Source organism: Euphorbia lathyris, chromosome 10, assembly GCF_963576675.1.
Source record: "Euphorbia lathyris chromosome 10, ddEupLath1.1, whole genome shotgun sequence".
Taxonomy (NCBI): domain Eukaryota; kingdom Viridiplantae; phylum Streptophyta; class Magnoliopsida; order Malpighiales; family Euphorbiaceae; genus Euphorbia; species Euphorbia lathyris.
Genome location: NC_088919.1, coordinates 21,009,511 through 21,081,599, shown reverse-complemented (window position 1 = coordinate 21,081,599; position 72,089 = coordinate 21,009,511). Strand labels below are relative to the sequence as shown.

At 37.7% G+C, this 72,089-nt stretch overlaps 3 protein-coding genes and 1 long non-coding RNA gene across 4 annotated transcripts; 1 reads left to right on the top strand and 3 right to left on the bottom strand.

Annotated features, from left to right (window-relative positions):
• Window positions 1-14,230: 14,230 nt before the first annotated feature.
• Window positions 14,231-15,103, bottom strand: LOC136207931 (MLP-like protein 328). The gene is made up of 2 exons (XM_065998783.1): window positions 14,881-15,103; window positions 14,231-14,816 (listed from the first exon to the last, which is right to left on the bottom strand). The coding sequence occupies exons 1-2, from the start codon at window positions 15,068-15,070 to the stop codon at window positions 14,551-14,553; spliced, it is 456 nt and encodes a 151-aa protein (XP_065854855.1). The 5' UTR covers window positions 15,071-15,103; the 3' UTR covers window positions 14,231-14,550.
• A 5,736-nt stretch (window positions 15,104-20,839) lies between these two features.
• LOC136208049 (MLP-like protein 328) lies at window positions 20,840-27,088 on the bottom strand. Its single transcript, XM_065998888.1, has 4 exons — window positions 26,971-27,088; window positions 24,405-24,444; window positions 21,178-21,287; window positions 20,840-21,105 (listed from the first exon to the last, which is right to left on the bottom strand). Exons 1-4 carry the CDS (start codon window positions 27,086-27,088, stop codon window positions 20,840-20,842), a joined length of 534 nt encoding a protein of 177 aa, XP_065854960.1.
• Window positions 27,089-48,089: 21,001 nt separating this feature from the next.
• Window positions 48,090-51,314, top strand: LOC136209823 (uncharacterized). Its single transcript, XR_010677687.1, has 4 exons — window positions 48,090-48,305; window positions 48,697-48,802; window positions 48,885-49,028; window positions 50,620-51,314. It is a non-coding gene; the product is annotated as an uncharacterized lncRNA (long non-coding RNA).
• Window positions 51,315-52,239: 925 nt separating this feature from the next.
• Window positions 52,240-53,733, bottom strand: LOC136209276 (MLP-like protein 328). Its single transcript, XM_066000701.1, has 2 exons — window positions 53,509-53,733; window positions 52,240-52,716 (listed from the first exon to the last, which is right to left on the bottom strand). The coding sequence occupies exons 1-2, from the start codon at window positions 53,696-53,698 to the stop codon at window positions 52,433-52,435; spliced, it is 474 nt and encodes a 157-aa protein (XP_065856773.1). The 5' UTR covers window positions 53,699-53,733; the 3' UTR covers window positions 52,240-52,432.
• Window positions 53,734-72,089: the final 18,356 nt, after the last annotated feature.

Sequence of the window (72,089 nt, the reverse complement as noted above, 5' to 3'; positions counted from 1 at the left end):
TGGAAAGCGGTCTTCCCACAAACGCTCAGATGCTTAAGTCAGATACCGTCAAAATATAGTATTATTTCCTCTCTCTAAAAGCCAACCCTTTCTCCTTCGAACTTAAACCTATTTATAGGAAAGAGGGAGGAAGTTACTTGTGAGCTATCGGTAAGACAACGTGAGTACGGTTATTTAAGTAGATAATGGGTTACGTGTGTCATGGTTATATCAGAAATAATTTTATATTCGAATTCTTATACCAATTTTATATTCTATTTATATCGACTCTAATTGATAAATATCAATATTAGTCCTTCTAATTTATAACTTATTTTAACTCGACAAATTAAAGTCATTTAAATATTATATAAATAACTTAAAACTAAATTTGAAACCAAACACTTTTATCAGACTATTTTTGTTTGTCACTGAAATTGTAATGTAACACTAAACTGGTATCATTAATTCTGAACGAATGTTCAATTAGACTCATGACACTGCTAAGAGTCTATCCGTACAAATTTTTCTTTTATTTTTCAATATATAAAAATTCTTTATATTATTATTTTTCAATATATCAAAATTCAAACTAATAATTTAGTAATCAACTAACGTCAATTTTGTCCGTAACTTAAGCCTCTAATTAATGGTCTATTTTAATATTTAAGTATCCAACTAGAATCCACAAGAACCTTATTTAAAAAAAAATATTACCTCTTATAGACATAAACATTAACAATTCTAATACAGTAAAACTTCTATAAATTAATAATGTCGGGACCATGAAATTTTATTAATTTATATAGGTTAATAATTTATCGAGTATAAAATTAGTGATCTGATCTAAGTCGGGATCAAAAGAAATTATTATTTTAAAAAGATTATTGATTTATCCAGTATTAATTTATCAATGTTTGACTGTATATCGATATGAGAACTTTTACTCCAATACAAAGTTGGCCTAATACACAAATAACCCCCTGAACTTGTCCAAATGTTGCAACTGCCCCCTCCAACTTTCAATTGTAACAACTTACCCCTCAAACTTGTCCAATTGTAACAACTTACCCCTTAAATTTGTCCAATTGTAAAACACAATCCCAAATTGCTGACATGGACTGCAATTGAAGAAACACGTGAAATACAAAATCTGCAACGCTCGTGGAGTATGATAATCAAATCTTTTGGCGTGATACGAATCCGGGAAAACTTTTTTACGGTTGCATCAAATACAGGGTATTTGGGGTTATGTTTTACAATTAGACAAGTTTAAGGGGTAAGTTGTTGAAAGTTGAGGGGGGCAGTTGCAACATTTGGACAAGTTCAATGGGTTATTTGTTTATTAGGCCTTTTAAATATAATAGATAAACTTCAAGTAGCAGAGTGATATTACTTTGTTCTTTAACTAAAGAGGGTACGGGTTCGATTCCCACATTTGTAATTTTTTTGAATAATTTATATATATTTAACCATTACTTTATTTTTTTTATAGTGTCTACCATATTTTTAATATATAAATGATATGGATAGTTAAGCTAAGAAGACAAGTTTCCTATATGGATAATTATGGATGAAATCTTCTCTCCAAAAATCTCTGATGACATTTTATGTTCTGTAGCATGTTTGTAGGAAAAAATTCAGTTGTTTCCTATATTTCCTACAGAGGCCCTAAATTAGAAATTTTATATTAAAGGTGTTGAGAAAAAATGGACTAAAATTATAATTTTGTAAATGGTCAAATTGAAATTTATACTAACACAAGCACAAAAACAATTCACCAAATTATATCGCTCGAAAAAACCATACACAAATAGATTACAAGACTCATTTTTATAGAGTCACAAGTTGACTACCCATACACATACATTTTTTTTAATACCCATACATTGTTGACTACCCATACACATACCCATGCACTTGACTACCCATACTTACCATTATTTATGCATAATAAAAGCTTACAATTATTTATGCATTGTCCTTTTTCTTTCTTTCTTTTTTTTTTGTTAAATTAAAATTAAGTTTAATTTATTTTTAACATGCCCCCTTAAATTTAATTTTTTGTGACTCCCAGTTGATCTCTCAATTGACTGAACACATCATACTTCAGCGGCTTCATGAAAATATCTGCAATCTAATCTTGTGTCTTCACGTACTTCAGTGTCACATCCTTTTGCTCAATACACTCACGAATAAAATGATACCTCGTATCAATGTGCTTACTTCGATCATGAAACACTGGATTTTTCGCTAATGCCAGTGCAGATTTATTATCAATAAAAATCTCCGTTGGATCATTTTGACTCATCTGAAATTCTTTTAGCAATTTCCGGAGCCAAATTGCATGGCAGACGCATGAGGTTGCAGCAACATATTCAGCTTCGCAGGTTGACAGTGTCACAATTGCCTGCTTCTTTGAAATCCAAGTAAATGCAGTATCACCCAGAAAAAATACAAAGCCAGTTGTACTTTTTCGGTCATCCTTGTCACCAGCCCAATCACTATCATTGTACCCAACTAATTTGAAATCATCAGTTTTTGAATAAAGTAATCCCAAATTAGTTGTACCTTTCACGTAACGGAGAATTCTTTTTGCTGCGTTCCAATGTGACACCGATGGGGCTTCCATGTATCGACTTACTAAGCCGACTGCATAAAGAATATTCGGTCTCGTACACGTTAAATATCTGAGACTTCCGACCAAGCTTCGGAATAATGTCGGATTGACTCTGTATCCACCTTCATCTTTCGTCAACTTGATTCCACATTCGGCCGGCGTGCTGACGGAATTGCAATTTTCTATCTTGAACTTCTTTAAGATCTCCTTCGCAAAACCACTTTGAGAAATAAAAATTCCACTGTCATTCTGCTTCACTTCAATGCCAAGATAATATGACATTAGACCAATGTCAGTCATCTCGAACTCACGAGCCATTGTCTTCTTGAACTCTTCAAACATCTTAGGATTGTTCCCTGTAAAAATGAGATCATCCACATACAAACAAACAAGTAACATATCTCCATTTTTCACCTTTGCATACAGGGCATATTCATGTGGGCATTTGACAAAACCATTTTCTTGAAAATATTTGTCAATGCGACTGTTCCAGGCTCGTGGTGCTTGCTTGAGACCGTAAAGTGCCTTTTTCAATTTTAGCACTTTATTTTCTTGACCTTTTACAACATACCCAGGTGGTTGCTGGATATAAATTTCCTCTTCCAGATATCCGTTGAGAAATGCGGATTTCACGTCCATTTGATGGATTCTCCACCCGTGTTGAGCAGCTACAGAAATTACCAGTCTGATACTCTCCATTCTGGCAACAGGAGCAAAAACTTTATTGTAGTCAATTCCGGGTCGTTGACTGAACCCTTTCGCCACCAATCTTGCTTTATGTCGGACAATTTCACCGTTTGCATCTTTCTTTGCTTTGAACACCCATTTAACTCCAATGGGTTTTTGACCGGCCGGAAGTGATGTCAGCTCCCATGTTTTATTTTTCTCGATCGAATGAATCTCCTCTTCCATGGCTTGTCTCCATTTTTCATCCTTCATTGCTTCTTCTGGATCTGTTGGTTCATCATTAACAAAATGACAATAAAGAGTTAATTCATCATCGAGATTTCTTGTTACATCATAGAGATCTTTAATAGGTATGATTTTTTATTTTGCTTTCCGGGCGGATGTTCATCTGAACTGTCTCCATCCCTCGAGGATGAACTCGAACTGGATGAGCTTACTGATGTCGAACTGGTTGCTGGTGTTGTGGCTGTGACTGTGGCTGGTTCTTCATGATCATTGTCTTCATCCATAAAAGGACAAAAACTATAGTTGTTTTCTTTTTCACCGGTCCAGTCCCAAACTGCTTCTTCATCGATGGTGACATCTCTACTGATGATGATTTTTTGAGTCTAAGGATCGAACATTTTGTACCCTTTGGAATGTTCTGAATAGCCCACAAACAAATATTTCTTGCTTTTATCATATAGCTTCTTGCGTTCTTCATCCGATACATGGACATGAGCAACACTGCCAAAAACACGCAAATGAGAAATACTGGGTTTTATTCCGCTCCATGCTTCTTGTGGAGTTTGATCCCAAACACTGACAGTTGGCGATCTGTTCAACAGGTAGATAGCACAATCCACTGCTTCAGCCCATAACTCCTTCGGTAAATTTTTGCTTTTTAACATACTCCTCACCATGTTGAGCACTGTTCTGTTCTTTCTTTCTACTACGCCATTTTGCTGAGGTGATCTAGGGACTGAAAGGAAATGGCGGATTCCATGATCTTCACAAAATTGCTTGAAAGAGATGGACATGTATTCACCGCCTCTGTCTGATCTGAGTGCCTTAATAAAATGACCAATTTCTTTCTCTACTTGGACTTTGAATTTTTTAAATGTCTCAAAAACTTCTATTTTTTCCTTCAAAAAATACACCCAAGTTTTTCTACTATAATCATCAATGAAAAGTAGAAAATATTTATTTTTTCCCAAGGATTGTGGAGTGATCGGTCCACACACGTCTGTGTGAACTAGCTCAAGTGGCGCCTTTGCTCTTGACATAGACTCCTTTGGAAAACTGGTTCTGAATTGTTTTCCAACAAGACATCCTTGACACAGTTGATGAGGCTGGTCAATATAAGGCAATCCGTTTACCATCTGCTTCTGTCCCAACAGCTTCAGTCCTCCAAAATTGAGATGTTCGTACCGTAAATGCCAAAGCCAGGGGGGACTTTGCACACAAGCTTTCAAACATTTGGCCACGTCTGTCTGAATGTTAATTGTGAACATTCTGTTTCTCGCCATGGGTACTCGTGCAATCAGCTCCTTTTTCTCATTCAACAAGAGTAGTTTCCGGTCCACCATGTGAACTTCGTAATTTTTCTCCAATAACTGTCCCAAACTCAAAATATTGCTTTTCATCCTAGGAACATAATAAACATTATTAATAAACTGGTGAGCGCCGTTTTTGAGCCGAATAAGAATTGTTCCTTTGCATGTAATAGGAACCTTGGAGGAATCTCCAAATATAACATTACTGCGAACGGATTCATAGAGCTCCACGAACATCTTCTTGTCACCACACATATGGTTGCTTGCCGCATTGTCAAGATACCATATATTATTTTCGCGATTTTCTTCACCTTCGTAGGTAAGTAACACAGTGCCAGTTATTTCCTCATCTTGAACATTATTGGCAGTCTCTTCTACCTCCTTAGGCGGACTCCAACATTCTACCGGGTAGTGACCATACTTGGAGCAATTATAACACTGAATGTTGGACTTGGCACGTCCTTCATTCGGCCTCCAGTTTCCTCTTCCTTGACCGCGTCCTCGGCCTCTTCCTCTGCCTCTAGTGAATTGAGTGCTTTTGTCATTGTTGTTGTTGCTGTTTTCATTTCTGCCTTGATTTCTGCCACGTCCTCGTCCTCTACCATTTCCTCATCGACCTCTTCCGCGTCCTCTGCCGGACTGACTACTTTCGCCATTTTTAAACACAGCCTTTGTTGCTAAGACTTGTTCTGCGGAATCTTCTCTTCGTTTCTCAAACCGCTCCTCTCGTGCTTGTAGTGACCCTACAACTTCATCAACAGACATTTCACTGATGTCTCTGGACTCCTCCATAGCCACCACTACGTAATCAAATTTTGGAAGTAGTGATCGCATAATTTTTTCAATAATTCTGGACTCTTCAATTTTTTGTCCATACTGCCGCATCTGATTTACGACAGATTTTACTCGGGATGAGTAATCACTAATGGTCTCCGTCTCTTTCATCCTCATCGTCTCAAATTCTCCTCTCAGCATCTGCAAACGAACTTTTTTAACTTTCTCCTCCCCTTGAAGTGAAACTCTTAGGATTTCCCACGCTTGTTTGATGGTGGTAGCTTCAGCTACTTTCTCGAACATTAATTCATCCAAACCTTGATGGATGAGAGTAAGCGCCTTTTGATCGCTTTTGCGATTTTTCTACAGAGTATCTTTTTCTGCCTGTGTCAACGCTGCCTCGTTGGTCGGGACTACGTAGCCTTTTTCGACAATATCCCAGACATCTTGACATCCGAGTAACGCCTTCATTCGAATACACCAACTTGAATAATTGGTTTTGGTGAGCTGAGGGTATTGATAAGGAAGTTTGAGACCGTCTGGCATTTTTTATAGGGTCTGTTTGGTGGAAGACTGACTCTCGTAATATGGCTCTGATAACACTTTGTTGAGAAAAAAGTGACTAAAATTATAATTTTGTCAAGGGTCAAATTGAAATTTATACTAACACAAGCACAAAAACAATTCACCAAATTATATCACTCGAAAAAACCATACACAAATACATTACAAGACTCATTTTTATAGAGTCACAAGTTGACTACCCATACACATACATTTTTTTAATACCCATACATTGTTGACTACCCATACACATACCCATGCACTTGACTACCCATACTTACCATTATTTATGCATAATAAAAGCTTACAATTATTTATGCATTGTCCTTTTTCTTTCTTTCTTTCTTTTTTGTTAAATTAAAATTAAGTTTAATTTATTTTTAACAAAAGGGGCCCTTAATGCTTGTTTTGCCTAGGGCACTAAATTGTTAGGACCGGCCCTACATATTGCTGTATTTATTTATTTCCATGGCAATATTATATTAAGATTTAATATTTTAGTCAAGCAAAATATTTCTTAAGCTGTTCAAAAGTTTTATAATGCTATTATTCTACATTTATTGTAAAATTTGTTTTTGTGATTGAAATATTTTAATTTTGGTAAATATTGTATTCAACTCCATTTAAGATATATTATACGCTATTTAGGAGGAAGAAAATATATATTGCAACTTTAGTTAAAAGTTACAAGTATCTTAGGGTCTGTTTGGTAATGACGTAATGCAATATGTAAAGTTGTAATGCAATTAAACTTGTAATATAACGAAATGGAATAGTGATTCCATTATTATGTTTGATAGACAAATTAAACAAAATGATAAAATGTAATTACCATTGTAATATTTATATTTGTTTAGTTAAATGTAATAATAAAATTTTGTTGCACAATTAAAATCAGCAAAAAAAAAAAATGGAAACGTAGAAAATGAGAAAACGCAAAAAAATTAAAAAAGGATAACACGAAAAACGTGAAAAAAATACACGCAAAATGTTAGATTCTTTTTTTAACTTGTTCATAATAGTTTTGCTCATAGTAGATGTAAATATTTGTTTGAATATCAATTTCATTATTATTCTATGAATTTTTCAAATTTCAAATGTTACATCCCGTCATTTCACATAAATTTTAGAACAATATTTACAGCACTACAAAAAAAAGGTTTTAACGAAGGGACATATTCTCACTAAAAGTCCAAATATGCTCACTAAAGTGTTTTTAACGAGAATAATTACTCTCATGGAACCCTTCATTACTGGGTCCCTTACTAAAAGTATTAACGGGGATAAGATGTTATCCTCATTATAAATTTGCAACGATAATAATTTTATCCATATTAAAATATTGTTTTAGTGATAAGCAAATATTCTCATTAAAGTATTTGTAATGATTTAAAATCTTTTTTATTAAAATGTTTATAATGATAAAAAAAATCATCACTTTAAAATGTTTAAAATGATTAAAAATATTATCATTGAAGTATTTCAAGCGTTGATAATGAAATTTCCCATCATTAATAATGTTATTTAAACTAAAATAGTAAATAATAAAATAAGTAAAAATTGGATTGAAGGGAGCTCTGATTGCATAAAATTTCTCCATATGAGGAACCAAGGTTCTGTTATTCCGCTAGCTGTCATGCCCCAAGAAGGTTTAGTTATTCTAAATTGTTCAATAATCATAAGCAAATACTATAACATCATCGCCCAATGCAATTCTAAAACATTAAAACGAAATAACCAGAGACGGAAAGAGAGATAATATAGTCTGAAGTATACCAATTCCCTCAAAAGAAAACTTAATATACCAAATTCTAAAATTTAAATGCAACTAGTCAAAGAGATAGACCATACGTGCATGATCGATCTTTGAACAAAAGTTCAGTATAGACTCAATTTCATGATAAAATTTCTCAAGTTTTGAGCTCGGCTCCCTTACTATAGGTTGCTTTGGAAATACGGTGATACCCGCATGATTGAGCTTTTATGTTGTATGGAGATAAGCTTGAAGAATCTGGGAAATGTTTACCTGAGCTGTTGAGCTTAAGCATAGATCTAAAAGATACGTACATGAGAATATTCAAGGGAAGTTCCAAAGTGATATATGTTAGACAATTATGGTAATATTAGTAATGTAAATCAGCCACAAATTAAGGAATTATATTTGTTAGACAATTATGGTAATATTAGTAATGTAAATCAGCCACAAATTAAGGAATTATATTAGCTGTAAATTAGCTAGATTTTACAGCATTCACATTGTAATCTCATGTATAAATATCTCATTCCAAATCAATACAAGGCAAGGGATTCCAATTAACATGGTATCAGCAGCTTAGGTCTTTTCCTCTTCAAGGTCTTTTCCTCTTCAACCCCAGCCGATTTCTCTTTTCCCTGCCACCTTCTTCATATTCTTTCTTCTCTACCTCTAGTTTTTCAGTTGCCAATCATCATGGCTGCCCAAATTCCTACGCATCCTGCTCTAACTCTCACAAATATTTCTTCAATCATTAAAGAACCATTAGATCAGAAAACAGGCCAATATAACACCTGGGCAGAGCTGTTTAAAAATCATGCCAAGGCCTACCTCGTTCTTGATTATATCATCCCGTCCACCGATGACGGCTCGGAATTTTCCTCCTCCGTTACGAAAACTAAGAATCCTAGTCTCTGGAAACGGATAGATGCAATTGTTTTACAATGGCTATATGCGACTATAACACTGGACTTAGTTAATACCATTATTGGGAAAGAATTGACGGCGGCCAAGGCTTGGGAACGCTTGGAAGAATTGTTCATTGATAACAAGCATTCCCGTGCACTGTATTTGCAGCAGGAATTTTCGAATGTTCTCATGGAAAACTTTCCCGATGCATCATCCTATTGTCAACATCTGAAAAATTTATCGGATCAATTGGATAATGTTGGCGCTCCGGTTGATAACGACAGACTTGTTCTACAACTGATTTCCGGTCTTACTGAGGCTTTTGAATCTGTTGGAAGCCAAATCCGGCACGGAGAAACTCTTCCTCAATTCTACAAGGCGAGATCAATGATTGTACTTGAGGAATCAGCTCGTGCTAAGAAAATGGAGACCACCGTCAATTCAGCGGCTGTTTCCTTGGCCACCGCAAACTCCGACACCTCCCAGCCTCTCTTTCCCCCACCGGCAGCAAATTTCTGGCCCCAACAGTCTCGTGGCGGCGGTGGTTCTTTCAATCGGAGCAGCGGCGGGGGCTTTCATCGTGGCGGCAGAACTGGAGGCCGACGTGGAAGGCATGGACGTGGTGGTGGAGGTCGCTGGTTTCCTCGACCATACCAGCAACAATATGGGTCGTGGGGATTTGGAGCACCATGGGCTTCTCCATTTCCATGGGCTTCAGCCCCATGCCCATATCCCACTTTACCCTCACATGGACAGACCCATCCATTCATGACTCCACCAGCCCACCCAACTCAGCAGGGTATTCTTGGAGCACGGCCCACTCAGCAGGCCCATCTGGCCCAGGACTGCTCTCCCACCAACATTGCTGCAGCGATGCACACGCTGGCGATTACTCCGCCACCGGACCCGTGGCACATGGACACCGGCGCCACCGCTCATATGACGGCGGATGGAGGTATGCTCACTTCTTATTTAAATAAGAGCTCAAATGATAATATGGTAGTTGGAAATGGCAATTGTATTCCTATAGTCGGTCTTGGTAATGCGTCCTTAGCCAGCAACAATAAATCCCTGCACTTAAACAATATTTTGCACGCCCCCAAACTAGTTAAAAACCTTATATCCGTTAGAAAATTTACTGTTGATAATAACGTGTCTGTGGAATTTGATCCTTTTGGTTTCTCTGTGAAGGATTTGCGTACGGGGATGCTTATTATGAGATGTAATAGCACCGGTGATCTTTACCCAGTTACCGCCGATTCTTCATCTGGTTTATCTTTTTCTTTTACTGCTTTGACTCCTACTATTTGGCACAATCGTTTGGGACACCCTGGGTCTCATATTTTGAATAATCTTAGAACAAACAATTTAATTTCTTGTAATAAATCTTTGGATAATTCAGTTTGTTCTTCATGTGTGTTTGGAAAGCAAATTAAATTGCCTTTCTATGATTCCTCTAATTTTTCAACCATGCCTTTTGATATTGTTCATAGTGATGTTTGGACGTCTCCTATAGTGAGTTCCGACGGTTATCGTTATTATGTTTTATTTCTTGATGACTTTACAAATTTCCTTTGGACTTTTCCACTTACTGCTAAATCTCAAGTTTTCTCCACTTTTCTTACTTTTTGATCTCTCATTCGTACACAATTTGAACGCGATATAAAAACTTTTCAATGTGATAATGGTGGTGAATATAATAATGTTCAATTTCATGATTTTTGCAAATTAAATGGTATGCAATTTCGTTTTTCTTGTCCTCACACATCTCCTCAAAATGGAAAATCCGAACGAACCATTCGAACCATTAACGATATTGTTCGGACTTTACTTCACCACGCCTCCGTCCCTTCTAATTTTTGGCCACATGCTCTTGGTCATGCTACCTATCTTCTCAATGTCTTACCTCATTGCAACCTCGGTAACCTTTCTCCCACCAAAATTCTTTATCATCGTGATCCTAGTTATACTCATATCCGCACCTTCGGTTGTTTATGTTTTCCCCTTATTCCTTCCACTTCTCGTAATAAACTCCAAGCACGTTCTTTTCCTTGTGTCTTCTTAGGATTTCCACCCAACCACCGCGGTTACAAGTGCTATGACGTCTCTACACGCAAAATTGTTATTTCCCGACACGTTGTATTCGACGAAAACCATTTCCCATTTGCTAAATCCTCACCTTTCCCTACTGCCATTTCTTCCACTCTCCCTATCCCTAATCCAGGCCCGTTATCTTCTACCCAAGCTGACCCATATCTAATCCCACCTCATCCTACTACAGATCCGGCCCAACACCAATCAGCGTCTCCACAGCCCAACCCGCCATCTCCCCAATGCCACCATCCTATCACGCCCGCCAGTCCACCTCCCAGCCCACCCGGACCAATTGACCAGCCCAGCCCCGCCCACTCACTCAGTCCGCCTGGGCCTCCACAACAGGACCAACAGCCTAGCCCCTATCATTCTCCTTCCACTAATGACACCCTCTCCCCTGAGCCTACTTCCCCCCCAATAATATCCACCCATCCCATGGTCACCCGAAGCCAAACAAGAATTTTTAGGCCCATCCATAAATTAAACCTCAACGCTTCCACTCTTTTTCCATTACCCTTGAACCCTTCCCTCGCATTACGAGACCCAAATTGGAAAAGTGCCATGGCCGATGAATATAGAGCTCTTATTGAAAATAAGACGTGGGTCCTTGTACCCCGTCCTCCTAATGCTAACATTTTACGTAGTTGGTGGATTTTCAGGCACAAATTTAATGCAGATGGTTCCTTTGCGCGCTATAAGGCTCGCCTTGTTGGCAATGGTGCTAATCAACTAGTTGGTGTAGATTGTGGCGAGACTTTCAGTCCAGTTGTTAAACCTGCAACGATCCGTGCCGTTCTCAGCATTGCTCTATCCAAAAATTGGGGTCTCCACCAACTCGATGTTAAGAATGCTTTCCTTCACGACAATCTCTCTGAGACAGTTTATATGCATCAGCCAATGGGGTTCAGAGATCCCAACTATCCGGAACATGTTTGTCTCCTCCAAAAGTCACTGTATGGTTTAAAACAAGCTCCTCGGGCGTGGTACCAACGGTTTGCCTCTTTTCTTGCAACTTTGGGTTTCTCACATAGCAAGTCTGATCACTCACTCTTTGTCTTTCATCGTGGGACCGAGACCGCCTATTTGCTCCTATATGTTGACGACATAGTTCTTACAGCTTCTTCTCCTGCTTTACGAGAGACTATCATCAGACACTTGAGCTCTGAGTTTGCTATGAAGGATTTAGGTCCATTAAATTATTTTTTGGGTATCTCCGTCACTCGCACCCCGGGATCACTTTTCTTATCTCAGAAGAAGTATTCAAATGAGATTCTTACAAAAGCCGGGCTCTCTTCCTCTAACTCTTGCACTACACCTGTTGACACTAAGCAGAAACTCAGTCTCTCCTCTGGTTCACCTTATCATGATCCATCCGAGTATCGTAGTCTCGCCGGTGCATTACAGTATTTAACTCTGACTCGGCCAGATATTTCATACGCAGTACAACAGGTTTGTTTGTTCATGCATGCTCCTCGGACTCAGCACATGGCCGCCATCAAACGTATTCTCCGCTACGTTAAAGGAACTCTTGATTATGGGCTTCATCTCACAGCTTCTTCCCTTGATTCATTAGTCTCTTATACTGATGCTGATTGGGGCGGATGTCCTGACACTCGTCGATCTACTTCTGGGTACTGTGTATTCCTTGGGGACAACCTCATATCCTGGTCTGCCAAGCGTCAGCCAACTCTTTCTCGCTCGAGTGCTGAAGCGGAATACCGCGGGGTCGCTAATGTTGTCTCAGAAACCTGTTGGATTCGGAATCTCCTTCTAGAGCTCCATCTACCGATTCGGAAATCCACCTTGGTTTATTGTGACAATGTCAGTGCTGTTTATTTGTCCGGTAACCCGGTCCAACATCAGAGGACAAAACACATTGAGATGGACATACACTTCGTCCGTGAAAAGGTTTCAAGAGGGGAGGTCAGAGTTCTTCACGTACCTTCTCGGCACCAAATCGCTGACATCTTCACCAAAGGTCTTCCTCAGATTCTTTTTGAAGACTTTCGGTCTAGTCTCAACGTTCATCCTCCTCCCGTTTCGACTACGGGGGTGTGTTAGACAATTATGGTAATATTAGTAATGTAAATCAGCCACAAATTAAGGAATTATATTAGCTGTAAATTAGCTAGATTTTACAGCATTCACATTGTAATGTCATGTATAAATATCTCATTTCAAATCAATACAAGGCAAGGGATTCCAATTAACAATATATTCTGTTGCAAATTTTCTGACTGATAGCTTAGGAACTTGTTTGGGAATTAGCTGTTAGCTGTTAGCTGATTACATTAGCTGTTGGCTGTTAGCTGATTACATTAACAGATTGATAATAGCGGTTTGTGCAAAAAGACGAATAAGTGCATTTCTTTTTTTAATACATAAAAATATATTTAAATAATTAGGGTTAAAGAAGTCCATTAATTTTAATATTGCAAAACGCTAATTGAAAAAGCTCCTAAATTTTAGCGGTTTCAGTGGTCAAACCTATAAAGTTGGTCAAAATCGCTTTTTTTATCCAAAAACGCTCTTTACCAAACAGGGTCATAATCACATGGACTATCTTGTATCAATTCTAACAAATTGAACACTATTTTAAAACAAACACAAATATAATTAAGTTCTTTTATATCAAATTGAAATCCTAGATTCTATTCAGCAAACTGCTAATCTGACGTAAAGAACATAATTAAGCTCTTCAACACACTATCCCTCAATTTCACCCGTTTCTGCACGATTATCAAATAGTGCAGTAATTCACGGCAGCAATCGTAACACAAGATCTAAGAATAATCTGAAATAACATAATCGGAAAAGAGCACGCACATTGAATAGCAACAAACCAAAGCAAGTGATATCAACCATGACTTTTAGTTTTAGCTTATAGTGAGTGCATCATTTGTATTTCTATATAATTTTATCATTATGTTTATTTAGTTAAATGTAAAGAATGTGGTTAATAATTTAATTTTTGTTTACAATTGTGGTTATTAATTTAATTTTTGTTTACTTTGGCGGCTTTTATAAAAATGGTCAATTTCCATATGCGGTAACAATTCAAAGAATATATATGCACACATAATGTTTGTGGATGTAAAAAATGTTAGTTATTAATTTAATTTTTGTCTATGTTTTCATTGGATTGCATTGCATCTTAGTATTGCAATATCCATATTTTTTTATTGTGTTTTCTCATTTTCATTTTTGTTTTCTGGGTTTTTCAGTTTTCAAGCTTTTTTTCCATTTTTTGAGTTTTTTGTTTTACTTTTAATAAGAATTTATGTATAATAAGTATTAATAATAAAAATTTAAGAATTAGTGGTAACGAGGATTCATCTCTGTATTATAATTGACATTCGATTACAATATTCATTACAGCATACCAAACGGAATCTTAGTACAATGATCCCGTACATATTCCAAATGGATGTTAATTACAAAAAGGGTTCAACATTAATTATACATGAAGAACACAAGAAAAAGCAAGTTTTAGAAACATAATTTGGTCTCATAGTACAATGATTCAGTACACAGTACTCCAGTCCTGGAAACAAGATATATATAAGAGCTTGATAGCTCTTCAATTTATTATAGGCCAAATTTATTCTATATTAATTGAGTAGTGCAGTGATGGATCACTCATTGACAAGGCCAGCATCGATTTCCTTAGTAAACCTGACCAGAAAATCCAAGTAATTATGAGGAGCCGGTACTTCAGGATTGAGTTTCTCATATTCAATTGCTATTTTGGCTGTATAACCATCTCCTTTAGGTATAATATGCCATGTGCTCTTATAAACCTTATATATCTTGAGCACATCTCCTTCCAGACCTGTTAGCCTTACCAGCTTCTTATCCTCTTCCACTTCTACCCTCTCTTTAAACACCTCTTGTTTCCCGTCTGCATATTTTAAATATTCATTTATATATATTAGGGTTCATTAATAAAATATAGTAGTACGTACCTATGGTGTAGTCCCAGATTTTGATGGAGCCAGGAGTGTCCCAATCACCCTCATGGATTCGAACAGCTTGAACATGGGAAGAAGTATGTTTAGGGGCTTTATGTGCTTCACTCTTCCAGAACTTGAAAAATCGGTCTGCCCCTGATTTCAGTTCTACCTCTGTTACTAACTCACCTTTCAGATCTCCCATTTCTTACAAATTCTACATTTTCCATTTATGCCTGCCTTCTATATAAATAGAACATCTGTACAGTACAGGTGTGTGGTTTATGAATGCAATATCCAAAGTTAGCCATTATGGTGTTTGCAGATATTCAAAAGGAGGTGGTTGATTATCCAACTACTTCTTCTTTTCCACATCATTACTTTGCTTTTAATTGTTCAATTATTTTTTTGTTATAATAGAGGGGCTAATCCGAAAAAACACAAAAAAAAAAAAAAAACAGACGGATCCTTAAAAACAGATCATTCTGGAAAGTCCAGATCTACAAAAATCAGAAAAAAATATCCTGTATATCTGATCACACTAGTAAAAACCTAAACTCAAACTCCCTGTATAGTTTGACATCCTCAAAAATATTGATAAACCCAAACTGTATAGCCTCTTTTTATTCACAACTCTTTATTTGCTGATAGCTGAAGGTATGTGGACATCCCAAGCCACGACCGGCTCTACCCGTCCTCATATTTTTGTGAATCCTAAGCGAAAAAAGAAGATAAAAACTCTTAATAAAAAGTTTGTACTTAAAGTTTAAAATAGAAATTTGGGTATATTTTAGACCGAAAATATCATATTATTTAAACATTTTCTAGATATAGACGAGTATTATAACTCCATTTTAAAAAAAATTACTCTATATAAAGTAAAAAAACAATTTAGACCCCTTTGGCTCAGGCCACAAACAGTCACACTCATGGGTTATGCTCAGGGCCGGTCTTGATCTTTGCTAACTCCCATACTCCATTTGTTTTTACCAATTGAAATCTAATATATATGAAATATAAACAAAAAGAACCAATTAAAGATCAAACTTTTTGACAATTTGCAAAGAATGAAATAATTAATTGATAATATTATTGTTAGATTATGTACAAATTTATCCCTATGGTTATTAGGTGAAAGTTAGTCTAACACTTATGTACAAAACAATCCAATTTGAAGACTCGTTTATGATTTTTTGTTTCATGTGTAATTTTATATTCTGTTATCCTGCAACCTCTAGCATTCTGACGACCCATGACATTGAAATAGTATTGTCTGGTGAATCTTGGCTTTAAAATTAGGCAAATGATATATACAACTCGTAGAGCTGTATATAAGCATTAATTATTCACATAGTTTCTTATATATTTAATAAAAAAGAAAATTTTAATTCTAAAATCAGTATTTATGTGTATTGGAAATATAACAATATATATATTATGAATCTACGTATTTAAGTATTAATAAATTTTATATATTGGAAAACTAAATTAGCATTAATAATAGAAATTTGTGTGTTTTTATTTACAGCCCTTAGGGCTGCAAATGTCAAAATCTTTAAAATTACACTATTTTGTAAGCAGGCGATGTATTTGCTTTCCCTAATATAACTGTCACATCTGTGTTCCAATTTTTAGACCTTAAACCCTAATATTAATTAGATTATATCTTTTTAGGTGGACTAATAATTGGTTGAATAATATGAATATAGTTTAGATCCAAACTCAAGTATTTGTAGAATGAAAGAAGAAAATTAATTTGACAAGTTTAAGCAATAAAAGTGCAAATAAAAGAGTAAAGAAGTAGATCTAAACAATAAAAACGTAACAAAGAATGAAATGAAAGATTAAACGGGTCTAGTTCCTCGGATTATTACCTCTCAATCGGTAATGGAGATGTCAAATCAAGTCGATTGATTGTGTTTTGAGTCGTTTTTTGGTGTTTTTTTCTTTAGCTCGGGTCTCGCCAAAATTCTCGAGAGGTTCGGGTCTCCCTCCTCTTTTTTTCTTCTCTTGGGACTCCATCCTATTTATAGGCATGGAGCCTTAACAATTAAGATTGCATTGGCTTGGAGCCTAAGGGTAGGCTCCAAGCAAAGCTAAATTAGCTTACTCTTGACTTGGAGCCAAGGGTAAGCTAATTTGGCTTAATGGTATATTATTATTATTATTATTATTATTATTATTATTATTATTATTATTATTATTATTATTGTTGTTATTTTTTATTTAAAAAAATAAAACAAAGCACTTGGCTTTGGCCAAGTGCAGCGAAATTGCACTTGGCCAAAGCCAAGTGCTAGCCTGGTGGCCCAGTCCCGTCACGGGCCGTCCAACGGCCCGTGACGAAAAAAAGCGGTCCTCGACGGAGCCGCGTTTATATATATGATAAAAATAAATATTTAAACAAATAAAATACACCTAGAATTAACCAAAATCCAAAAACGATTTTTATCAAAAATGATTTTCGTCCAAACCGATTTTAAAATTAGCTTTTATAAAATCGATCTTTTTTACAAAACCATTTTTTTATTGTTCGAATTCTAAAAGAAAATCCCTATTGATCCGAGATTTTATTAATAATAAAATACTCCGAATTTGGCGAAATGATTTAAGATTTCATTCGCGGAACCGATTCGCCCGTCATCTCGATTCGATTTCCGAATTCGATCAAACTGGTCTCCACGGTTCCTTTGAACAACGTTTTTTTTATTTATTATTTTTATTGACTCATCATTTATTCCAATCGACTGATTTGGATCCCCTTTTATAATTTTTCTTCATCGGTCCTCCGACCCCGGTGTCTACACAAATCTATTTTCTGTTTAAAGGCGTCATCTCTATCAAAGTTTTCTAGACCTGGGTATACTCTAGCAACCTCCACACGTCGGTTATCAACAGGCCCAATATCCCTCGTATTTCTAACGGTATCATCATTCCCAATACCCTCAAAGTCATCACTATCACTGTCAGCATTATGCACAAGAACAAAGTTGGGTCTTCTTACCTCAGGATCCCTAGGATCCATTTGTGGAAGCTGTTGTTCAGGGACTCCTTCTTGCCTTTGGGTTGATCCGCCTGCTGTGGATCGGATTAAGGCCCGAACCTCTAGTTTGAAGTTTTCCAGGGAGGTGGTTAACTCCAGGAATCGTTGATCGGTCTGCTTCTGCCGCTCATGGCTGGCTTGGATCTGTTCCGCGAGGTGTTCCCTCAGCTCCTCATACCTCCGGTCACTGGTTTCCATGGAATCTTACGGTTGTCGGGGTTGAACCATTGCCAAAAGAAGTTTCGGGTCAGGAAATGATTGGCTCTGATACCAACTGATACAGATTGAAAGCGATAAATGAAGGTTTTAATCGTAAACCAACAAAGATGTTCTTCTCAAGCTTAACTTGAAGGAGTGAATCCCAATAAGCAAGGTATAAACCTTAGGTTCTCAAAGAGAATAAGTTTTGATTGATAAAGGTTGTCGTCACTCTTACAAAAGGAGGGTTTAAATACTTACCCTTGATAATGACAAAAGACAAAGGTTACCCCTACTAGGGTTACAATAAGACGATCCCTAAAAGGGTAAAATAGGTGATACGCCCCGACAAACAGTACATTGGCACAGGTACGGTTTGTCAGGGTTGTCGGTGAATTACTTCGGGAGGAAGTAAACCTAGGGATCCGCCCAGGGTAGATGTTGATACGCCTACAGGCGTACTCGGAGATCCGCCCTCTTGTACCACTTCCGTAGGTCTGATGTTTGGAGATTCGCAAGATCGCCTGTGATCAGTGATCCCAGTTAGGATGTCCGCATCAGTTTCAGCAGCCTATTTCTTGGGGTGCCTCAAAATAGAGGAACACCAAGGTAAGTAAAAGGAAGCGAACCGATTTTGAAACCCGTAATCTCAGCTAATATGCGACTGCGACCGCGAGTAGGAGTAATTCTTTGGCCAAAAAAAAAAACTTCAGATTTAGTTTGAAAATATCAGCAATTAATTTCACATTCTGCACAGAAGCTTTGCAAAACAATATGAAATCATCAACATAAAGCAAATGAGATGGAAAATAAGAGTTTCTGACATAAGAAATAGACTGGAGACGCCCCGTCTCCAAATGATTCAATATTAAACGGCTTAGAAAGTTCTAAGCCATGAAAAAAAGGATTGGAGAAACAGGATCTCCTTACCGAACCCCTTTGGGATAATGAAAATAACCTTTAGGGGTCCATTTATCATAATAGAAATTCTAACCGAGATGAAAATATTAAGAACAAGGTCCCAGAATTTCACCAAGAAACCAAAAGCTTCTAGTACTTCCAAAATGAAATTCCAATCCATAGTGTCAAACGCCTTTTTTATGTTAATTTTGATTGCCATATTCCCACCCAAACATTTTTTTTATCCATTACATTTACCCCTCAAAAGCCGTGGCAGTGCAGTGATGAATATTACGGCCCCTAATAAAACCGAATTGATTCAAAGATGTAATTCTGGCAGCAGGAGAAGCAAGGCGTTCAACAATGATTTTGGTGATTATTTTGAAAACAAAATTCCTTAAGACGATAAGACGATATTTATCAATAGTCAAAGCCCCCTCTACTCTGGGAATCAAAACCATGAGATTTGAATTCAACCCTGGGTGCATATAACCAGTAACAAAGAAACTTTCAAAAGCATTTTGGTAAATATTATATTCAACTCCATTTAAGATATATTATATGCTATTTAGAAGGAAGAAAATATATATTGCAACTTTAGTTAAAAGTTACGAGTATCTTAGGATCGGTTTAGTAATAACGTAATGCAGTGTAATGTAATCAAATTTGTACTATAATGGAATGAAATAGTGATTACATTATTCTGTTTGGTTGACAAATTAAACAAATGATAAAATGTAATTACCATTACAATACTTATATTTGCTTAGTTAAATGTAATCATAAAATTTTATTTGCATAATTAAAATCAGCAAAAAAAATGAAAACGTGGAAAATGAGAAAACGCAAAAAAATGGATAATACGAAAAACGTGAAAAAATACTATAAAAAACAAAAAAAAAACAGAAAAACCGTGAAAAATGTTAGATTGAAAGATGAGAATTACATATTTCTTTCAAATCGTACAAAATACTTTTTTTTAACTTGTTGATAATAGTTCTGCTCATGGCAGATGTAAATATTTATTTGAATATCAATTTCATTATTATCCTATGAATTTTTCGAATTTCAATTGTAAGGTTTCATCATTTCACATAAATTTTAGAACAATGTTTAAAATTCAATGGAGTGTTACAATATTTATATTTATTTAGTTAAATGTAAAGGATGCAGTTATTAATTTCATTTTTGTTTACGTTTGTGGTTATTAATTTGATTTTTATGCAGCTTCTATAAAAATGGTCCATTTCATAGGCGGTAGCAAACCAAAGGACGCATACATAATGTTTGTGGATGTAAAGAATGTTAAGTGTTAATCCAATTTTTACTTACATTTTCATTGGATTGCATTGAATCTTAGTCTATTGAAAGATCGTGTTTTCACGCTTTTCACGTTTTCCCCGTTTCTGAGTTTTCCATTTTTCGTGTTTTTCAGTTTTCAACTTTTCTTTTCATTTTTCATGTTTTTCTAGTTTTTTTTTGTTTTGTTTTAGGGCTTAATAAAAATTTGTGCATAGTAAATATCAATAATAAACATACAACACTTGGTCGTAATGAGGGTTCATGTCTCCATTGTAATGGGTATTCCATTTAAATGCTTATTAAAACGTACCAAACAAGGCCTTAGTACAATGATTGAGTACACATTCCAAATGGATGTGAATTAAAAAAAGGGTTCAACATTAATTATACATAAAGAAAAGCAAGATTTAGAAACATAATTTGGTCTCATAGTACAATGATTTCAGTACACAGTACTCCAGTCTCTTCAATTTATTATAGAAAACACTAGGCCAAATTTTATTCTATATTAATTGAGTAGGCAGTGATGGATCAAGCAGTGACAAGGCCAACATCGATTTCCTTAGTAAACCTAACCAGAAAATCCAAGTAGTTATGAGGAGCTGGTACATCAGGATTCAGTTTCTCATATTCAATTGTTATTTTGGCTATGTAACCATCTCCTTTAGGTATGATATGCCATATTCCATTATAAACCTTATATAGCTTGAACACATCTCCTTCCAGACCTGTTAGCCTTACCAGCTTCTTATCCTCTTCCACTTCTACCTTCTCTTTAAACACCTCTTGTTTCCCATCTGCATATTTAAGATATTCATTAAAACATGTTAGGTTTCATTAACAGAATGTTTAAAGAATGAATTAGGTACCTATGGTGTAGTTCCAAATTTTGATGGAGCCAGGAGTGTCCCAATCACCCTCATGGATTCGAACAGCTTGAATATGGGAAGAAGTATGGTGAGGGGTTTTATGTGCTTCACTGATGCGGACATCCTAACTGGGATCAACAATCACACGCGCCTTGGCGGATCTCCTCTCGGCGTTCCCACCGAGGTTGTATCTAGGAGGGCGGATCCCCTTAACACGCGAGCGGGGCGGATCTAGGCGTACGCCATGAGGCGTACCAACAACTACACTGGGCGGATCTCAAGTTTACTTCCTGCCGAAGGAATTCACCAACAACCTCTGACGCTCCGTACCTGCACCTCTGTACCTGTTGTCTGGGCGCATTACCTATCTTACCCTCTTATTATTAAGAGTATTGTAACCCTAGTAGGGGTAGTCCCTGTCCTTTGCTTATCTTTTAGAGGTTGTATTTAAACCCTCATTTTGTAAGGATATGGCAACTTTTTATCAATCAACTATCATTTCTCTTTGAGATTAAGGTTTATACCTTTGTTATCGGGATTCACTCCTTCTAGTCTAGCTAGAGAAGAAGATCTTTGTTGGTTTACGATTAAAACCTCCATTTATCGCTTTCAATCTGTATCAGTTGGTATCAGAGCCAATCGTTTCCTGACCCGAAACTTCTTTTGGCAATGGTTCAACCCCGACAACCGCAAGATTCCATGGAAATCAGTGACCGGAGATATGAGGAGCTGAGAGAGCACCTCGCGGAACAAATCCAGGCCAGCCTTGAGCGGCAGAAACAAAACGACCAACGATTCCAAGAGCTAACCGCTTCCCTGGAAAACCTCAGATTGGAGATCCGTGCAGTGGTCAGGCCAGCCGCCGGGGAGTCCGACCAAAGGAGGGAAGGAGTCCTTGAACCACGACCCCAAAGGCAACCCACGCCACCTCGACTGCCATTGACAAATGTCCAACTTCCACAAATGGGTCCTAGGGATCCTGAGGTAAGAAGACCCAACTTTGTCCTTGTGCATAACGCTGATAGCGATAGTGATGATTTTGAGGATCTTGGGAATAATGGTGCCTTTAGAAATATGAGGGATGTTGGTCCGATTGATAATAGGCGTGTGGGTATGGCTAGGGCAGAACCAGACCTAGGAAACTTTGATAGAGATGACGCCTTTAAGCTAAAAATAGATTTACCATCTTTTGGTGGCGAGCTGGATATAGAGGGATTCTTAGATTGGTTATCGGAAGTTGAACGTTTCTTTGAGTATGCTGGGATTCCTGATGAGAGGAAAGTAAGGCTGGTGGCGTATCGCCTGAAGGGTGGCGCATCAGTTTGGTGGGATCAGATGAGGGAAGAAAGAAGAAGAGGGGGCAGAGATCCGATTAGATCTTGGCTACGGATGAAGGCGATGCTGAGGGAGCGGTTCTTACCGCCGGACTACGAACAGTATATCTACAGCTCCTACAGAGGATGCTCTCAAGGGACCCGAAGTGTCCATGAGTATACTTCTGAGTTCTTAAGGCTTTCGGCGAGAGCCAACCTGTCTGAAACTGAAAGCCAAAAGACCTCTAGGTATCTAGAAGAGTTGAGATACAATATCCAGGATCGTATTGGCACACAGATGGTGGTTAGAGTACAAGATGCTAGGAATTTAGCCCTCAAGGCTGAGTCCCAACTGACCGGGAGATCCAGGAGATCCGCCACTACTGAGTATATGCCTGGAGGAAGAGATAACGTGAAGTCTTACGACAAAGGTAAGCAGGTGGCGAGTGCCAGTGGGGCCAAGGTTAACAGTGTGGGAAAGGGATCCGTTGGAGATACTAGACCATACAAAGAAGCACCTATACCACCCAAGAGCAACAATCCGTATGCAAGGCCAGCACATTTCAAATGTTTTCGGTGCAATGAGCCAGGACATAGATCCAATGAGTGTCCTAGAAGGAAGAGCGCCAACATGGTGGAGAGGTACGAAGATGACTATGACGAAGAGGATGAAGTATTTTGTGAACCCTTGGGAGAAGATGATGAGGTGGCGGGTGAAGAGAGGTACGCCATCCATGTGGTACGGCGTTTGTTAGTCTCCAGCCGGATAGAGGGCGATCAAAGGCACCGACTATTCAGAACCCGCTGTCTTGTGAAGGGTGGGCGATGTAATGTGATAATAGATAGTGGGAGCCAAGAGAACATTGTGAGTAGCAGCGCCGTTCAGAAGTTCGGGTTGTTGGTAGAGGCGCACCCTGATCCCTACAGGGTGGGATGGATCAAGAACGTTGGCGAGATGAGGGTGACCCAGAGATGCAAGGTACCGATTGAGATTGGTAACTATCATGATGAAGTCTGTTGTGATGTGGTCGATATGGACGCATGCCACCTATTGTTGGGCCGACCCTGGCAGTTTGATAACAACGCCACCCACGCCGGAAGAGAGAACACTTACAGATTTGTGAAGAATGGGGTGAAGTTTGTCCTTACACCAATGGTGAGAGAGCCAAAGGCCGACGAGAAGTCTACCTTGGTAGTCTATCCTACACACAAATCGTTTGTCAGCGAATGTGAAGAAAGCCAAATGGTATACGTGGTAATGGTTAAGGCGAATCACGAATCCGCCCAAAGGGACGAAAGGGAAATGCCGAGTGAAGTGACCCGCCTACTTGGCGAGTATCAAGATCTGTTCCCCGACGAACTGCCGAGTGGGTTACCACCTTTGAGGGACATCCAACATCATATCGATCCTGTGCCCGGGGCTAGTTTACCAAGCCTCCCACATTATCGAATGAGCCCAAAGGAGAATGATGTCATGAGACAAAAAGTGGAGGAACTCATCGAGATGGGATACGTTAGGGAGAGTATGAGTCCTTGCGCTGTTCCAGCTTTACTTACACCGAAGAAGGATGTGTCTTGGCGGATGTGTGTTGACAGTAGGGCTATTAACAAGATCACCATCAAGTATAAGTTCCCGATTCCAAGGTTGGATGACATGTTGGACCAACTTGGCGGATCTCAAGTCTTCTCCAAGATTGATCTCAGGAGTGGGTATCATCAGATACGAATCCGATCTGGGGATGAGTGGAAGACTGCCTTCAAGACAAGAGATGGATTGTATGAATGGTTAGTTATGCCCTTTGGGATGACCAACGCCCCTAGTACTTTTATGAGACTGATGAATCAGGTGCTTCGCCCAGTAATTGGGAAGTTCGTAGTTGTGTATTTCGACGACATTTTGATCCACAGCCAGACCTTGGCGGAACATGAAGAGCACTTGCAGACCGTGTTTGACCTGTTAAGGAAACACCAATTATACGCCAACACCAAGAAGTGTGACTTTTTCATGGAGAGCTTAGTTTTCCTTGGATTCGTGGTCAATGGGAATAGAATCCAAGTTGATGGGGAGAAGGTAAGAGCCATCCGAGAATGGCCTACCCCGAGGAACGTGGGGGATATCAGGAGTTTTCATGGGCTAGCAACGTTCTATCGCCGATTCATTAAGAACTTCAGTTCCATAGTGGCCCCGTTAACAGAATGTTTGAAGAAAGGAATGGGGTTCGAGTGGGCGGACGCCCAAGAAGAGAGCTTCGCCTTGATCAAGGAAAAGCTGAGTACAGCACCAGTGCTGGCGTATCCCGATTTTGACAAATTGTTTGAAGTTGAGTGTGATGCCAGTGGAATTAGGATTGGTGGTGTCTTGATGCAAGAAAAGAGGCCCATTGCCTACTTCAGTGAGAAGCTCTGTGAGGCACGGCAAAGGTGGGCAACGTATGATCAAGAGTTTTATGCTGTAGTGAGGGCATTGAAAGTATGGGAACATTACTTGGTGGGAAAAGAGTTCATCCTCTACACTGACCATCAAGCTCTCAAATACCTGGGAAGTCAGAAGCAACTTCGAAGCGCCATGCACGCCCGGTGTTCTGCCTTCATAGATAAGTTCCCCTATAAGCTTATCCATAAGGCGGGAAAACAGAACATAGTGGCGGACGCTTTGAGTCGGAGGATTGCACTAATAAAAACAGTCAACCTGGAGACCGATTGTTTCGAACACATCAGAGGAGAGTACCTGGCGGATCCTGAATTTGGAAGTATCTGGGAGAAGTGCCAGCGCCAACCTGGGGATGGGGCGTATCACTTAATGGATGAGTATCTAATGAGGGGCAACCAACTTTGTTTACCCTGCATTTCTATCCGCGAGAAGGTGGTCCGAGATCTACATGGCCGATCCCTGGGGGGGGCATTTTGGGCGAGACAAGACATATGCAGCAGTGAGTTCCCGTTATTTCTGGCCCAAAATGAGAAGAGATGTGGCGTACCTGGTAGAACGATGCTATATCTGCCAGACCGCCAAGGGACACGCTACAAATGCTGGCTTACAGCTGCCCTTGCCTGTACCAGAAACCATATGGGATGATCTGTCCATGGATTTTGTCCTAGGGTTACCCAGAACTCAGAGAGGCATGGATTCCATCTTTGTGGTTGTTGACCGGTTTTCGAAAATGGCACACTTCATACCATGCCGTAAGACTAACGACGCCTCAGCGACTGCCAAGCTATTCTTCAAAGAGGTTGTCAGATTACATGGTGTACCAAAGAGCATTGTCTCAGACCGTGACACAAAGTTCCTGAGTCACTTCTGGCGGACCTTGTGGGATCTTTTTGATACTTCTCTAAAGTTTAGTACCACCGCCCACCCTCAGACAGACGGACAGACAGAAGTGGTCAATCGGACTCTGAGAAACTTACTGCGCAGCAAATGTAAGGATAAGCCCAGGATGTGGGACGTGGTTTTAGCACAAACTGAGTTCGCCTACAATGGATCTGTACACTCGGGAACTGGGAAGTCACCCTTTGAGGTGGTATACACTAAGACCCCGAATCACGTCCTTGATATAGCCCATCTTCCTAAAGGAAACGTGACTGCAAACCAGCTAGCCAAAGACTATGTCCAGATGCACCAAGAGGTGAAGGAGACTCTTGAGGAGAGAAACCAGAAACTAAAGGCTAAGGCGGATGAGCACCGCAGGGACCTACAGTTCGAAGTGGGAGATGAGGTTATGGTTCACTTGGGAAAAGAGAGGCTCGCCAACGCCACAAGCAGCAAGCTTCGACCGAGAAAGTACGGGCCATATAAGATCACCAAGAAGGTCAATGCCAATGCCTATCACATAGCTTTGCCAAACTGGCTTGGTAAAGTCTCACCGGCGTTCAATGTTCGTGACCTTAGCCCGTGGAAGTCAGATGGCCCTTTGGAGAACAACACAGACCAGCCAGTACCGAATTCTTTTAAAGAAGGAGAGAATGATGCGGACATCCTAACTGGGATCAACAATCACACGCGCCTTGACGGATCTCCTCTCGGCGTTCCCACCGATGTTGTATCTAGGAGGGCGGATCCCCTTAACACGCGAGCGGGGCGGATCTAGGCGTACGCCATGAGGCGTACCAACAACTATACTGGGCGGATCTCAAATTTACTTCCTGCCGAAGGAATTCACCAACAACCTCTGACGCTCCGTACCTGCACCTCTGTACCTGTTGTCTGGGCGCATTACCTATCTTACCCTCTTATTATTAACTGTATTGTAACCCTAGTAGGAGTAGTCCCTGTCCTTTGCTTATCTTTTAGAGATTGTATTTAAACCCTCATTTTGTAAGGATATGGCAACTTTTTATCAATCAACTATCATTTCTCTTTGAGATTAAGGTTTATACCTTTGTTATCGGGATTCACTCCTTCTAGTCTAGCTAGAGAAGAAGATCTTTGTTGGTTTACGATTAAAACCTCCATTTATCGCTTTCAATCTGTATCATTCACTCTTCCAGAACTTGAAAAACTTATGTGCCCCTGATTTCAGTTCTACCTCTGCCACTAACTCACCTTTCATATCTCCCATTTCTTCTGTCACTCGACTTGCAAATTCTACAATTGCCATTTATGGCTGCCTTGTATTTATAGAAGAAGTTTACTGTACACGTGTATGGTTGATGAATGGAGTCTCCAACGTTAGCCATTATGGTACTGCAGATGTTGAAATGGAGGTGGTTGATCATCCAACTACTTCCTCTTTTCCACATCATCACTTTGCTTTTAATTCTTCGCACTCAAACCCAAACTATATAGTTTTTTTTTTTCCTTCTAAATCAAAGCCATGCTGTTTTGGTATGGGTTAAAGTAACAAATAATAATAAAAGTAATAATAATAATTCATAACTCTTTATTTACTAGGGCTATAATCACTGCTGATAAAGATTTTATATGGATGAGTTTACAAGAACGAAAATGCTCCTGTAAGGGGTTTCTAATAGCTGAAGGTATGTCGACATCCCATGCTCTCTGCCTACAGTTTTAGGTCCAGTTAAGAGTCTCCTTTTATTGATTTTATGATACGGATCGAAATCGAGATGAGTATTTAATTTAAATCTATAAAGATTTTTTTTTTTCAAGCCTATAATTGAAGGAGTTAATTCCAAATAAAATGAACACAGCTCTCAAAGAGGTTAAAGATTTTAATTTCATAAAAGTTGTCATTCATTACAAATAAAGAGGTTTAGGGGGCGTTTGGTTCACAACGGGTAAAGGAAAATGAATCAAGAAAGGGAAACTAAAGGAAAGGAAAGGAATAAGCATTCATTCCCCCATGTGTTTGGATATGTTTATACATCCTCTTAAGTTAAGTAAAGATTACTAAAATGCTCCCACTAGGACTACAAATTAAGTAGAAGAGAATAGGGGTAGAATGAGATAAGTAGTGTAAATGGCAATAAGGGAAATAAGCCTAATGGAAAAACAATAAATAGTGTAGTGGCAAAACATTAAATAAGGAGCAATCAGCTTCTGTTCCCTCTAATTCCAGCTTGGTGAAAAAGGCAACACAAATGACCTACACACCAAGTCACCTATCCCACACGGTGTGTGATTGTGATTGTGATTCTGCTTCTTCGTGGCCTTTTCGTCTCCCCTCACACGACTACCCACCACTAGAAAAAAATCAAACAGACGGAAATTTCCGTCATAAATCACCCATTTTCGTCACTAAATGGTCTTACTGGCGGAATTAGGTGACGAGTTACAACAGCGGTTATATCGTCGATGCAGATTTTGCTTACGGTTTTTATATCGGACATTTGTGACGAATAGATGACGGAATTCCATCAGCGATTGAGACGGAATTCGAGACGACATAAACGTTAGGACGTACTTACGTATTCACTAACGTATTTCCGTCCAAAATTATGACAAATAACAAAGACGGAACTAAACGTCAGAATATAAATTCCGCCAGAAAGCAATATTTTCGACGAAAATATCCGTCTTAAATATCAAATTACGTTAAATGAGAATCTCATCGCAAATTGGAATTATGTCGCAATATAATACTTTTTTATTTTTTTTAATACTGAATAGTGCATTTAATGGATTATGAATAAATGGATATAATTTAAACTAAAATATATTAATATAAATCCAAAAATATAATAAAATCGTAATTACAAAATTAGCCTAATTAATTAGTTGCATAATATTCTAGTAGAAAACTTTTTGGATACTAAACAAAATTAGCCTTAAAAAAGGCACCATGAATACCAAAAGCGCCACTTCAAAATGCTTTGATGCATCTTCATAAAAACAATATATATAGATATTACATACATTATGAAGATGTTACATGCATTCAAATTGTATATACGCACCATGAAATTAAGGTTAGTTTTATCATTTTAAACTTTTATTTAATTATTGACTTTAACATATTTGATCAAAGAGTTAGAGGAAAACAAAAATGAGTAATGTATAATTATTTTTAAAAACCAAGATACTTTATAATTGTAGGAATAAATGGAGTAAATGAGTCTGGCTCAGTTACCGATCCATTTATGATCCGTCCGTAATCTAATGTGTTAGTGTTAAGTCTTTACGTTTACCCTAGCTATAAATAGATAGATATGGAGATTAAAGCTAAAAACATTGAATATATTAGTTTACCCTAGGCAAAAGATCACAGACTTACACAAAGCAGTGGCAGAACCAGGATTCGGGATGATCCCGGGCTCAAATATTCAACAACAAAATTTTCATAATGTAAAATATGAACTTGGGTAAATTACACTCATGGCTACTGAACTTTGATTTTTTTAACGGTACGGTCACTTAACTTCAAAACTTAACATAAAAGTCTCACTTTTTAAGACATGTGGGCACTCAACGCCTCAAAACGATCGTTGACGGCATCAAATTAAAAAATTAAATGATATTCAAAGAAACTTTAATTCTTGAAATTTTTCGTTTTGAGGTTATTTCGGTGTTTGGTTATGAGAGAGTGCGAATTTTTAAAGAGAGAAAACTTTAATTCTTGAAATTTTTCGTTTTGAGGTCATTTAGGTGTTGTTTGGTTATGAGGGAGGACGAATTTTTAAAAAGAGAAAACTCCAAAAATGGTGATTTTGAAAAATAAATAATGTGGTTTCATGGTAAATATCGTTCTGAACAATTTTAATTCTTGAATATTTTCATTTTGAGGTCGTTAATAATCATTTTGATGACTTAGTTAAAGTTGAGTGAATACGGGTAAAAAAAGTGTAAAGTTGAGGGAATTTTATGTTAAATTTTGATATTTAATAGCTGCATCATTAAAAAAACAAAGTTCAGTGGTCATAAGTGTAATTTACCATTTAAAACATTGAAAGGCTATTGTCGGTTATTGGAAGGTTTTTTTTTGTTTTTGTTTTTTATTTTATTTTTAAATGCCGTAATCCTTGGACCCGCCCTGAATCCGGATTAGTTGGCCCAATGTGGTTCGGAGTACCGCATGGTTTAACAAAAAAAAAGAAATAAAAGAGATCAGAGTTGCTTTTTATTATTTGAAACAACCGTGTTTAGTTTCATTAAACCAAATCGGCACTGATTTCGTCTTAGCTTTTAGAAAACAAAATCAGAAAGGGTCATTTTTCAACCTTATCCTAATAATATTGTACAACATAGATTCCTTGCTCCCACGCTGGAATAAATACAGGGGCTCAGAAATTTTTTACCACCATTTTACGGCAGCCATCCTGGGCTCCAGCCCCCAGCATGGTTCCGCCGGTGGCACAAAGGCAATTCCTTTGTTCTCTCCCTGTAGCTGTCGCCTCACTCTATACTCGGTGTGTGCTCTTAATTCGTGGAACAATGGAGATTGCTCTTTCTGGTGTAGTAACCTTTTAGATTGGTGATACAAAGTCAATTTACTTTTGTTGTTATTCAACGGATCTGCACTGCAAGAGGTAAACTTAAATCTGTCGATTTATTTATTAATAGTTCTGGGTTCATTACCTGTTCATTACTTGTTCATTTGAGGTTAGAGAAATCCATTATGGCTATTAAAACCTTCAGTAATGTAATATATTAAACCATAAGGAGTAAGGAGTAATACATTGTTTACCCAAATATATAAATGATAATTAATTTATTAGTCTCTAACATTTTACTTATTACACTACTTAGTGTACTTTGAGATATTCATGGTCACTACTTATTTGTTGCTTGGAATTTATAATTTTGTATTATCTACACTATTATGGGTATATATGTATATATGGTGTTAATCTCATAATTAAAGTTATGCATTCTTTGTTACTAAGTCTTGGGTTGTTTTTATTGTATAAAAAGCTTCAACAAAATATAATGGGCATGATTGAGTTACTTTATTGTGGGCATGTCTGTTAGTTCATATCAAACAATGTTAGAGGATATAGTTCATATTTGGACTGTAAAATTTACAAGTATGGAGATTAATATCTGGTGCAAGTGCTTGCTTTAAGGGCAACATTTTTCTTAAAGTGACATATTGATCTAGCCTCTATAGACAAATGCCATTTTAATTGTTGTTTCCGTTACTAAATGATTGTTTATATACAAGAATTTTTACATGCACCTTAATGAGCAAGTGAATTTGCTCATTCACCGTTAGATATAGGCTTATTAAATCTAAGCCTCAAGATATTTTGAATCTCTACCTTAGGATTCTAATAAGCTTATATCTAACGGTGAATGGGCAAATTCTACATGCTCATTAAGGTGCATGTGATCAGGACTGTGTTTATATAATAGTATCATAGTATATATTCTTGAATGTGGAGAGTATTGCTATGGTAAGTTAATGATTTATAATTTTGATGGTTTTAGGTGAAGATGAAGAAGAAAGGAGGAAGATAAAGAGAAAGGGAAGAAGACGAAGAGAAAGAAGAAGATAAGAGAATGGAAAGGAAGAAGATAAACAATTTAGCTGTTAGCATGGATGTAAATTTAAAAATGTTTCAAATTTTGAAAACTTGTATATTATATGTACTTTTTAAATGATTGAAAGTTTTGTAAATTTAAATAAAACATTGCAAGTTTTGTAGATTTAAATTTGAGTATTGATTAATCATTATCATTAGGTACAAAATTAATTTATAAAATAAAAATAAATATTAAATTAGTAAATTCAGAATTTTTAATAAGAAATGATTTTCGTCAGTAATTTTGTCAGTATGGTATTTTTCAGCGACAAATTTGGATTTTTCGTCATGTAAAATTCAGCATTATAAACTTTTATCGTATAAATTTTCGTCGCTAAAAATCTGACGTGATATTTTTTAATTGAGGTAGAAAATGAGGTGTAGTTCTTAATGTCATATCATCAATCTGTTAGATTAGCGTATTTTTTACTGTTTTTTGAAAAGTATAAGAAGATATTTTTATACGTTTATTTGATAGAGAGGCATGTGTGTCAAAACGGATAAATAAAAGGACAAATATGTGTATTAACCTTTCCTCAAGGTTTATAAATTTTGTTACCACTAATAATTTTGTATTTTCCATTAAAATTTATCAAAGATTGGTTGGTTAAAATTATTTAATAATAAAATCTAAATAAATGAAAAATATAGTTTGGCCCACCTAATCATAAATAATTGGGTGGTACAATTTATTATGATTGGACTAGAGAAAGCTAAACTGCAAATACAACTTTAATTTCCATATTTCGGAAAAAGAAAACAAGCAAGGAGAAGAAGGAATGTCTTTTTCTCTACTATGATAGGATAGGAGGTAATATTAATAAGGGTCTTTTTACCAGAAATAGTTCCTTCCTTTCTTTTGTTTTATTCTTGAGAGAGAGAGAAAGAGAGGGTGTCATTAATTCAAAGAAAGAGACTTGAGTTGGAGTAGTTGAGATTCTGATCCGATTCACACAAAGTAACAAGATCTCATTTGTTTTCACTACAATATTAAGAGTTAATTCCAACAAAAAAAAACCCAATGTGATTATAAAGTGACATTGTTACAGAGGTGCAGAACATATGAACTTTCATGAACATATGATTGAAAAATATAATTTACATTACATATATATCAAATTATGTTGATGTAAATTACAAAAATAGTTCAACATGATTTATAAACAAACAACAGCACATATGATTGACAAATATAATTAGGTCGCATATTACATTAAAGGAGCTTGTAGCTCTGTATATTATATAGGCATAGTTTGTTGATGGTATCAAGCAAAAGCAGCAGCAGTGACATCGATATCCTTAGTGAAACTGACGATCAAATCCAAGTGTTTATGAGGAGCAGGTACTTCAGGATTCAGTTTCTCATATTCAACTGTTATTTTGGCAACGTAACCATCTCCTTTAGGTATGATATGCCATATTCCATTATAAACTTTGTATAGCTTCAACACATCTCCTTCCAGACCTGTTATCCTTACCAGCTTCTTCTCCTCTTCCACTTCTATCATCTCTTTAAACACCTCATTTTTTCCCTCCGCATTTAGTTTTAAAAAATAAGATTAATTAATTACTGACTTATCAAAGTTAGAAGCTATGTTATCGTTACCGTAAAGATAGTTTGACCTTTTCGTGAACACAATGCCACGATTTTGAAACTTCTAAATAGTGATTTGTGGTTTGTGTAGTTTGCAAATTCATAAATTTGCATGGAAAAAAAAAGTTGTCCCGATTTAAAATAGATGTGAGCCATTTGGAACAATTAAAAATGATGACTTCGCAAATTATTACTTTACCTTTATTTTTAAGAAAGAATATTACTTTAGCCTTATTTTTAAGAGAGAATATGTGAAATACATTTCGGAAGCCTATGCGATTGTTGTTGAGAATGGATGATTGAAAAAAAAAAAAAAGCAATATTTACTATTGCTTGTCAATTTTTTATTTCATTTCATTTTAGAAGTTTAAATTTTTATTTTCTATATATAATTTCTATTAAACTAAGTTATATAATACTAATTATTTATAGATATTTTTTTGTAATAATTATGATTTGAATTATTATTGCGTTGCAATTGATATAATTTTTAGATTGGATACCCTCCTATTTTATGAGGTCCTAGGCCGCCGCTATATGCTGGCTTCCCTAGGCCGGCCCTGTGATTATTCACTAAATTTATGAAAATAAAAAGCTTGATACATATATATATCCATTTGTATTTATCCCAAAAAATCAATTGCTCCTTACTTATATGTTGAAGCATCTTATTTATCTTCTTGAACTTACTTAAAGTAACTTATTGACCTTTTAAAATGACATATTTATTTTTGAACTTGTTTCCAATGATATGTTTAAAGTGCACAAATTTCAACTAGTCCAAAATATCTCTTTGCTCGGTCAGGTGGATTATAAAAATCATTAGTAATTTTAAATAAATGGAAGGATGAATACACATATTCAAAGCATAAAGGATCAGTTGATTTTTATCTATAAGTATAGAGGCTTGAGATGCATTACGCCTGTATAAAAGGTAAAAACTATCAAGAGGGTCTTCATCCTTCTGATTTGGTACATGTAGCAGAATTAATGTGAAAAATGAAAGATTAAAGCATGAATATGAGTGAAGCTATGCATAAAAAGAGTACCTAAGGTGTAGTCCCAGATTTTAATGGAACCAGCAGTCTTGCCATCACCATGATGAATTCTAACAGCTTGAACATTGGAAGGACTATGGTTAGGGGTGTTATGTGCTTCTTCCTTCCAAAACTTGAAAAACTCATGTGGACCTGATTTCAGTTCAACCTCTGCTACTAACTCACCTTTCATTTCTCCAATTTCCTTTTATCTCTATATCATACATTTCCCTGTCAAGTCTTGCCTTCTATTTATAATTCAATTTTCCACATGCCATGTTTTCAAATAAACTAACACTATTGACATGTACTAAATGCTTTCATCTTATCAATTAAAGATATGGATTAAAACACTATTTGCTTTCTTGATATATATTAGTATTTGATAACATTTATTCTTTGACTTATTGAAAATACTTATATTTGTCTTCTAACTTATTATTTTATAATAACACTTGTCACTTAATATATCAAAATTGGTAAAATCTCAAAAAATAATTTATTCTTTAGATTTCAGCAATTTTGATACAACAATAACAAAGCCTTAGTCCCGAAATGATTCGGGGTCGGCTAACATGAACCATCATATAAAACCGTGAAATCACGTCATGTCAGCAACACAAATTCTCTCTCTCCACTTCGTTCTATCCACTACCATATTTTCCTCGATCCCTAATAAACTCATATCACTCTCGATCACCCTCCTTCAAGTTTGCTTAGGTCTTCCCCTACCCCTCGCCACTACATCCCTTTGCCACTCTTCGGTCCTCCTAACCGGCGCATCAAACGCTCTACGTCTCACGTGGCCAAACCACCTTAGTTGGTTTTCCCTCATTTTATTCTCAATAGATGTAATCCCTAATTTTGTCCTAATTATTTCATTACTCACCCGATCCTTTCTCGTATGACCACACATCCATCTCAACATACGCATCTCCGTCATCGACATCTTATGGATGTGACAGTGTTTCACTGCCCAACACTCTGTACCATATAACAATGCTGGTCTGATTGTCGTGCGGTAGAATTTTCCCTTCAATCTATTAGGCATGCCGGGGCCACAAAGGAAACCCGTAGCACTCTTCCACTTCGACCAACCAGCTTTAATCCTATGAGCAACATCTCCATCTACTTCTCCATCCGTTTGGATAATAGATTCTAAATACCGAAAGCAATCCCAGGCCTGAACAACTCTCCCATCTAGGGTGATTGTCCCTGCCTCCCTACTTTTATGGCCGTCAAACTTACACTCAAAATATTATGTCTTACTTCGGCTCAACTTAAAGCCTCTAGATTCTAAAGTTTGTCTCCATAGTTCCAACTTCCTCTCCACTCATTCTTTCGTCTCATCCACCAACACAATATCATCTGCAAACAACATGCACCATGGTATACCATCTTGAAGTGAACTTGTTAGTTCATCCATAACGATGGCAAAAAAAATGGGCTTAGTGCGGAACCTTGATGCACTCCAATCGTAATAGGGAACTCTTCAGTCTTCCCAACACTAGTACGTACACTCGTGCATACTCCCTCATACATGTCTTTTATGATGTCAATATATTTCCGCGAAATGTCTTTCCTTAACAAGGCCCACCAAAGTACTTCCATTGGTACTTTATCATATGCTTTCTCCAAGTCAATGAAAACCATATGCAAGTCTTTCTTCTTATTTCAATAGTGCTCCATTAATTGTCTCATTAGATGGATGACTTCCATAGTTGATCTTCCCGGTATAAAGCCAAACTGGTTTTCCGAGATCTTCACCGTCCTCCTTAGCCTTTGCTCGATCACTCGCTCCCAAAGTTTCACAGTGTGACTCATTAATTTGATTCCTTGATAGTTGGCACAATCTTGGACATGGCCTTTGTTCTTATACAAAGGGATTAAGATACTTTTTCTCCATTCTGATGACATCTTATTGTTTCTCCAAATTTTGTTTAAGAATGTCGTCAACCATTCAATTCCTCTCTCTCCCAAACATCTCCAAATCTCAATAGGGGTGCCATCAGGTCCTATTGCTTTCTTCAGCCTCATCTTATTTAATGCCATTTTGACTTCACCCTTTTGAATTCTCCACAGGCATTCATGATTTATCATATCATGATGGATACTTATATCTCCAACATCTTGTCTCCGATCTCCATTAAATAAGTCATCAAAATAGGACCTCCATCGTTCCTTGATATCCTTATCTTCAACTAGGACTTCTTGGTCCACATCCTTCACACATTTAACTTTTCCGAGATCTCGCGTCTTCCTATCTCTCATCCGAGCAATTCTATATATGTCTCTCTCCCCTTCTTTCGTGTCCAATCTTGTATACAGATCCTGATTCACCTTTGCTCTAACATCTCGTATGACCTTCTTTACTTCCCTTTTAGCCTTTCTGTATTTTTCGTAGTTCTCATCACTCCTACATTTCTCCAATATTTTATTGGATTCTCGTTTACTTTTTACTGCTTGTCGTACTTCTTCTATTCACCAAGATGTATCCTTACCCGGTGGCATGCTACCTTTAGATTCCCCTAGAACTTCCTTCGCTACTTCCCTTAAACTATGCTCCATTTTAGTCCATATCGAATCTATATCTAAATCCATATTACAAGTCCAAATATCTTTTTTGGCCATCTCATCCATAAATTTTTGTTGATTCTCCTCTTACAATCTCCACCACTTAATCTTAGTCTCCGCTTGCGGTGTTTGTTTTCTTATACATCTCCTGCTTCGGAAATCAAGCACCACTATCTATGTTGGGTTGTCGTACTCTCACCAGGGATCACCTTACAATCAATATAACTCTTTCTCCAAGCACTCCTTACTAAGAAGAAGTCAATTTGGCTCGCATTACCACCACTCCGATAAGTCACTAAGTGGGATGTTCTCTTCATAAACCATGTGTTCAAAATACTCAAGTCATAGGCTGATGCGAATTCCAAAATATCATTTCCTGCTTCATTTTTATCTCCAAACCCATACCCCCCATGAACACTCTCAAATCCATCTCGCCTAGAACCCACGTGTCCATTGAGATCACCCCCAGTACCATCTTTTCATCCCTAGGAACCTGTTGCACCACTTCCTCTAAGTCCTCCCAAAAAGCTTGTCTTATAGAGACATCTAATCCTATTTGTGGTGCATATGCACTGATGACATTCACAACCTCATCCCCTATCACTAGCTTAACACTCATAATTCTATCGCTCTTTCTAGACACCGCTACTACATGATCAATATACTCCCGATCGATAAGAATACCTACTCCATGTCTACCCTTATCATTTCCTGAGTACCAAAGCTTATAACCCTAAGGATCTATCTCTCTAGCCTTGGCTCCAACCCACTTGGTATCTTGTAGGCACATTATATTTATTTTTCTCCTTTTCATAACATCTACAACTAATCTTCCTGTCAAAGAACCTATGTTCCATGTTCCAAAACGTAACCTACTACCCCTACCCCTACCATTATCGTGGACTAGCTTATTTACCCGCAATCCTTGCATATTTGACACCACCCCCGGGTCCTGGGGTGGCGTGCCGCTTCGGGGCGACGACCTAGCAACCCTTGGACATTTATCACTGCACCCGGGTCTAGGAAGTGCAATACGTCGCTGAGTAGGGAACGCCCCCACGATATTCATATTATGGTTCATGTCATAAGATGTGGCTAAGTTTTACATTGGCCGCCACAGACCTACTACAACCCTCCTCCTTTGTCCGGACTTGGGACCGGCTGTAAAGACCACCAAGTGATCCTTACAGGCTGAGTTTTTTCACCAATTTTGATAAGGTATGAAAAAATATTATCTAGATCATGGAAAAAACCAAAAATTTTGGTGAGGGAAAATGTTATTAAGTAAGGAGAAAACAGAAATTTTCAATAGATGAAGGATCAAATAATATTTTAAATTATTAAGGTTGGTGTGAGTGTTTAGATTAAGTTATTAGTGTATGATATATGTTGTAATTTTAAAAGAAAGAAAATTTATCTCTTAAGTGTCTAATCAGCCTCACAATCATTAAGCAGATAAATTGAAAAAATAAAAATGAAAATGAAAAAGGATTGTTAGAATAATTGAGTTTTATAATTAATATAATACTAGTATTATATCTACACTATAATAAAATAATGTTACTAGTATATCTTTTTTATGCTTAATTATAGTACCTTGCTTATCACAAAATTTCTCGCAATAATGTGCAGGTTCGTGGTTTTCAACAACATGGACTAATATTATCGTTAAAAAAGAAAAACACTGTGGACTAATAATAAGTATGAAAATAATGCGTAGCAGCGGCAGCCCTTGTTGAATCTAGGGTTAGATAGATGAGAGAATTATGGAGATAGACAGATAAGTAATAGGCACAATAATGAATTGAATCAGCTTAATGATTCTGGCTCAGAGGCCTTGTATTTATAGTGAGCCAATAATAGTTTGTATAGGAATACAATACATAAGTATAGTCGTATTAAAACTCTACCTAGCTAGGAATATAGACAGAGTAAAACTCTAACTAGATAGGAATCTATTTACAGAGATAATTAGAATATTATCTCTAACACCCCCCCTCAAGCCGATGGCGGGCACGAACGAAGAGGCGGGAGCGTAGCATCGTGAAACGAGCCGGAGCTAGTGGCTTGGTGAGTATGTCTGCAACCTGATCATCGGTTGGAATAAATCTGACACTGAGAAATCCTCTGTGAACTTGTTCACGAACAAAATGATAGTCTAGCTCAATGTGTTTCGTGCGAGCATGCAACACTGGATTTGAGGTGAGATAGATTGCTCCAACATTATCACACCATAACTGAACCGGGGTGGGTAATGGAAATCTGAGATCCGAGAGAAGAGATTTGAGCCATAGCAATTCGGCAGTGGCATTTGCTACTGCTTTGTATTCGCTCTCCGTTGAGGATCTGGCTATTGTGGGTTGCTTGCGGGTCTGCCACGATACAATGCTGGATCCAAGATAGACACAGAAGGCACCCGTGGATCGTCGATCATCAGGACACCCTCCCCAATCACTATCTGAGTAGCAGTGGATGTGCTGTATTGGTTTGACAGACATGACTATGCCAAAATCTGATGTACCCTGAACATAGCGTAAAACCCTCTTGACTCCTTTCCAGTGTTCATCAGTTGGACAGTGTAGAAACTGACATAATTTGTTAACTGCAAATGCAATGTCAGGTCGAGTGAATGTTAAGTATTGAAGTTCCCCCACAATGCTTCTATATTCATCTCCAAAGGTTAAGCTGGTGCCTAGCTCCTTTGAAAGTGTTGGTGTGGTGGCCATGGGCGTTAGTGTGGGCTTGGAGTCAATCATCTTCACTCTGTCGAGGATGTCAGCCATATACTTGGCTTGACACATGTGAATGCCATCCTTCTCATATCGGATCTCTATTCCAAGAAAGTATTCTTCTTTGCCAAGATTGCGGATGGGAAACTCACGTTCGATGGCTGCAATAGTGTTGGTGATGTGTGCAGGGTGGTTCCCTGTTATGAGTATATCATCAACATAGCACAGAATGTAACTTTTTTCAGTATCGGTGCGTCTGATGAATAAAGAGTTGTCAGCCTGTGACATTTTGTACCCTAGGGAGAGGAGAAATGTTCGAAGGTGAGTGAACCATTCTCGCGGTGCTTGCTACAATCCATAGAGACTCTTTTTGAGAAGGCAGACATGATCTGGTCGGTCACTATCTCGAAACCCATGCGGTTGTTCCATATATATGGTTTCTGATAAGTTTCCATGGAGAAAAGCATTGGAGACATCTAGCTGATTGACGAACCAGTTGTTCGCTGATGCGATGGCAAATACAGACCTGATGGTTGTGGCTTTGATTACTGGACTGAATGTTTCTTTGTAGTCAATCCCAGCTTTTTGAGTGAATCCACGTGCTACTAAGCGGGCTTTGTGACGCTCAATGGTTCCATCAGACTTCTTCTTTGTACGAAAGAGCCACTTGGAGGTGATGACATGCTGATCATGTGGTCTCGGTACAAGTTGCCATGTTCCATTGTCCAGAAGAGCTTGAATCTCTTCAGACATTACAGTACGCCATTCTACTTGTTTGTTGGATTTACTGAAGCATGTGGGATCCACTGTGCCATTTGGATTTGTAGCTAATAGTCCCTCAAACCTTCCTCTTGACTGAAGAGATGACTGTCGAAGTTGCATATAATGTTGTCGTGGACCAATCAGCGGTGCATTGCGAGGCCTGGGCCTTTCAGGTGGAATAGGAGCATGTGGTGCACTTTCAGGAGGAGGAGAATCTGTTTGTGGCATGATGTTCTCCTCATGAGGAATTGCATTCTGTATTTCCGGTGTGATGATGTCCGCAGCATCAACTGGAGTGTTATCTTCAACATTAGGATCATTCTGAGAAACAGGTGTTGATGCAGCAGTGACCACTGGTGACAGATATTGAGGTGGAACTAAAGGAGCACTGTGTGTGGCTTTAGAGTCAGGAGGAGTAGTTGGGGTTCCAGGATGAGGTCCAGGTGTGATGGGTGCAGAGTATGGAACCAGGTTAGAAGAAGATACTATAGGGTTGGGATTAGAGAAATTACCTGGATACGGGTCGAGTAGAGATGGTAGTTGACACGATGTGCTTACCCCTGAGTTGCTAGATGAAGGTGATGATGCAGTGATTGTTGATGCAGGAAAGAATTCTTCATTGTGCTGCACAAACTTGCAGATGTATATGCGTCCGGTGGCATATTCAAGACAGATATCCCCGGAATGATTTTCTGATGGACCAAGGTAGACACATAGCTTGGAGCGAAAATCAAATTTGTGCTGATTGTATGGACGAAGAAGGGGATAAATACCACTGCCAAAAATGCGTAAGGCCTTATAGGCAGGTTGTTTCTTGTAGAACAAGAAATAGGGTGACTTGTTGTTTAGGATTTTGGTGGGTAAGTAGTTAATTAGCCTAATGCTGTGTATCATGGCATAGTTCCAAAATTTTGGAGGTAAAGATACATTGGCTAGCAAAGTAAGGCAAGTGTCAACAACATGTCTAATTTTCCTCTCAGCTATACCGTTTTGTGCATGAGTGTGAGGGCATGCAATCTTGTGTATAATGCCATGGCGTTTGAAAAAAGGTTGTAGTTTTTGAAACTCCCCCCAAGATCAGAGTAAATGTTCTTAACCCTTGCACTATACTGATTAGAGATCATGGCATAAAAATCACAGAAGGTTGAAAAAACATCACTCTTATTCTTTAAACAAAAAACCCATCCAAATCTGGTGAATTCATCAATGATTATTAAAAAATAACGGTGGCCAAGACAAGAAGTAACTGGAGCTGGCCCCCAAACATCCAGATGTAAGTTTTCAAAAGTAAATGTGCTAGAGCGACTAATAGATGGTAAAGAGCTCCTAGCAAGCTTGCCTAATGGACAAAAAGAACATTTGCTAACTGGTTTTGAAGAGGATAGATTGTTTCCTTTGAGAACTGAGCTGACTGTCTGATTCTGACAATGTCCAAGCCGTGCATGCCACCTTTCAAAAGACACCTTCTCTCCAACTAGCACCTCCTTCAGGGTGGGTGTAAGCACATAGAGTCCATCTTTACTCAGGCCCCGTAACAGGATTTCCCCAGTTGTTTGGTCCTTCACAAGAAAATGGTTAGGCCAAAATTCAAAGAAACATGAGTTGTCACGGGTAAATTTTTGAACAGATAGTAAAGATTTGGTAAGCTTGGGAACAAGTAGGGCATCATTAATTTTCAAATTATTGATACTTGAATTTCCAAAGTGAGAAATTTGCAAACATTGACCATTGCCAAACTGAACTGTATCATATCCTGGATATGGCTGCATTTGTTGAAGTTGAGCCGGATTTGCCGTCATGTGATTAGTTGCTCCTGTGTCTGGGTACCACGGCTGATTAGGACCCATGAATGGATTCAGTGGTTGGTGCCATGCCATGTGCGCTTGTGGTCCAGGATTGTATTGTGCTCTTGAATTGTTCTTAGGTCTTTTGCATTTGTCAACCCAGTGGCTTGGGTCACCAAAATTATAGCACTTGCCACTTCTTCTTTTCTTTGGATTCTGCTTCTTTGCTTGATTTGCTTCCATGGTGGATACATTAGCCTCAGGTTGAAGCAGAGTTGTCTTTCTGGTTGATTGAATCATGCCCTCAACTATCTTCAAGCTATGCAAAATCTCTTGATAGTTGATGTTTGTACCGCGCTGAGTTACAAGATTCTGAACAGTGGAGCGATACTCTTCTGCTAAACCTTTGTAAAGGACTGACGGTAGTAGATGCCGAGGATAAGGATTCCCTGAGGCAGCCAGATCATCAAGGATGGATTTCACTTTTTGCATATATGCCGTAACAGACATTCCTCCTTGCTCAAGTTCATGCAGTTCGACTCCCATCTGAAACTGCTTGCTGCCTGTAATCAGCCCGTAGGCATCCTCTAAGGCTAGCCAAATGTCATGTGAATATTTGAGATATGCAATCTCAGAAAACACCTCTTCGGTGATTGAATTTAGGAGCAAAGTCCTAACCACATTTTCTACATCATCCCATTGAATAAACGATGGATTTATGATTAAATCCGCAGCTGATGTCACAAAACCTGTTCTAGGAATAAATTTGGGTAGTGGTGGTGTTGAAATAAGAATGTGAGGAAGAAGATGATAGGTTTGAAGGGTAGATTCCATGGACATTCTCCATGCTTTGTAGTTGTTCGGGTTTAATTTGATGTTGATGTTGATGTTTGTGGGTGGTTGTCTAGGTTGTTCAACATGAGTGGGTATAGGTTCTGGATGGACAGGATTGTTTGTATTATGAGGGATGGATGAAGAAATAAAATTATGTCTAACATTGGTTGACGGTGCATTAACAGTGTTGTGAAAAGAATTTGAGAAGAAGGATGGTGAGGGATCATGAGATAATTGAGTATTGTAACAAAACGGTGAAGTATGAGATTCAGAAATAACCTGATTTTGGTTACTAGCTTCAGCCGCCTGATATGCTGCCAGGGCAGCCAAAACTGATGGAGAAAATAGGGTTGGAGGTGTTGCAGATTGTTGTACCTGAACGGATTGTTGCTGAATCGGAACTTGTGGATTCCGTGTTTGTGGAATAGCTGCCTGATATGCCGCGAGTGCGGCTAGAATTGCCGCGTTTTGGTCCTACGTTGGTGTCGCGGTTTGCCCTAGGGGCTGTTCGCGCACCACTGTCGCAGTTGGAGGAATCGCCGGTTGTACGAACAGCGACGTCGAAGGATGGTTCTGCACAGTGGCAGCCGCGAGGAATGGTGCGGCAGGTTCCTGAATCGGAGCTTGTACTCCGGCCGCTGTCGTTGCCGCGGCAGACGGTGCAGGACGCGCCTGTGTGATTGACGCCCTTGCGCTGGCCGCTTGATAGTCCTCGAGCGCCGCGTGGACCTCCAGAGGGAAGGTGTCGCCGACGGTATGCCTTGATGGTGCGGCGGCTGCTGCAGTTGGCGGGTTGAGGAAGACGGAATCCCCGGTGACGAACGGCGAGGTAAATCGCCATCCCGACGACGCGAAGGAACCACCATAGGCGTCGCTGGTTTTCTGGGCAGCGGCGGCGTCAGACGCGGCTGCGGGTTCGATCCGGACGGCAGCGACTCCGGCGGCTGCGGCGGCTGCGGCAGCGGCCGCGGCTTTGTATTCTGTAAAAGTGGGTGATTGAGGATGATCAGAGGATTCGGAGGATGCGGAAGTGGATACTACTGATACCATGTTGAATCTAGGGTTAGATAGATGAGAGAATTATGGAGATAGACAGATAAGTAATAGGCACAATAATGAATTGAATCAGCTTAATGATTCTGGCTCAGAGGCCTTGTATTTATAGTGAGCCAATAATAGTTTGTATAGGAATACAATACATAAGTATAGTCGTATTAAAACTCTACCTAGCTAGGAATATAGACAGAGTAAAACTCTAACTAGATAGGAATCTATTTACAAAGATAATTAGAATATTATCTCTAACAGCCCCAACCATAAGAAAACAATTATTGTAGCATTTTGATTTCAGTTCCATTAATAGGAGAGCACTGATATAGTTTGGACCTTTTTAGGCTATTTAATATTGGTTTATATTTAACCAATTTAATATAATTTTAATAGTTTAAGTGGTTGAGTTCGTCAAAGCTATTTGCTTAAAGGTGAGAGCTTACGAGTTTATAGGTGTGGCGAAAGCATACACCACCAGATTACACAATATAAAATCGACATAAAATTTTAATATTTGAGTTTTATTTAGTAGGTATATGCCATTTTTTAGTAGACACGAAACTGACACTTAAATTTTTGGGTTAGATTATGATTGATATACTAATCCTAAAATAATACGAAATGACACAAATATTTAAAATTATTTTTATATTGTCGCATTTTTTTATATTTAACTTTAATTAAATATGATTCGAACCTCTTAACGTGTTATAATTACATGATCTCCTAACATGATACTAGCAGACTTTTCGATGATTAGTGTTAACATATTAATATAAAAATGACATAAAATGTTTAACAATAATACCATATTTTTTTATATTTTTAAAATTTATCATTAATATATGTATACATATTAAAATTACATGTAATCCCAAAACACGACACAAAATCGACAATAACTCGAACAAATTAACACGATTTTGATACGAAATTTTTTAGATTGGGTTTGGGTTTAGTCTTTTACAAACTTGAAAATGACACGACTCGAATACGATGATTGTCAGGTCTAGTGTTCAAATCCCATCAATCTCATTTTTGTAATTTATGCAACTTTTATTTGTTTGAATTTTTTTAAATAATTATAGAACTGTGTTATCATTCTAGAGTTATTGTTAGATCTAGGCTTGATTGGTCAAATATATTCTCTACAAATCAAACCATTTGGTTTCTACCGTTAGAAAAAACGTGGCAAATCCCTAATACCATTAAAATATAGGGGTGTTTTTGAAACTTTTGTTTTATTACTTTTTGACCCTCTCTCTCTCATTTCTTTTTTCTGAACTTTCAAAATTTCTAGGATTCTGGAATTCTAAAAAATCTAGAATGCTAAAATACTGGAATTCTAAAAATCTAAAATTCAAAAAATTGTGAAATTCTAGAAACCTTGAATTCCAGAAAATTCGGAAATTTTAGAATTTTGGACTTCCAGAAAATTCTGAAATTCTAGAATTCTAAAAAATTCTAAAATTCCAGAATTTTATAAGTCCATAAAATTATGAAATTCTAGTATTTCAGAATTCTAAAATTCCAGAAATTTATAAAATTTATAAAATTCTAAAATTCTAGAAATTTCAAATTTTGGAATTCCAAAAAAATTTAAAATTCCAGAAAGTTATGAAATTCTAGAATTCCAAAAACTTTAAAAATTTCAATTTATTTTGAAATTCTAGAATTCTGGAATTTCAAAAATTTGGAGGAGGAGGAGGAGAAGATGAAATAGAAACCACATGGTCCGTTTTGGGATAACAAAAACATTCCTGAAAAAACCCTTCCATTTTAACGATGTTATGGAATTCGCGTTGCTAACGGGAGAAACCATAAGGTTCATTTAGAGCCAAAAAAACGCCACAAGTACTTATCTGTGAAAACGTGAAACTGCAATTTTTTTTACATTAATTCATTTAGTTTTGATCTGAAATGGCTAACCAAATTCATTTAGTTAGATATTGACAATGTAAAAATCACGGTCCGTGATATGGGATTTGAAAAAGTTTGTTTAAATTGATAACTTCTTCTGATTCTTCTAGTTCAAGTACATTACGACATGTACATTAATGAAATAAATGATACTCGCAAAATTTGTATAAAAGAAAAATGAGAAATGAGAAAACAAGACAAATAGAAAACTAAGGAACAATTTATTTGGCGCATTTGCTCGAGATGCTTACCCACTAGAGCTCGGCTGGCTCAAAGGAGAGTTCCCATATCCACCGAATGCCCAGTATGTGTGGAGCAGGAGGAGACAGATAACCACTTATTTATTGATTGCTGTTTTGCAGGTGACATTTGGCGAATAGCAGGGATTCCTACCCCGCTGGTTGACAATGTGAATTTTGCTGATTGGCTTTTACAAGCTTTATGTGGCTCAAATCAAGATATGATTGTCAGATTATGTTGTGCACTAAAAGCAATTTGGGACCACAGAAACCGAGTCCTTTGGCACATGAGATGGTGGCCGGCACATACTAGTTGGCGGAGCAGTCTAGAAGCGACTCAGGACTGGAGAGCTTATCAAAAGAAGGCGTCACCCTTAGGCAACAGGAGGATGGAATTGAGCGATCTTCAATCAGCCATGGCAGTAGCCGCTGTCACCAGGGCGCCATCAACAGACAGTGCGGAGGGACAGCAGCATCGCAGCACTATGCACAATAACCCCGAGGTTGCGCATACTTTTGGCGAGAGACAGTACACGACGATTCAGCAATGGAGATCACCTAGCCCAGGCTATGTCAAATGCAACATAGACGGGGCAATCTTTAAAGAGTTGAGAAGCAGTGGTATGGGAGCGGTTATCAGAGATGAAAGAGGAGCCTTTTTACTATGCAGCAGCAGTTTTATCCCATGTATCAAAGAGCCATGTGTTATAGAAGCTCTTGCTATTCATACAAGTTTGATATGGCTATCTAATATGGGATTCACAGATGTTGAATTTGAATCTGATGCTAAACTAGTGGTTGATGCTATTCATTCTGAAAAACAGGATATCTCTGAATTCGGAATGATACTAGAGGACTGTCGAGTAGTTCTAAGATCCAATTCAGCTTTTAAATTAGTTTTTATTCCTCGTTTAGCGAACAGTGCAGCTCATCTGGTAGCTAGGCTTGCCTATTCCAATGCTAGCGATTTCGTTTCAACTATGGTGCCGGAATGGCTTGTGAACACTATTGTTATGGATGCAAATCCATCATTTATTTGATCTTTCTCTTTCTGGTTCAAAAAAAAAAAGAAAACTAAGGAACAAAAATTATATATGAACAACGGGAGAAAATGAGGCCATCGAAGAAAAAGCCAGAAAAAACGAAAAATGAAAAAAAAAATAGAAAAAATAAGGTAAAAATGATGTTATTTTAGTTGAAACATAAGGATATATAAAAATTTGTGTTATAAAAATCCGTGAATAATATTAGTAAAAAAAAGGGCGCCCGGTCGCAATACGCGTCCCCGCTGAGCGAGGGTCCGAGGAAGGGTCCCACCACAAGGGTGTATTGGGAGCAAGCCTTCCCTTGCCAATTTAATTGGCAAGAGGCCGCTCCTAAGACTCGAACCCGTGACCTCTGGTCACACGACAACAACGTTTTACCGTTGCACCAAGGCTCGCCCTCGCCGTGAATAATATTAATATCATAAAAAAATAAATATTGAGTGAGAGGAATATCGTTTATGCGAAAGAGAATATATGGCTGAGAGTAGTAGTGCCAATGGGAAATTCATGCAACCATTGGATATTATAAGCACTGAAAAGCTGATGGAGAATTTCCTTCGTGTTAAGGAACATTTGAACTTAATTAAGGAGGGGACATATAAGGTTCCAACAAGTACTCAGGCGACTGGAGCACAACCAAGATGATAGAGGAGAAACAATTGAAAGACAAGAAGATCAAGATTTATCTCTTTATCAAGCCATTAATAGAGAAATCATGGATACTATTCTCAATGATGATAGTTCCAAGAATATTTGGGACTCTATGAAACAGAAATTCAAGAGTTCCGTGAGGGTAAAGAGGGCTTTAAACATTGAAGATGGAATTTGACATACTCAGACTGTTGGAAGGAGAGTATGTTAATGCTTATACCGGACCAAGAAAAAGGATTTTTTATGACCAAAATTTAATGAGTGGAGAAAACACGCTCATTAAAAACATACTGTAAATAGATTTAATGAGTGGAAGTAAAATTTTTTCACCAAACACAAAATTTCAGTAAATATTATTATAACTCCGGTCATTATATCTGCTAAATTTTTTAGCGGGATATATTCCCCCCAAAATTTCCCACATGGGTAATCAAAATCCCCAAATTTGATTCTCTTTCTTACTAAGAGCATCGACCATGATATCTATCTCAAGAATCCCTAAATTCACTTCAATAGTCAACACCATACATCTTTCCTCACTCTCGATTCGCAGCATCGCCATTACCATCAATCTGCAGTTTCCCGAGTTGATAACCCTAGTTTCCACCTTAGACACAGTAAAGGTTGAAGGAATGATGATATTTGAGATCAACATTAGCACTTCCATTATCAGGTAAGTTTCAGCTCTTTCCGTATTCATGTGTGTATCTTTTAACACCAACACAAAATATTTTACTGGGTAACGTTTTATACTCTGCTTACACTTATATTCACAACGAGAATCACTTGGCTGTGAGTCTTCTAGGTCCTAGCTCTGATGTTGTTAATTGATTGATAATGTCGTCCATGGAGGTTTTCAACGCAGTGGTTGTCCCTACTTCTCTAGGGTCCATCGCCCCAATTCTGTGGATTTCTAGTGAGATTGAACATGAGCGTCCCCCGGGTTATCCCTAGGGCGTTTCTATGTTCACACTTTGCCGGTTTATTTAGTTATTTATTTTTAGAATAGCTGTCTTATTTGCTTAATTATTGAACATGTAGTAATTTATTACTATTTTCCCCAGGATTTAGGTCGAAAATGTGCATTTGAGAAAGTGTAAAGATTACATATCAGTTCCACGTGAAGAGGCATGGAACAGTTCAAGATTTTCTTGCTGTAGAGTAGATAGGGTAAATTTCTAAATTATATAATGTCTTCATTGTTCTTGTAGATTAATTATGTGATGGTGATAAATTATTTATATGGTTATAGTTATTTGGAGCAGACTAATCCTGGTTTGGAGCAGAGTGATTTGGAATCATGGCACTTACCTCTTCTCACTTCGTTTCCGCCATTTATGTCCAAAACTAGCAGCAAGATCACTACTTTTATGGACATCTTCAGCTTAGAAGCTCGGTATCATTTCTCTTTTAATTCCTTTGTTCACTTTTCTCTTCTGGGTTCTGCTTTTTTTATTGGTTTTCTGCATAATCATGGCACTATCTGGAAAAAGGAGTGATGGGCTGTTTTTATTCTTAAGAAAAAAAATCAATCTTGTGCTTAAATGTGGCTGAAATTAGCAAAAGAGAAATCCCTAGCTAAAGGCAAAAGTTACATCTTTACATAAATTAGTAAAATACAAAAATCTCTCTATTTACAAAACATAAATAAAAAAGAGGAAAGTAAACATACATGACAACAGACGGTCGAAGAATGAGGCCTAAGATGAAAGCAGGTGAAAATTGACAATGAAGAATCTTCAGGAAGAAGAAGATGAAAAAAGAAGTAAAAATGAGTTTAAGATGAAAAAACACCCTATATATAATTAGTGCCAAAACTAAAAAAATCGTGGAGTCACACATGGTGCGGCTATCTCTAGTTGGTATGGGGAAACAAATTAGACAATGCAATGAATGTCCTCTACACGCTCAGAAGGCAAACAACCCTAAAGGGATTTCTTGATCTTTTAGGGGGACTTCTGATAACATCTGAAATGTTATTCAAGGAGTAATATGGAAATAATACAAATAACAAAGGAGTCGACATCATCATAATCAGCCGCGTGTTACCATGTTGGGATACGCAAGGCGGATATGTCCATATCCCCAACATATTATACGCCAAGATGGATCAACTAGGATCTATAGAGGCTCTTGGAACCGCCATTATGCCTTATATATCAGTTATGATAGAGTTTAATAGTGTAACTAAATAAACGTCTTCTAAAGGAAGTTACTCAGCTAGTAAAAGGTATTAAATGAACAATGAAGATACAATTGTTCATCTTCTCTACTATCAATGTAATAGGTTACAGAAACTTATATAAATACCCCAACATCCAGCAATCAAAGGTACACTTACTAGCTCTAGAGCACTTTTGACATTATTCTTGTTATTCTCTCAAATACTAATCTGACTTTGGCATCAGAGTGTCCTCCGTCGTCCCAACAACACCTCACAATGAAGGTATTCCAACTAAAGAAGATTTCACAAGTTATCAAATTTATCTATTAATAAATAAGAAAATACAAAAATACAAATCTGATTAATCTCTGACTAATTCTTGATTAATGTATGTCTGCCCAACTAGGACCTAACATTTTTACAACCTTAGAAGTATGCTTAGTTGTCAAACCTATATAAATCGTCCAATATTCATTCTCTTTAAAAACTGGCTTAATACATGCGGAACCCCCTAAACTTAGCCCTAAAAATTTATTGTACCCTTGAACTTAGATAGTATCTCGTTAATCCCATGAACTTGCTTAAAAGACCTATTGATCACCTTGATATATTTAAAATGACATAATAGCCTCTAAACTTGCTAACAATGTTGTATTACCCCGTTTGGATTTGCACAAAGTGACATACAATTCAATTCGTATGAATACAAAGTGATATCATATCACTTTGTATTCAAACGAATTGAACTGTATATCATTTTCTGGTCATGTTCACTATGTATTCATACGAATTGAACTGTATATCACTTTGTGAACCTGACCAGAAAATCCAAGTAGTTATGAGGAGTTGGTACTTCAGGATTGCTTCCATTTTTCATCCATCAAGAAGTTTTGATGAGGGCATCCCTTCCTCAACAACCACTCCAAAACCAAGGGACAAGGAACTCGGTATCAAAGTTAACAAGGGCCATGGAGAGCCATCCAAGGAGGAAGAAAGCAGCAGCAGCCAGCAGAACACGCGGAGCGTGCCTACCAGTACGCGGAGCGTGTAGAGCCCAAAATCAGGAGAAAAATCCAGAAGGTCATCCATGCGGAGCGTCGATCGAGCCTTCGGAGAGAGTCATGTCCAGGAGGTCATGTACGCGGAGCGTACTCCCAGGGACGCGGAGCATGAAGGCCACCAGCGAGAGCCTTCAAGTCCAGAAGCACACTTACGCGGAGCGTGACGAATGTATGCGGAGCATGCCCAATCCGGAGGATGCTTCCTCCCAAAGTTCTTGATGCTATGAATAAAGGGGGACCATTTAACTATTGACTATTTGCCCTCCTTTAATGGTCAACTTACCCTTCATACTTTCTTCCCTATTTTACCCCTATTATTAAGTGTTGATTGGAAACCCTAGTGAGGGTCTTTAGTCCTTTCCCTTTAAATGAAAGGAGGTATAAAGTCCTTTCTTTTTGTAATAGAACACAACTTTTTGATAATCTAATATTTTGAGTCTCCACTGGAGCAAGGATTCATCCTTGGGTTTATTCAACCTTCTAATTTAGCTAGAGAAGATTGTGTTCTTTGTCGGTTTACGATCAAAACCGTCACCATCGACTTTAATCTACATCAAGTTCGCAATTCCTTTGAGCATCCCTATCCATTTTGGATGAGTATAGCATGCATTTTCAGTTTTCATAGACTAAAAGAAATTGATCTGTCAAACTTTGTAATATTGAATTTTGTAGACGAAACTATGTTTAACAAAAGAATTCGTTATAATACCACTTGTAATTATGTCAATTAATCAACCAATAAAATTGAATTTACGTTGTTTGTATAATTCAATTTACAAGAAAATCTCACTAACCCAAACATTTTCCTAGAAATTATATATGAACAAGTGTTTATCCAACACAAGTTGATGTCTCATGAATTTAGAGGTAAAATTTAAAGTGTACTAAAGGAAATGACAGCTGAGAAGCGTAGCTTAGTCAAAGGGGCAAGCAAAGTACTTTCATTGTTTTGTATTACTGGGGTACCAAATAACATTGTTATAGAGGTGCATGATATATGAGCTTTTATGCACACTAAGGTGGTGTTTGATAAAACTGAAAATTAAGTGCTGAAAAAATAAGTACTGAATTTTAAGTGCTGAATATTATAAGTGCTGAAAATATTAAATAATTTAATTTTTAAAAAAGTATTAGTTGATAGTGTTTAACTTAAAATGATAAGTTAAATATTTTGACTTATCAAAATAAGTGGTTTTTAACTTAATTAACTAATTTAAGTGATGAAAAAACAATTATTATCAAACGCACTTAAATGAAATAAGTACTTCACATTTTAATTTAAGCAATTAAGTGCTTTATCAGACAAGGCCTAAATATGTAAATATCAAGAGATTCGGACTAGAAAACATTGCAATAGAAAATACCAGGAAAAACCATGTGATTTGGCATTTGAAAGACAGTGATGTATCAAATTGTGTTGATAGAAAAGAAGAAAGTGAGAGTGATGTAAATTACAACATTATTTATACATAAACAACACCACATATGATTGACATATATATCAAACTCGCATATTACATTAAAGGAGCTTGTAGCTCTTCAATTATTATACACACCAAACCCAATTATAATATATCAAGCAGAAACAGAAGCAGAAGCATTGACAAGGCCAGCATCGATATCCTTAGTAAAATTGGCGACCATATCCAAGTATTTGTGAGGAGCAGGAAATTCAGGATTGAGTTTCTCATATTCAATTGTTATTTTGGCAACGTAACCATCTCCTTTAGGTATGATATGCCATATTCCATTATAAACCTTATATAGCTTGAACACATCCCCTTCCAGACCTGTTAGCTTTACCATCTTCTTCTCCTCTTCCACTTCTATCATCTCTTTAAACACCTCCTTTTTTCCGTCTGCATTTAGTTTATCAAAAATAAGATCCATTAATCCCGAATCAATCTTCTGGACAATTTACACTAAACCAATCAGTTAGAAGCTATGTGGTTTGTAATTTGATCTTTTTCGGAAACACAAGGATAATTGAATGATTTATATTAAGTTAAGTTACATAATAATAGATATATTTTTTAAGAATTGTGATTTAAATAATTATTGTGTTGATATAATTTTTGGATTGGATGCCCTCCTATTTTATGAGGTCCTAGGTCGCCCTAGGAGCTGGTCCTATGATCATTCGATTAAATTTATATAAATAAAAAGCTTATTACATTTTTACCTATTTATATTTATCCATAAGATTCAATTACTTCCCACTTATATTTTGAAAACTTTTTATTTACCTTCTTGAACTTACTTAAACCTTTTAAAAGTGACATGTTTGCCTTTAAACTTGCTTCCAATGACACGTTTGAAGTGTACAAATTTCAACTCGCCAAAATATCTTTTTACGCTACCACATGGATTATAGGAATCATTAATAATTTTAAATAAATTCAAGAGTGAATAACGTTTTCAAAATATAAAGCAACAGTTGAATTTTATATATAAGTATAGGGGCAGAGATGCATTAGGCCTATATAAAAGCTAAAACGTATCAGGATCATTCTGATTACGCCAAAATATAATGAGGTGCTTTTGATGGAATATCCAGAAGAATCAGTGTAAGGAAATTGTTAGTAAAGGAGTAATTAATGTAAAAAATGAAAGCGTGAATATGAATGAAGAGTTATGCATAAAAAGAGTACCTATGGTGTAGTCCCAGATTTTAATGGAACCAGGAGTCTTGCCATCACCATGATGAATTTTAACAGCTTTAATATGTGAAGAAGTATGGTTAGGGGTGTTATGTGCTTCTTCCTTCCAGAACTTGAAAAACGCATGTGGACCTGATTTCAGTTCAACCTCTGCTACTATCTCTCCTTTCATTTCTTCCATTTTCTTTTATCTCTATATCATACATTTCCCTGCCTTCCCTTCCCTTGCCTCCTATTTATAATTCTACTTTCCACATGCCATGTGATCAATTAAACTAACATTATTGACATGTACTAAATGCCTTCATGTTTATTAAAGGTATGGTTTAAAACACTATTTGTTTTGCGTTGCGTATCTCTAACTTATTATTTTATAATAACACTTGTCCCTTAATATATTCAAACTGGTGAAATCTCAAACAATAATTTATCATTCATACTAATTGAAATCTCACCATTTTTTATAAAGTATGGAAAAATATTACCAAGATCGGAAGAAAAATAAAAAATTTTGGTACGGGAAAGTGTTATTAAATAACAAGGAGAAAACCAAAATTTTCAATAGATCAAGAATCAAATAATATTTTAAATTATTAAGATTAGTTTGAGTGTTTAGAGCTATCAAATGGTTTAAGTTATTATTGTATAATAGAAAGGAAAAATTTATCTATTAAGTGTCTACTCAGCCTCAAAATCATTAAGCAAATAAATTAAAAGAATAAAAATGGAAATGGAAAAGGATTTGTTAGAATAATTGAGTTTTATAATTAATACTAATATATTGCTTCTTACCAAAAAAAAAAATACTAATATATTGCTTATCATAAAATTTCTCGCAATAACGTGCAGATGCGTGGTTGTCAACAAATGGACTAATAGTAATAATTATAGTCAAAATAAAAAAGAAAATACTATGGAATAATAATAAGTATGAAAATAATGCGTACCAGCGGCAGCCCCAACCGTAAGAAAACAATTATTGTGGCATTTTGATTTCATTTCCATTATTAGCAGCTCTGGACCAAGTCCACAGCTCGAGACCGGAGCTTCTGTCGACCGGCTTCACTATTTGAGTATCGATGGTTCCATTTTTTATGGTCTTCTTAATATTTATTTGTATTTAATTTATGTAGTATTATTTTAATAGTTTTAAGTGGTTGAGTTCGTTAAAGATATTTGCTTAAAAGTGAGAGATTGTGGGTTCAAATTATAGGTGTGATGAAAGCACACATGACATGATTACACAACAAAAAATCGGCATAAAATTTTAGTGTTTGAGTTTATCTTAGTAGGTAGTATGTCTGTTGAACTAACTCTACTTCGAACGATCAATCAACCACACAGATAATGAACTCTCCAGATCACAGATTGGATCTTGAAACAACAAACAAAAGAACACATACAGAATTTACCCTGGTTCGGCTTAAATGCCTACATCCAGCTTCTTCACTAATCAATGGAGATTACAACAAGATTCAGAAACCGTTTCCTCTCAAGAAAACTCTCGTGTTTCCCAAACCCTAGCTTTATGAGTTTCTTTCTTTCTCTCTCAAGAAATCAGTGTATGTCCAGTGAATACAAAATTTCATTCAAAGATAAAAAACAACATACTAACTCCCAACCTAGAACCTTTATTTATAGGCTTTACAAGATTGTCAAATACCCAAATAATCCTTACTTTACAAAAGTATTAACATATCAAGGCCATGCTGACTTATTGACTCACAGCTATGCTGACCAGTTTGCTCACTGTCATGCTGACTAGTTTACTCACAACCATGCTGACCCGTTTGCTCTCAGACATGTTGACCAGTTAACTCACAACCATGCTGACCTGTTTGCTCTCAGACATGTTGACCAGTTAACTCACAACCATGCTGACCTGTTTGCTCACAGTCCACATCAGCACATCAGCTCGTGATAGAAAAACAACGACTTACAATCTCCACCTTGTCTTTCTGATCACCCTATTAACTAGTGAAGAGAATACGCTCAAGGACCATTGACCATCCTAACCAGTTTCAAGCAATGTTCAAATTTATTACTTGAAACAGATTTGGTCAACATGTCGGCTGGATTATCCTCAGTTCCCACTTTCACCACCTGAACAGTACCAGTGCTAATCACATCCCTAACGAAATGCATTCTCACATCTATGTGTTTGGATTGCTCGTGAAATACTTGGTGCTTTGACAGATGTATAGCTCCTTGGCTATCACAGTAAATCTTCAAACCATCAACCTGTGTCACTCCAAGTTCTGTTAAGACCCCTCTCAGCCACATAGCTTCTTTTACTGCCTCTGTGACGGCAATAAACTCAGCTTCGGTTGTTGACAAAGTCACAACTGACTGTAGATTCGCCCTCCAACTTATTGTCGTTCCAAACACTGTGAACACGTACCCAGTTTGGGATTTTCGGGTGTCAATACTACCAGCATAATCGGAATCAACAAACTCTGCTACATCATCCACTAGAGCTTCAGCTCCACCATAACTCAAACCTGTACCCAATGAGCCTTGACATACCTCAGGACCCATTTCACCGCTGACTAGTGTGCTCTCCCTGGATTTGCCATGAACCTGCTTATGAGACTCACAGCATGAGCCAAATCTGGGCGTGTACAGACCATCGCGTACATTAGACAGCCTACAACACTGGAATATGGGATCCTCTCCATGTCTTCTTTTTCCTCATCAGTTTGAGGACTTTGATTACTGCTCAGCTTGAAGTGACCTGCAAGTGGAGTGAGTACGGCCTTCGAATCCGTCATCCCAAAATGTTCTAACACCTTGCTCAGGTAAACTTACTGACTTAGGAACAACTTCTTTCTTCCTCTGTCTCGAGAAATCTGCATCCCTAAAATTTTCCGTGCTGACCCGAGGTCCTTCATCTCAAACCGTGTGTTTAGTTGTGCCTTTAACTGATTTATGGCAGCTTTGTTGTGACAAGCTATAAGCATGTCATCAACATATAACAAGAGATAAATCTTAGAGCCATCACTAAGGTTCCTACTATACACACACCAGTCATAACTAGACCTATGAAAGTCCTGACTCATCATAAACTGATCGAACTTCATGTACCATTGTCTAGGGGATTGTTTCAGACCATATAGATGTTGAAACACCTTTCCACAAGATTTTGATTTGACAAAATCATTCATGATTAAGAGGCAATTAAATTTAAAATGCTTTGATTTAATTGTACTAATATGTTTGTTCAATGTTGAGTGCAAAAATATATAAGTAAATAAGACAGGACAAAAGTCAGCACAAACAAAGCTGAGAAAAACAGAACTCAGCATGAAAGGATGAACGCTGAAGTAAAGCAGAACTCAGCGTGAAAGGATGAGCGCTGAAGTAAAGCAGAACTCAGCATGAAAGGATCAACGCTGGAGTAAAGCAGAACTCAGCATGAGAAGTCTCTTTCGGATTTATCAGAACGAAGCTGACTAAATCAAAAGACGTCTTCACTATCCGAACAGAACAAAAGCTGACTAAGAAGGATTTCAGCACCAGAAGTAACTGCTAAAGACTTCTTCAAGAACAGAGCTGACTAAAGAGGAACTCAGCGTAGGAGTTGAACATTCGAAAGAAAACGAGTGGAGCTGAGTATCAATCAGAACAGCTTGACCGATCCGTTTACTAGAAGAAAAAGTCTGCCGATCTTCTGCACCAATAATTGAAGCCTCGAAAATACACAGAAGGCTAATTCCAAGAATCATGGGACGATGGATTATTGGAAAAAGATAACTGTCACTAGAAGACAAAGACCGAAGGAAGAAGACAAATCTGACGCCTGAAGAAATCAGAGAAAAGGAATGGCGGTACAGACTGGAGCTGACCTGAAGATGTTCCCCAAAAAGAGACGTTTTGGATTCAATGGCTACATCATCTTCAAAGGATCCAAACATCAGATCCTTCACCTATATAAGGACAATCAGAGTCCTTGGATCATTGCTAAGAACTGCAGCGAAAAATACAAGAGAGAAATATCTCAAAAGCACTCAACAACAAAAGAGATCTTACGCCAAACTTTCCATTCTTTGTGTAAATGTTAGAGTGATTCTTTGTAATCTTCTAAAGTGTTCTTTACCTGATAGAGAACAGTTCGTTTATCAATTGTTATATTGAGAGTGTATGCTGAGTGCTTGGTTGTAAGCATTCAGTGGTAGGAAAATCTAAGTGCTGGGTTGTAGTACTTAGTAGGAGCTGAGTAGACGAATAGAGGACGTACTCTTGCATACTCACTGCCTTGTAAAGGGTTTGTGCTCTACCTTGAAAGAGCTCAGTATTGGATTGAAAATCCCAGGACGAACTGGGGACTGGACGTAGGCAGAGAGGCCGAACCAGGATAAGTCGTACTGAGTAACTTCTAAACTTTCTCTCTCAATATATATATATATATATATATATGTGTGTGTGCATGTGTTGCTTGTAACATTTACTCAGCATATAAACTGTTAAATCTAACGTTGAGTAAATCTGAAGTGGTGAGTTGAAAGCTGACCATAAAGGTCAATTCCCAACTCACAAGTAAAGCAGTTTTAGTCAGCATAGAACTAAAACTGTGTTACTTAAAAATCAGCCGGGCTGACCAATTTGCTGAGTTGACAAACTCATAGTAATAACATAAGGTCAGCATACTTAAAACGCGAAAAAAGTTACATTAGTTCCTAACCCCCCATTGGAACTAATTATACGGGACCAACAAGTGGTATCAGAGCTAAAGCTCACTACTCAAAGATCTAACAATCTTGAGCTGATTCCTATAAATGGCTGAAAATAGCACTCGTTTCCTTCCTGAAAACCAAACAACACAGATACTCCCTGAGGGACTATCAATAACTAGGCCTCCCCTATTCTTTGGTTCTAATTATACATTCTGGAAGAATAGGATGAAGAACTTTATTCAAGCCAGAAACATGAGTGCTTGGCTTGCAATAGTTCAAGGTCCACATGTGCCTTATAAAATTGTTGACAAAGAAAAGGTTGTCAAAAGTGAGGCTGAGTGGACAGAGGATGACCTCAGGAAATTACAAAATAATGCTTCGGCTATCAATATGCTTCACTGTGCTTTAGATGCTGCAGAATACAATAAGATTTCAGGTTGTGAGTCAGCACAGGAGATTTGGAAGAAGCTGGAAGTAACCTATGAAGGAACCAGCAAGGTCAAGGAATCCAAAGTGAACCAACATATGCGATTGTATGAGTTGTTCGAGATGACGGACAGGGAGGGCATCACCATAATAAATGAGCTCAAAAGACTTGGCAAGAACTTCACTGAAGAAGAACAAGTGAAGAAGATCTTACGAAGTCTTCCCAAAAGCTGGCAAGCTAAGAAGACAGCGGTAGAGGAAGCTCAGGACTTTACTACCTACAAATACGATGAGCTGATCGGATCCTTGCTGACCCATGAGATCTCTATGAGAAACTTTGAAGCAAAAGAGAAATCTGAAGACAAGAAACAGAAATCTCTGGTGATGAAAGCTGACTCCACTGAAGCTGAGTCAACTGATGATGATGAAATGGCTATGTTCACTAGAAAAATGAAGAAGTTGTTCAGACGAAACAACAGAAACAGCAAACAGCCATATAAGAGAGGAGATAGATATAAAGCTGAGTCCAGTGACTCAAAATATAAGAAGGACAGCTCCAAGCCTGTCACATGTTATGAGTGCCATCAAACCGGGCACATTAAGTCAAGCTGTCCCAATCCAAAGAAAGATAAGAAGGGAAGCAAGAAGGCAATGGTGGCCACATGGAGTGACAGTGATGAGTCAACCTCATCTGAAGCTGAGCCAAATGAAACAGCCAACATATGTTTCATGGCAGATGATGGAGCTGACCAATCTCAATCTGAGCAAGCTGACATCTCTGAAAAATCTGATCATGAGGAAAACAACATTGAGGTAACTTCCTTACTCATGCTTAGAAATGAAATGGTAAATGCCATGAGTGATCTGTATACACTGACCAAAAAGTGTAACAGAAAGATTAAAGCACTTAGCAGGCGCTGTGACGAGATTGAGGAGGTCAAATTAAGTGATCTTCGATATCTTCTCCAAGACAACTCAACATTGCATAGCAACATAGAAGTTATGCACAAGTTTGTCTTGGAAGTCCAATCAGATTCAAAGAAACTGAAAAAGGATGTCACTACACTACAGAACCAAGTAAAAGGTTCAACTAAGAATAAATCCCATGCTGAGTACTCAAGTACTGGTCAGCATAAGCAGTCTACTCAATGTAACTGATGCGGGAAGAAAGGACACACAAAAGCTGTGTGCTAGCATAACAAACAGACTGTCCAATGTGACTTCTGTGGTAAGGAAGGTCATACTACCAAGATATGCTGGCATGCTCAGCATAACAATGCTGACCACACTCAACATCACCCTCAAAGGGAAACTCAGTGTGACTTTTGTGGTAAAAGTGGCCATACTACAAGAGTATGTCGTCACAAACTAAAATATGACTCTGCATCTGTTTATACTAACAAGAAAGGACCCAAAAGGAATTGGGTACCTAAAGATGAATAGTTTAAAATGCAGGTCAGCTTGACATGCGTGGAGAAGTCAAAACTTTGGTACATAGACAGCGCATGCTCAAGACACATGACAGGTGATGAAACTCAATTCATCACACTAGAGCTTAAACGAGGAGGTAGTGTAAGCTTTGAGACAACAAGAAGGGTAAGATAGTTGGTTCAGGAACTATCGGAGGTAATCCCAAAATTGAGTCAGTCTCCTTAGTAGAAGGTCTCAAATATAATCTTTTAAGTGTAGCTCAGCTTTGCAAGAGTGGAAGAAAGGTTTATTTGACGATACTAAGTGTCAAATACTCGAGGGAGAAACAAATGATTTGATTTTAACCGCCCATCGTGTAGAAAATGTATACATGTTGAGTTTGGAAAAACAGTTTTCAAAGAATATATGCTTGGTGTCTAAAGAGGACAACTCCTGGCTATGGCATAGGAGACTTGGGCATGTCAGCATGGATCTCCTAGCCAAATTAGCTAGAAAACAATTAGTTGATGGATTACCCAAATTAAAGTATGAAAAAGATCAACTGTGTAATGCTTGTAAGCAAGGAAAACAAACTAAAAAGTCATTTCATAGCAAGAATATTGTCTCAACCAAAAGACCATTGGAATTACTACACTTGGATCTTTTCGGACCTATCCAGCCACTCAGCATGGGAGGTAAGAAATTTTCTTTAGTTGTTGTAGATGATTTCTCTAGGTATACTTGGATTGTCTTGCTAAGTAGCGAAGATGAAACATTTGAGATGTTCACTACATTAGTTAAAAAGCTAGAAAATGACAAAGACCTAAGAGTAGCTCACATTAGGAGTGACAATGGTGGACAATTCAAAAACCAAATGTTTGATGAATTCTGTGAAACCAATGGTATTGACCACAATTTCTCTCCCCCTAGAACTCCTCAACAAAACGGAGTTGTTGAAAGGAAAAATAGGACAGTAGTAGAAATTGCTAGGACAATGCTGAGTGAAAATAAGCTTCCAAAGTATTTTTGGGGAGAAGCTGTCAACACAGCTTGTTATATATTGAATAGGGCTTTAGTTAGACCCATATTAAAGAAAACCCCCTGTGAACTTTGGAAAGGAGGAAAGCCAAACATCGGATACTTTCGTGCCTTTGGGTGTAAATGTTTTATACTCAATACAAAAGACAATCTGGCCAAATTTGATGCCAAAGCTGACGAAGCAATCTTTTTAGGGTACTCAACAAACAGTAAAGCATATAGAAAAGAACTCAGGTTGTAGAAGAGTCAGTCCACGTAGAGTTCGATGAAACTGACCCTGCAGGTAAGGCAACTCAACTCATGGAGGAAGAGCATAACTCCGCTCAAGCTGATCTAACTAGAGCTGCTGAGTCATCAGCTCAAGAGTTGACCAACGGTAAAGGTAAGGAAACAACAGAGATCACCTTTCCTGACCAATCTTCACCTGCAGAGATTGTAGAAACACCTGTTCCAAACAACTCAACATTGCCCAAAGAAATAAAGATTCCAAGAGGACATTCAGAACAAGCCATCCTTGATGCTGCTGACAACAGGCTGATGACAAGAAATCAGCTTAGGAGATTCCTCAGCAACGTTGCTTTCGTATCAGTACATGAACTAAAGAACTTCGCTGATGCTGAGCATGATGAGTATTGGATCAACGCTGTGCAAGAAGAGCTTGACCAATTTACAAGAAATGAGGTATGTGATTTAGTACCTAGACCCAGAAATCAGAAGTCCATAGGGATTAAATGGGTATTTAGGAATAAACTAGATGAGCATGGGAATGTAGTTAGAAACAAAGCTCGACTTGTAGCCCAAGGCTATAGTCAGCAAGAGGGCATCGATTATGGTGAAACCTTCACACCAGTTGCTAGGCTAGAAGCAATACGAATACTGTGTGCATATGCTAGCTACATGAACTTCAAGTTATATCAAATGGATGTTAAAAGTGCATTTCTTAATGGCTTTATAAACGAAGAGGTATATGTTAATCAGCCTCCTGGTTTTGAGGACCCAAAATTCCCGAACCACGTTTATAAACTCAAGAAGGCCTTATATGGCCTAAAACAAGCTCCAAGAGCTTGGTATGAGAGGTTGACCAACTTCCTGCTGACCAGGAATTATGTCAGAGGAAAAGCTGACACAACCTTGTTTATTAAGAAAAAGGGTAAACATACCCTACTTGCACAAATTTATGTAGATGATATAATATTTGGTGCTACTGATGAATCTTTGTGCAAAGAATTTAGCAAACAGATGCAAACTGAGTTCGAGATGTCCATGATGGGTGAACTCAACTTCTTCCTTGGACTTCAGATCAAGCAAGGTAAGAACGGCATCTTCATTAGTCAGTCCAAGTACACCAAAGAAATGTTGAAGAAATTCGATATGGAAGATTGTAAGCCCATATCAACCCCTATGGGTACTGATACTGTCCTATGCAAGGATGAGAAAACTAAGTCAGTAGATAGTAAACTATATCAAGGTATGATAGGCTCACTACTTTATCTCACTGCTAGTAGACCTGATATACAGTACTCAGTATGTTATTGTGCAAGATATCAAGCTGACCCTAGAGAATCTCACCTTATAGCTGTAAAAAGAATTTTTAGATATTTGCAGAGCTCAGTTGATGCAGGTTTATGGTATCCAACCTCAAATGACTTCACACTCATTGGATACACTGATGCTGACTACGGACGGGATAAACTGGAACGTAAAAGTACTTCGGGAGGATGTCATTTCCTTGGAAGCTGTCTAGTATCTTGGTTCAGTAAGAAGCAGTCATCAGTTGCCTTGTCTACAACTGAAGCTGAGTACGTTGCTGCTGGAAGCTGTGTAGCCCAAGTCCTATGGATAAAGCAATAGCTTGAGGATTATGGAGTAACAACGGAGACAATAGAGATCAAATGTGACAACAAGAGTGCCATTGATCTATCCAAGAATCCAATCCAACACAGCAGGATGAAGCATGTCAGCATAAGGCATCACTTCATCAGAGACCACGTACTAAAGGGTGAGATCAAGCTGACCTATATGCCTACAGATGAACAACTTGCAGATATCTTCACTAAGCCTTTGGCTCGTGAACAATTCAACATACTAAGGGAAGCTATCGGTATGTCTAATCCTCTTCAGTAATTCTAAGTGTTTGGATGAATGTTGAGTGATTAACATGCTAAGTAAATTAAATTAGTAACTTATGCACAATAGGCCTAGGAATCTAAGCTGAGTAGAGATACGCGTTGAGTAAGTATATTGTGCTGAGCAGGTATTGAGTGATCACCCTATGCTGAGTTAGAACTTCATGCTATGTGATTAACCTATGTTGAGTTACTAAGAGATAGAAAATTCATCTACAGCGAATTAAGTACCCAGTATCACAAACGTTTCACATTCAACCAAATTAAGCAAAATCCCACTTGCATCATCAAACGTAAACACGTGTAAGAAAGCACATTGGGAAGATACACATTAATGGCAAATCCCATGCGCCGGAAATGTCATAATTGATAGGATGTCTGTCGATTGAACGTCCCTAGGTAAAAACGGCCAGTTAATAATCAAAGGACTGTAAAAAATGCTTATAAAAAGTAGAAGAGTATCCTCACTTCCTTTCTTACTCCTGAAATCTTCTGAAAAACAAACTTCCTTCTAAGAACGTCAAAATCGTAAAAATGTCTCCCAGCAAAAGCACCACCATTTCAACTCTCAAACTCACTGATCATGCTAGTCCTTCAACTGAAACAGTGAGAAGAATGATCAAAGTACATTCTTGGGTCAAGAATCTAGAGGTGTTGAAGAGCCGATGGTTTTCTCCCAGTTTCATCTCGTTTGAGAAACCATTCTGTGAATGGATCGAGAAAAACCAATGGAAAGGTCTCTTCTCTCTTTCCGATCAAACTTATCCCGAGTTAGTACGGGAATTTTACTCCAATCTGCATGTTGATGTAGATGACTCTGACTATCTAGAGACCACCGTTAGAAGTCAGAAGATCGTCATAACTCCTGCCTATCTAGCCACATTGCTAGATTTACCAGACAAAGGAATCCAATTTAGGACAACAAAGGAGAAAATACCAAAAGCCAAAGCAGAGAAGATGAAGGGGTTCTGTAAACCCAGAGACCACAAAGGAGAAGTACCCAGCACTTGTATGGGTAAAAACCAGAAGATGGTCCACTTCATGCTGACCAACTTCATCTTTCCCAAACTCAACTCAGCTTCATCCGCCTCAAACTTCGAACAGTGCTTCATCTGGCACATGTTGACCAACACTCCGTTCAATCTTCCTGTCTTTCTAGTAGTGGCGCTTCAACGAAGCGGGAGGAAGCTCCGCTTGGGTTCTCTCATTACGAAGATTATACAGGACAAGCAGATAGAAACGATAAATGAAATAAGCACATTGGGAAGTGAGATCTCTGCTGCCCTACTGAATGGACTACTGTATAATCAACCCTTGAAGGGATAAGAAGGAACTGGAGTTGCTGAGGAAGGTGATGAGGTTGAAGAACCAGAGAATTAACCTGAAACTGAGCATACTCATACTGGGCCACCTGAGACTGCTCAATCTGAGAAGAAGAAGAAAAAGGGAACCTGCTCTAAGGATATTCATGCCATTCCAAGAAAAATAAGGTTTATGGCAAGAGACAAAAAGAAGGCTGATCAAGAGAAAGCTAAGTCAGCAGAAAAGAGAAAGAGGTCAGAGGGATATGAGGGTGAGGAAGAAGAACCCTCTGAGTTACCCTTAGTAAAAAGGAAGAGGAGTAATTCCTTAAAAATAGCTGAAGCTGATGCATTTGACTGGACTCAATCTGAAAGTCGTCAAACTACTCAAGACAAGAAAGCTGAGGAGGTCACTGAGCAACATGCTGAGCAACATGAAGTTCATGCTGAACATGCTGAAGTTCATATTGAGCATCCTGAGCAGCAAGAAGAAGAAGAAAATGTTCTTGAGCAAGAATCAAATCCAAAGGATTCTCCACCCAATCAAGCCTCTGTTACTCAGCCTGAGGAACAAGCCAAAAACCCTGATAGTCCAAATCAAGCTGCTCAAGATGAAATGACTCAACATGAGAATGACTCAGCTCCTGAAGTCAATACACGTCCAAGTTCTGCTACCACTCAAAGTACTCAGTGCGAGCCTACTGCTGCGAAATTTGCACACTTAGGTGCTACTGAGTCAGGACGCCGTGTTATTGCTTCTGCTCATTCCTTGCTTCAGGACCAAGACCATCCTCAAACCAATTCAAATCCATCCACTCAAGATAAGTCCTCCCAACCATCTGCCATTCATCAACTTCTTAGTGAACTCCACGGACTAAAAGATTTGGTTAGTCATATATCTTCGGTTCAGGCACAGCAACCAACTCATGGTCACCTGGCAAAACTGACCGAACTCATGCTAACCATGGTCAATCACATGAATTCTCTCGAAGGACAAATTCACCATCTGAAAGAACTAACCAACTCTGGTGCCCCTACCAATGACGCCTCTGTTAATGACGGTGATGCTGGCAAAACGGGGGAGAAAAGTTCAGAAGGAACTCAAGAAAAGGCAAAGGTCTAGCTAGAGATGACCATCAAACTACTCAAGAGGGAAAGAAGTAGTTTAAGTAAACTATTTAGAATTTAGGGTGAAATCCCTTATGTGTTTACATGTGCTTGCTTTACTTATTTCAATATATTGGCTTTACTCAATCCATATCAAGTTATGCCAAGTAGTATTTTGTCAGAATAATTGATAAAATTGAACAAACAAATTAAGAAGTAAAAGATACTCAGTATACACCAACACTAAAACACTTAAGTAATAAAACTGAGTAATAACATACTTCTAATATTTTTTTGAAAGCTGACTTAAAATTCAAAGAGTTTAAACCTTGAAATATCCAACGTTAAACTAAGTCAGTATACATAAATGTCTTGAAAATAATTCAATTAAATCTTGGAAGGTTTAGAATTGAGTTAAGACAGTATGTGCAACCCTTACGGGGGAGTCATTTCAAAAATAATTCAATCATGGGGTAATTTATAACTGAGTTCCATAATCATGTATTTTGCCAACATCAAAATGGGGGAGTTTGTTGAAACACCTTTCCACAAGATTTTGATTTGACAAAATCATCCATGATTAAGAGGCAATTAAATTTAAAATGCTTTGATTTAATTGTACTAATATGTTTGTTCAATGTTGAGTGCAAAAATATATAAGTAAATGAGACAGGACAAAAGTCAGCACAAGCAAAGCTGAGAAAAACGGAACTCAGCATGAAAGGATGAACGCTGAAGTAAAGCAGAACTCAGCATGAAAGGATCAACGCTGGAGTAAAGCAGAACTCAGCATGAGAAGTCTCTTTCGGATTTATCAGAACGAAGCTGACTAAATCAAAAGACGTCTTCACTATCCGAACAGAACAAAAGCTGACTAAGAAGGATTTCAGCACCAGAAGTAACTGCTAAAGACTTCTTCAAGAACAGAGCTGACTAAAGAGGAACTCAGTGTAGGAGTTGAACATTCGAAAGAAAACGAGTGGAGCTGAGTATCAATCAGAACAGCTTGACCGATCCGTTTACTAGAAGACAAAGTCTGCCGATCTTCTGCACCAATAATTGAAGCCTCGAAAATACACAGAAGGCTAATTCCAAGAATCATGGGACGATGGATTATTGGAAAAAGATAACTGTCACTAGAAGACAAAGACCGAAGGAAGAAGACAAATCTGACGCCTGAAGAAATCAGAGAAAAGGAATGGCGGTACAGACTGGAGCTGACCTGAAGATGTTCCCCAAAAAGAGACGTTTTGGATTCAATGGCTACATCATCTTCAAAGGATCCAAACATCAGATCCTTCACCTATATAAGGACAATCAGAGTCCTTGGATCATTGCTAAGAACTGCAGCGAAAAATACAAGAGAGAAATATCTCAAAAGCACTCAACAACAAAAGAGATCTTACACCAAACTTTCCATTCTTTGTGTAAATGCTAGAGTGATTCTTTGTAATCTTCTAAAGTGTTCTTTACTTGATAGAGAACAGTTCGTTTATCAATTGTTATATTGAGAGTGTATGCTGAGTGCTTGGTTGTAAGCATTCAGTGGTAGGAAAATCTAAGTGCTGGGTTGTAGTACTTAGTAGGAGCTGAGTAGACGAATAGAGGACGTACTCTTGCATACTCACTGCCTTGTAAAGGGTTTGTGCTCTACTTTGAAAGAGCTCAGTATTGGATTGAAAATCCCAGGACGAACTGGGGACTGGATGTAGACAGAGAGGCCGAACCAGGATAAGTCGTACTGAGTAACTTCTAAACTCTCTCTCTCAATATATATATATATATATATATATATATATATATATATATATATATATATATATATATGTGCATGTGTTGCTTGTAACATTTACTCAGCATATAAACTGTTAAATCTAACGTTGAGTAAATCTGAAGTGCTGAGTTGAAAGCTGACCATAAAGGTCAATTCCCAACTCACAAGTAAAGCAGTTTTAGTCAGCATAGAACTAAAACTGTGTTACTTAAGAATCAGCCGTGCTGACCAATTTGCTGAGTTGACAAACTCATAGTAATAACATAAGGTCAGCATACTTAAAACGCGAAAAAAGTTACATTAGTTCCTAACCCCCCCCCCCTTGGAACTAATTATACGGGACCAACAATAGAGACTTCTTAAGTAAACATACCTGCTGATCTTTATCTCCTATTTCAAAACCCTCTGGTTGTTGCATATATATGACCTCATCTAGGTTTCCATGAAGAAAAGCTGTTTTAACATCTAACTGTTCTAACTCTAGGTCAAAACGAGCTACAAGAGAGAGAATTATCCTAATAGACCTATGTTTAACAACCGGTGAATAGATTTCATTAAAGTCTATACCTTCCTGCTGAGTAAACCCTTTGGCAACTAACCTAGCTTTAAACCTAGGTTTCTCAACACCGGATATCCCTTCTTTTATTTTAAACACCCACCTTGACCCGACCAACTTCTTATCAAGAGGTTTATCTACTAAAATCCAAGTTTCATTTTTATCAAGAGATTTTATCTCATCCTTCATTGCATTAAGCCACTGTTCCTTGTCAGATGAATTTACAGCTTCCCTATAGGTAGCAGGTTCAGATTCTTGTACTTCTTTGGCTACACTAAAGGCATAAGCTACAAGATCTTCAAAACCATATCTAACCAGGGCCCTAGGGACTCTTCTTTCACGGTCTCTAACAAGTCTATAGCTTTGACCGGATTCAGTAGGGTTACCATCACTCAATTCTTGTTTGGTTTGACGGGTGTTTTCACTATTTTCTTCAAGCTCCACCTCATTCTTAATGTTCTCAAGGTTATGAATAGGTTCAGAAATACTTGGTTCTAACTGAGTTTTCTCTTGGTTTTTCTGATAAGGAAAATCCATCTCATTGAACACAACATTCCTGCTTACTATAGTTTTCTTATAACCTGGTTCTAGGCACCACAACTTATAGCCTTTAACTCCTATAGGGTAGCCTATAAAAACACATCTTAGAGCCCGAGGTTCAAGCTTTTCCTATCTAACATGAGCAAAAGCCGAACAACCAAACACTCTAAGTTTTTCATAATCCTCTGGGTGATCTGACCACATTTGCATAGGTGTTTTAAAATCTATAGCAGATGACGGACACCTATTGATAAGGTAACAAGCAGTTTGCACCGCTTCAGTCCAAAAAGACTTAGGGAGACTGGATTGGATTAACATGCACTTAACCCTTTCTAGGATAGTCCTATTATACCTCTCGGCTAAGCCATTCTGCTGTGGGGTTCCAGGAACAGTATGATGCTTAGTTATACCCGATTTCTTGCACAAAGAGATGAAATCTTTGTCAAGAAACTCCAAACCATTTTCGGTTCTTAACCTTTTGATTTTCTTTCCTGTTTGATTTTCCACAAGCACTTTCCAATCCTTGAACGTTTGCAAAGCTTCATTCTTATGAGCCAAAATATAAACCCATACTCTTCTAGAGTAATCATCAATGAGGGTCATAAAATAGGCCCTCCCACTATGAGACTTGGTTCTAGTTGGCCCCCATAGGTCAGAGTGAATATATTCAAGAATGTATTGGGTTCTATGGGTTGCTGACTTAGGAAACTTGACTTTACTGGACTTCCCTAAGACACAGTTATCATAGAAATCTATCTTTCCTATGTGATCTTTACCAAAACAGCCCTGTTTCCTAAGTTCATTTAAACCTACTTCACTTACATGACCTAGTCTAAGATGCCAAAGAGTGGTTCTGTCAGTTTTAGACTCAGTGAGGTTTGCTGCAGAGACTAACACAGTACTGCCTAATAAAGTGTACAGACCATTACTCATGGTCGTTAGAGAGAGATCTACTACAAGAGTTTGATCTAGATCTAAATCGAAATCTAAATACAGTAATTTGACATGCAATTATTGTAAAAAGTAATGATACCTCAAAATTGAATGTTTCAAACTATAAAGGAAAACTAAAGAAAAGGTCCATAAAGAAGACATCTCTGCCGAAGCTAGTGTCGCTGAAGATGAAGTACATTGCTAAGTCTATGTCGTGTCCAACGATGGTGCTAGATCCGGACAAGGATGGATCCTTGACTCTGCTTGCTCATTTTATATTTGTCTCCAAAAATATTGGTTCTTCTTTTATGAATAAGTAAACAGAGGAGTTGTGTTGATGGATAAGGATTCTCCTTGTATTCAAAGCAATAGTAATAGAAACCTTTCTATTCATAAGCTATGACACATCTTACTGCAGTTATGTTGTCCTATAATGAGACTCTGGCAAGTGCAGTATATACAAGTAATAAAGTGATAAGTCAAGTATCGTCTCCACATGGATTGAGATCCAAAATAGTATAAGAAAATCGTTGCTGAACAGTGTGTGGTTAAAGGCACTTTCTTTATAAAGTTGATTATTGAGAATAATCAGTTAAAAGATAGAATGCTACTTATACGTTAGAATATGACTACTAGATGATAGTTAAAAGATAGAACATGCTAAGCACAGCCGAACAAGCAGTGTAAGTTCCTAAACAGTCTAACAAGTCATGGATGATGCTAATGAAGTCAAGGTATCTGCTTTAACGCTCACTTAAATCAACTCTCGTGTGTTCTTAAGCTTATAAGATTTACTAGTACCAATAGCGTCCTAAAGGTACATTCTTTCTTGCATTAAGATCGAAGAAGCATTTCAAATAGAAAACCCTCAACACAACCATCTAACATGTCTGCTTCGAGGTTGCGATTTTGATAGAGATATCGGTGAAGATGCAAGCAGTTTCCTATCATTCATCTAACACATAAATATATGCCTAAGCACAGAAATACAAAGCCTCATCAAACAATTCATAAGAACAACACCATGCATTCATTATAAGACTATAAAACTTACATTACCGGCCCAAACTGGCCATGCCCATTAAAAATGGATTACTCACTCATACTGGTTGGTGAGCAATCAGTAGTTCGTACAAAGTTCTAAAACTCCATCTATGGAGCTCACTTCTTTCGTTAAGACTATATTTTTGTTATCTAAAAAGTGTGATCCCCTTTCTTTCCTTACTACATCTATTTAAAGGAAAGGCCAGGGCCAAAATCGGTACCCGAAAGTATCCTTACATAATATCACTAAAACAAAGTCAATTGTCCAAAAAACAAAAAAAACTAGAAATGATTAATGATCCTTTTTGACCCTTGAACACTCAAGGGTCGAAACTTCTTGTCATCTTGGTACTTAGGTAGTGCTCTGATCAAACTTTCCACATGTTGCCTCTGCCACGCCCACTTCTGTCCTGTCGCTGTCCGTCATCAGAATATCCGGCGTTTGACCACTGGATCTAAGAAAGGTTTCATCTCCTCTTGGTAGTAGCGAAACAGGCTGTTTCCAGACTGTTTTAGCTTAATCATTACTTATCTGCATAAAAACACCAATCAGACCTTCTTCTTCGCAATAGAACATAAAAACACCCTTATATTCTTATAATTATCATGTTAATACGTAGTCAATTTCATGCCTAACAAATACCCCCAAATTGAATCTTTACTTGTCCTCAAGCAAACAAATGGTAGGACACAAGAAAATCCAAAAGAAGAAGAGTTTAGGAATGAAACATTACAGAGGCAGGATTTGTGAATTTTTAGAGAATGAAACGGAGAACATAAATCGTTTTGTTCAGCGGAGTTATTGACAGATGCGAGTTATGATCTTATCGACGGGTTTAAGCATGTTTCAAATTGTGCACCCTAATTGAGAAATTCCTTAAAGCTTAAAATTAGACTTCAATTTTCACAAGGAGCAACCAGCTTGCCCGTCATACCTCACCAAGGATTGGAATTTTTCACTCACTCTCGTATGGCATTTATTTACCATAGGGAAAGGAATGCAACTTCACTCCTCAGCTCAGTAAATACACCCCTAGGGTGTGAGTTTGCTTTTTGGTCCTATGTCTATGGGTCAAAAAATTTCCAAACATAGGCCAAAGGGCTTGACATAGGTTGTAATGTTAGGCTAAGGTTCCGGTTTGGATGTGAGCAGCTATTTAGGTGTATGAATCCTGTCTTTACGCATAATATTTAACATACTCAACTTTCAACATCATAGCCTTTCTTTTCTTACCCTACGCATCCTACACAGCTTGTTTCTTACAATTTGCCAAACTATTCTTTACATTTATAAGGACCAACCATCAAAAATTTCCCAATAACCAAACACGTGATTCACTGAGTTCCTATCTATCTTTACTTTAGCATCTTCTACTCAATTGTCATTGTTTTTATGATTTGTATATCTTGGAATATCAGTGAAAGGAGTGGGTTTCTTTGAGTGGTTTAGGAAGAACAGGTTAAGGCACAAGTTGGTTATCCTAAAATTGTGAGTGAAAAGCACAGGTGGGCTTTTCTTTTGTGTAGTGGAAAAGGGATCTAATTGCCTTTTTCCTCCTATGTTTGTTAAAAAGAATCTCCATTTCAATAGGGCATACCAAGACAAACTCTCCCTAAAGATAGTAAGTACTGGCCCACTCAGAA

Bases quoted from the DNA above. Each gene is read 5' to 3' on its own strand.
- LOC136207931 (XM_065998783.1), bottom strand. From the start codon at position 15,070: ATGGGAGATCTGAAAGGTGAGTTAGTAACAGAGGTAGAACTGAAATCA. The intron at 14,817-14,880 runs GTACGTACTACT...TAAAATATGCAG, and splicing joins AATCTGGGACTACACCATAG to ACGGGAAACAAGAGGTGTTT.
- LOC136209276 (XM_066000701.1), bottom strand. From the start codon at position 53,698: ATGGAAGAAATGAAAGGAGAGATAGTAGCAGAGGTTGAACTGAAATCA. The intron at 52,717-53,508 runs GTACTCTTTTTA...AACTAAATGCAG, and splicing joins AATCTGGGACTACACCATAG to ACGGAAAAAAGGAGGTGTTT.
- LOC136208049 (XM_065998888.1), bottom strand. From the start codon at position 27,088: ATGGCAATTGTAGAATTTGCAAGTCGAGTGACAGAAGAAATGGGAGAT. The intron at 24,445-26,970 runs GTGAATGATACA...TTTCCTTAACAG, and splicing joins GTTTTTCAAGTTCTGGAAGA to GTCAAACACGGTCTGCAAGT. The intron at 21,288-24,404 runs GTCTGGCTGTGG...TGTCCGCATCAG, and splicing joins GCTCTTCATGTTCCGCCAAG to TGAAGCACATAAAACCCCTC.